The 71,074-nt window shown below is 46.9% G+C and overlaps 4 protein-coding genes and 1 long non-coding RNA gene across 5 annotated transcripts; all 5 read right to left on the bottom strand.

The window, feature by feature from the left end:
• Positions 1-10,787: 10,787 nt before the first annotated feature.
• LOC132252464 (protocadherin beta-15-like) lies at positions 10,788-13,674 on the bottom strand. Its single transcript, XM_059733373.1, has one exon. The coding sequence runs from the start codon at positions 13,458-13,460 to the stop codon at positions 10,803-10,805; it is 2,658 nt and encodes an 885-aa protein (XP_059589356.1). The 5' UTR covers positions 13,461-13,674; the 3' UTR covers positions 10,788-10,802.
• An 8,383-nt stretch (positions 13,675-22,057) lies between these two features.
• LOC106739681 (protocadherin beta-3) lies at positions 22,058-24,768 on the bottom strand. The gene has a single exon (XM_019487160.2). The coding sequence runs from the start codon at positions 24,563-24,565 to the stop codon at positions 22,073-22,075; it is 2,493 nt and encodes an 830-aa protein (XP_019342705.2). The 5' UTR covers positions 24,566-24,768; the 3' UTR covers positions 22,058-22,072.
• Positions 24,769-28,902: 4,134 nt separating this feature from the next.
• On the bottom strand, positions 28,903-37,059 carry LOC132252465 (uncharacterized). Its single transcript, XR_009464379.1, has 2 exons — positions 30,673-37,059; positions 28,903-30,581 (listed from the first exon to the last, which is right to left on the bottom strand). It is a non-coding gene; the product is annotated as an uncharacterized LOC132252465 (long non-coding RNA).
• Positions 37,060-39,092: 2,033 nt separating this feature from the next.
• On the bottom strand, positions 39,093-42,830 carry LOC132252466 (protocadherin beta-16-like). Its single transcript, XM_059733374.1, has one exon. It carries the CDS (start codon positions 42,282-42,284, stop codon positions 39,771-39,773), a length of 2,514 nt encoding a protein of 837 aa, XP_059589357.1. The 5' UTR covers positions 42,285-42,830; the 3' UTR covers positions 39,093-39,770.
• A 19,162-nt stretch (positions 42,831-61,992) lies between these two features.
• Positions 61,993-64,969, bottom strand: LOC132252467 (protocadherin beta-16-like). The gene has a single exon (XM_059733375.1). The coding sequence runs from the start codon at positions 64,522-64,524 to the stop codon at positions 62,008-62,010; it is 2,517 nt and encodes an 838-aa protein (XP_059589358.1). The 5' UTR covers positions 64,525-64,969; the 3' UTR covers positions 61,993-62,007.
• Positions 64,970-71,074: the final 6,105 nt, after the last annotated feature.

The raw sequence follows: 71,074 nt of genomic DNA on the forward strand, positions 1-71,074 counted from the left end.
AACTGCACCTTAAGCTGCAGACAAGCAAAACTCATGACATGGGTGACACTGTGTGTGTTAAGGCACAGCAGGGTGAAAACTGCAGGGATGGTAGCCCCTGCTGTGGCCATGAAGCCTGCCAGCTGACAAGGAGATAGGTGCAGGGGTTCTGGCTTCTGGGGCCCTGCACCTCTGGCTGCTGACAGATTGTCCCGGAGAAGAATGGGGAAAAGTACCCCAAACGGTAAGTAGAGAACCCCCAGGTTGGGGAGAACAGAGTAGAAAGAGAAAAGATATAAAAGTAATGCAAAGAAATGACTTACTGGCAGCAACAGACCTCCCACGCAGCTGGAGGGAGAAAGGAAATCTGTGCAGGTCATAAGCCGCACCTTTATCCAGATGAAACCAGCTGGTGATGTCATTGGTAATCAACGGCTGGCAGGAATAAAGTAAACTGCCGGGGAAGCCAGTGGGAGGAGCAGAACAGAGACTGGGAGGTCTCTGATGCCAGGCGCTGCCCGGAATACACAGAAGCGAGAAGGAGCATCGGAGAAGATGCTCAAGGAAGATGCTGTGAGAGGGACTCCAGGGGAGAGAGAGCTGGCAGGGGCTCTTTGTGCCAGTGGAGATCAGTGGGGTGAAGAGGCAGAGGAGCCAGAGGAGGCTCCCTTCACTGGCAAAGGCGGGAGCATCGGAGGAACGGAAGAGCCAGGTGGGGAGGCTCTCTACATCAGTAAAGGTGGGAGTGTCAGGGGGACAAGGGAGCCAGAGGAGACTCTCCCTCCTGGCAGAAACGGCCATGGCCAGCAAGAGAGGCTGCGGAGAAAGGATGGCAGGAGGCTGGGTATCGGCACACTGTGTGGGAGGTGGCCAGCCACTTGAGAAGGTACCGCAGGTTGTCAGAAGCAGAACGCCCCTGACGGTATCTGAGGAGAGTGACACCCACACCGCGCTCGGCAGGGTGAGGGGAGAAACGACCTGGGGCGAGGGGATGTGGCCAACCCTGGCCAGATGATGGGTCAGCCCCAGTGGGATCCTAGGGGTGGAAAGACGCCCTGTTATCCTAGCAGTAGGGCTGGGAAGGAAACCAGGAAGGTCCTTCCCAAGGTATAGTTTGTTTTGGTTCCTTTTCATTTCTCCCTTTTGGAGGGGTTGAGAGGTAGGGCATGACAATGCAGGCAAGACAATGCTGCACCATCTATCTTTTTCTTTGTTTGACTGTTGGTTAAAATTAGAGTCCTGGGTCTGGGACTGCTTTAGGGCAGGTGGAGGCCCTTCAGAAGTCAGATGGCTAAGTGATTGAGTTATCTCAGGAGGAAGCGTTAAGGGCATAACACAGCGACAGAGATTGTCAAGCTCAAGAGACACCACATCATCGGGGGTATGGCCCAGAAGATCTGACAACCTTCCGGAGGTTGGCATAAGGTGGGGTGTAGGGGAGGTGGAGCCCCAATGACTACTGCCAGGTGGTCTTCCTGCTGCAACTGAGCCCTGAGTGGCTGGTCCCCCACTGGTATAACATTCAAAGTCGTGGCAGGAGAGATTGGGAGAAGCCACTCAGGGGATAGATGGCATCCCACGGGCCTACAGGAGATTGTAGGATGCCCTCTACCGGCCGCCCAGACCAAGGCCACATGAGACCGGATGTTTGAAGCCTGGCAGGTACACAGACAAAAGGCATGACATGGGTGCTTGTGCAACTGTGTCTGTCTTGGGTGGGGGTGGAGGGGGGATGGGGACTACTGCAGGCCTGGCTGCTAAGTTACTGTGTTACCAGTTACCAGTCAATCATGATTCACTCAGGGACGAGCTCAATACACAGTTGCTAGCTAATATAGCCAGTTAATTAGCATCAATTAAGACCTACAAAACCAGAGACTAAGGAGAGGACGGAATAAATACAGACAATCAGCTGCTCCAAGACAGAGACAGTCAGTTGCACAAGCACCCATGTCTTGAGGTTTGCCTGTCAGCAGCTAGGGGTGCAGGGCCCCAGAAGCTATCTCCTCGACAGCTGGCAGGCTTTGTGGCTGCAGCAGGGGCTACCATCCCTGCAGCTTTCACCCTGCTGTGCCATAACACACACAGTATCACTCAGGTCACAAATTTTGCTTGTCCGCAGGTTGAGGTGCAGTCCCCCACAAAGCCCTGCACTTATATCCTTGAAACTTAGCAGGCTTTGTGACCTGAGCAGAGGCCACCATCCCTGAAGTTTTCACCCCACTGTGTTGTAATACATAGATGTGACATGAGTTTTGCTTTCAAGAATTTGGGGTGCAATTTCCCCCAAACCCCTGCACTGATCTTTTTGAAACTTGGTAGCCTTCATGCTCTCAGTGGTGGCTACCACCCTGCAAGCTTCATGCAAATCAGACAGAAACCCCCAAAGTTATAGATATTTAATTGATTCCCCATTATACCCTAAGACCAGATCTCCAAGGCGGCTACAAAGCTTTGGTGCCGAAACCCGGTCCGGAGCTCCGGATCGAATCCCTGGCATCTGAAGGGCCAGATCCAAAGCGGAATAGAATAGCTGCCTACTTGCACAGGCCTTCTGACTCAGCTTCTTGTAAGACCTGCCTCTGTCTGGTGAGACACTATGTATTATGGTATACCTGCTTGACAGGTTAATGTTTATTGTAATGTTAACTGGTATGTTGAATATATAAGTAAAACCTTTAGAGTCCGGTTCAGATATTACACTTTTACCTGTACCAAAGAAGCTACCATAAGCATGCAGGTCACAGTTCATGCCTAGGTGCTACTGACAGCATGAGGCCTGTTACTTTAAGTAACGTTAAATTAGGCCTTGTGCCAGGTGTTAATTCTAAGACTATGACACAGTTACTCCTTAACTAATGACAAGCCAGTCAAGCCTTTAGCAGTTACAGTTCTATTATTGTGGTTCATCAAGAGCAATACAACATGCTCACCACCCCAAAGCGCAATGAATTTGATGACATGGGGTGATTAGTCCGTGAAGTCTGCAACAGGAACTCCTGGCTCCTAAGTGTGGAGTCTGTGTGGGGAACAATTTTCTTGGATCACTGTCAGGTTCTCTTCGGGAGGGGCTCCAAAGTGCCAGCTTGTGTTGTACTTATATACCGCATTTGTTCTCATATAATGAACTTAAGCCTGTCCCTACAATACGTATTAATGAACCTATTTCAGTATACCATATCTAATAAACCTTAACTAAATTTCCCAATTTTAGATACTTATTACATTCTTAGTTGGGGGTCACTTTGCTGTCAATTGTTCCTCTTTTCTAGAGCCTAATGTGCGCATATTAGTTGGTCCGCTTCTTGTTTTGATTTTGGTCATCCAGACAAGATATCTCCAGACTTCTTTTTCTTTGCCAAGAATGAATCATGGTCAAAGTGAACCTCACATCATCCCTTGTAGCTGAGTTGCAGCTTTGCAGCTTGTTTGAAACCAGGGTTAAATTTCCCAGCTCAAAGACTCATGCTATGAAAAGTTAGGAAAAGGAAAACCCAGGCCCACAGCCTCTGGGTCCCAACAAGGGAGAGTAATTACTACTAGTGACTTCGGGCATAATTTGAGGAGACTTCCAAAAGGTTCCTTATATTATAATGCAGGATAGGTAGTTGCAGATACTTCTGGAGACATTACAATTTTCACACTAGTATTAAAATGCAGGACGAAGTTATTATGCTAACTAAACCTACAACTGCATTGATATCCTGAAATCACTTCTAAGAGAAAATTTGGTTGACTTTTCTAGAAGCAGTCTTTGATCCACTGAAGTCCCCAGTATCTTTTCTACATTATTTTTTAAATTAAAACTTCTTTAAAACAAGGAATACTATGGGCTATAATCATGGAGTGATAGTAGCCATTAAACACTTAACAAAAAGGGAACTCCCTTTCAGAAACTTTGCTTTAAGCATCTTCAGTTCTTGACTTTCCCTCATAGCAGCCAGTCTTATCTAAATTTCTGTTGCCCGTGTGGCCTTGCCGTAGATCTTTTTTCAAGGAAGCTTGGTAAGAAGCAGAAAAAATGTTTTGAAATATAAGACACGTCACATTTTGAGAAGTTACTAAATATTTCCAGAAAATCATTGTTAAAAATATATATTTTTGTAGTTTCCCAGTACCAGATATATTTCCTTTTTATCTGTATTACCTAGAACAGGTGTGTTCTAACACACTTGTTTCAGGTTACCCTGTATGTTCCCAGCACGAGGTACTCAAAAGTAATTTTTTTACCTTCTGTCTATTTTGCCCAAATTGTTGAACTTGTTGCTCTCACTCATGCCTGTAACCTTGCTAAAGGTAAAACTGTTAATGTATATACAGATTCGCGTTATGCCTTTGGTGTTGTCCATGATTATGGGCAATTATGGAAACAACCTGTGTTTCTTACCTCAAATGGCACACCCATTCGTAACGGTTCTTATGTAACCACCTTATTAGATGCCTTTCAATTACCTGTTGCTGTTGCTATTATTAAATGTGCTGCTCATCAATTTTCCCCGGTTGACGTTATGCATGGAAATACTCTGGCTGACTCTGCAGCCAGAGCTGCAGCCCTTTCACCCCCTCAGGATGAGCAATTGTTCTTTCCCCATACCTATGAGCAGTTTCCTATTGCAACTCTTCATGATGTTGCACTTCTCCAAAATCAGGCCGCAGATTCTGAGAAAGACACCTGGAGACTGCATGGGTGCATATTACACCCTGACCACCTTTGGCACTCTCCGGATGGCCACCTGGCTGCGCCCAAGGTCTTACTTCCCTATCTTGCTCGCGTGTACCACAGAGTGGCTCATGTGAGCAAAGGGGGGATGATCGCAGCTATTCAATCTGATTGATATGCTCCAAATTTTCCTTCCACCGCTCAGCACTACTGCCAGGCTTGTCCTGTGTGTCAAGCCCATAATGTAGGCAAACCTGTTAAAACTAAGAAAGCCACACATCCCCACCTTGAGGACCATTTGTAAATATTCAGATTGACTTTATACGAATGCTGAAATGTTGTAAATATCAAATATGTTGTAAATATGTACTTGTTAGAGTTTGTATGTTTTCAAGTTGGATTGAAGCCTAGCCCATGGCAAGGGCCGATACTAAAGCTGTCACTAAAATCCTTTTAAAGGACCTTATCCTGCTAGTTGGAATCCCACTTACCATTAATAGTGACAGGGGATCTCACTTTACTGAGCAAATTATGCAAGAAGTATGCAAAGCATTACAGATTTGACAGAACTTTCACTGTCCTTATCACCCACATTCAGCAGGTGACATAGAGAGACGAAACAGAATACTGAAAATTAAACTAGCAAAAATCTGTGCTGAAACTGGTTTAAAATGGCCAGATACTCTACCATTAGCATTAATGAGCATGAGATCCACCCCTAATCAGAAGGCTGGACTCAGCCCTCATGAAGTCCTGATGGGAAGACCTATGTGACTTCCATCCTCCCCACTCTTACCATCTTCTCAGATTGGTATCCACTTAGCTGATGATCTTGTATTACAATATTGTCAAGCATTAATTAAATGTGTTAAGGCCTTTTGTTCATTGGTCCAAGAAGCTTTACCCAGAGAGCCTGAAGAAGTCTGCCATTCCTTGCAGCCAGGAAATTGGGTTCATGTAAAAATCCACCAAAGGAAATCAGCTTTAGGACCTCACTGGAAAGGTTCGTTCCAAGTTCTTCTCACCACTAGCACTGCAGTAAAGTGTCAAGGAATATCTATTTGGATACACGCATTGTACTGCAAAAAGACTGTTCCTTCTGATGAAACCAAGGATTAAAGATTAAGACTCCAGGAAAAGAGTCCATTAATAACCAAACATGGAGTCCCTCCTATTGACTATTTGTATTGGACTTCTAAACCTGACTTATGGAAAGGTGTTTTTGTCTTTAGTTAACCAAATTAGGATAGACTTCAATGTCTCTAGTTCTTGGATATATAGTCGTGTCCCTATTCATTCTGCTTGAGGGATACCCATGATACCAGTACCTTTAAATGCAGCCCAAATGTTAGCCCCTTATTATTCAGATTTTCATGGGAATGAAACTTGGCAAGATATAAATTACAACTGGTCTGACTATGTACGACTAGCGTATGCCACCCCTGGAAAGTTTTGTTGGACCTGTAATGGATCTCGTGTTGCACTAGGAGTCAGTAAGTATGAAGTAGAATTTAAGGTAAATGGTGCTTGGCTCTCTAATGGTTCCTGGATATCCAATTATTCTCCCAGATGTAAATTTTCAGGTTATTATTCACAATGGATGATGACCCCATGCTGTAATACAGGTGCGTTTACTGCAGTATTTTGTATGTGGAAAAAAGGCTTATAAAAATCTTCCTTCCGGTTGGAAGGGAACATGCTATCTATGTCTCTGCAGCATATCCTGCCTTTACTATTAGATCTCACTTACCTAAAGGAAGAATTCGCAATGTTCATGAAATCACAGAAAATCAAAGGTTTTGGGGTATAATGTTCCCTAACTATGGTGCATGCTTAGCTATGTCCGAAATAAAGAAAGTTGCAGCATCCCTAGAGAAAATAGCTAATGCTACTGCCATTGGTTTCTGTGAAATAAGTAAAGAAATGAAAGAAATGAGACAAATGACTCTACAAAACAGACTCACCTTAGGTTATATATTACCTAGCAAAGGAGGTGTGTGTGCTTTGATAAAATCAGAATGCTGCGTTTATATACCAGATGCTTCTAGTGCTATTGAGAACCAGGCCGAAATTATTGAGGAAGAAGCTGCTGAACTACACCAAACTGATCAATGGAGTCTTTAGGACTGGTTTGGTGGTTTTGGGACCAAACTATTTTATATTGCAATTATGGTCTTCCGGTTTTATTCTCTTTCTACAAGTACTCCTTTTGTTGCTACGCAATTGTAACCTTAGTGCATCCCGCAAAAGACGCAACAGATATGTCTAACGTGATGCTGGGTCAATTGAGATTAGTCTCACCATTGTTCCGAAGGGAGCATTGGAAGATACTCTACCTAAGAACAAGTCTCACTGTGCCTCGAAGGATGCTTAAGTCAGATTGTTCTCCTGTGGGCTCACTTTCAGTCTGTTGCCCAACACACGGTTACAAAATTTAATTGGTTGTACTGTATGTACAAAAAGGGGGAATGTGGAAGAAGAAAACCCCAGGTCTTAATTTCTGTTTAAGAAGTGCATTGTGGAATTTTCCATAATGCTGAGGAGGCCTATGAGGTCAATAGGTCAAAACACAGTTTTCCCTGCCTTTGCACTTTCCTGCCCTTGCAGCTTTCTGGTTCAAACTAGTTCTCTGTTTGACTTGTTATATCTTGCCTCATGTGACCTGAATTGAAACATACAAAAACCTTGCTTTAACTGACTGTCAGTGTCCCCGCCACAGCTGCTTGTATAATAGTCTCTCACAATGTCAAAACCAAACAATAAAGTGATGCTTGTTTCTTCCACACCTTGCAGTATATCTTTTTTTCAAGGAAGCTTGGTAAGAATCAGAAAAAAATGTTTTGAAATATAAGACAGGTCACATTTTGGGAAGTCACTAAATATTTCCAGAAAATCATTGTTAAAAAAATATATTTTTGTAGTTTCCCAGTGCCAGATATATTTCCTTTTATCTGTATTACCTAGAACAGGTGTGTTCTAACATACATTTGTTGGAAAGTACAGTGCCCTAATGGACTGCTTTCCTATTTTCAGAACAATTTAAGCATATTGCTTTTATAACAATTTCTAAACTGAAAGTATTAAAGAAAAAGGAGCGTTCTTTTAATAGCAAGTTTCGTTGGAACTGCTGCGGGGTTTAAAGGCATAGTTAGTTGGTCTGGCCAACAGAATCGGAATGAGCACGTAGGGCATATAGAAATGCAGAGTGAAGCAGTAGGTGAGAAGAATATAGCCTTGCATGGAGTGATGAGATATCACCCCAGAAACATGGGTATGCTCGGGATGGATGGAAATATGGAAGTGAGCCATGAGAAAGAGGGCCACAGGGAAAGACTGGGCAAGGCAGTGTCTTCTCCATGCTGAAAACTGTAAACAAAAAGGATTACCCAGTAATATCTATGTTAGCTGCTTAAGGTTTCCGTTTGAAAAAAAATATGTCCATTATTATTCCTTATCTCCTACCCGTCCACGGCTTTGGGGGTAAATAACTCTTGATTATACCTGGAACATCCCGTATTAATATTATGTTAATCTTACACACTAGTAATCAGGCCAGAAATAAAACGAGAAACCTTGGCTTGACCCCTACCCTGGAAGAAAGACACTAATAGAAGGCGTGGATGTACTGCCAAAACCGCCCGCTAATGACTTCCTCCTAACCTGGCTACACCGGGCGCCATGAGTATCAGAACATTTAACATTGTTTAACTTAGCGATAAATACTCTCAGGTACATACCACATTACTTCAATGAAGCTATTAAAATTAATCTAAAGTGAAACATCGTTTCATTTGCAAAAATCTCTAGCTATGTCAACTTTAAAGGCAGTAAAGAGGATTTGGAATAGCGATAAAATAATTATTTCGATTTTTAAACACTTTTTTGCCTAATTCAAATGATGAGTACAGATAGAGAGTGAACGGTGGAAGAGCCCATTCTACCATTACCTGATCGGAAGAATGGAATGAGTCTCAGATGTATCTGACAACACAATACGCCTTTGCTTCATCCTGTCCTGATTTGTTATTGGCCTTGTGATCCTGTCTTAGCCTGGCTGGAGCCTTATGGTGAAGAGACCTGGGACTGTGGCCTTGAGCAGCTGGTAGGACAGTTAGACATTCTCCCCTCATGCACCACTACAACCATGGGCATGAGGTAGCTGGGTTTGGCCGGGCAGGGCAATGATTAGCCGAAGGCTAACATGCTGTTCTGCAGAGGGTGCGACACAAACGGCACATTACCATTTTTGTCTATTACCCCAGCGGGCTTGCCTGCCCGCAAGCGAAGTGCAGGAACCCACCCTCTGCTGCTCTAGAAGCACTGTCAACTGTCAGTAAATTTACTGAACTTCAATAGAAAGCAAGCTAAAACGGCTATTAGTAAGATTTATAAAAGAATCTTTAGCATCAGTAAAAATGTTAAGCAGCTGCCACTGGGACAGGAAGAGAAAAGCAACACATCCTGATGTACCAGTGGGTGTGAAGCACCCTGAAGGGAGTGTTCTCAGCCACCAGCTGTGCTTCTGCATCCCAGGTTGCCTGCAATACTGCTGGGTCTCAGGTAGACTTCTTGGGAGTGGGGATCAAAGCTGTCAGGGGTAAAAATGGGAGAGGGCAGGGTGAGCAGCTTGGCACCGGGTGCAGTTGGGGGCAACAATGCATGGGGTGCATAGGGGGCAGCACAGTGCAAAACAATCACTGCAGTCAACACCCCCAAAATACTTTTCTCTGTCAGCTTTTAGTAACAAAAATCTTTTAGTGCCTTCTACCCGGGTCCCAGCAGGAGAGCATGACTTTAAGTTTCTAAGTCTAGCGTATGTAAAACCTATCCGTAACAATAAGTGCCAGTAAAAAAAAATGGTCTTGGTAAAAAGATTGAGATTGTGATAAAAACAATTCTCGGGTTGGCAACCGTGCTGCACTCATTTACTCCTAGTCCAAGGGATTGCAACACATACATCCTACTCAGCATGAGGTCAGCGGCTACTATGACTTTGACAATTTGGCACTGTGCTTTAACATTAACATGGTGGCCCTTTCTCCCATTGCCCCCGGAACCAAGGACTCTGACAACGAACATGGACATCTCACTGAGTTCTGCGAGGCAGCTTCGCGGATTCGTGAGGAATATGTACTCTTACTTCAGAGATGTGGTGGTCCGCTTTCACTACTTCCATATTTCCATCCTGCAGGTGATCCTATAGATCACCGCATATTAAAAACTTCAATCATGTTAGTCTACCATACTTACCCGGAAAGTTGTATTATTTGGATCTTGTGGACATATCAACATATCACACCCCTTCCCTCTAACAGATTCACTGAACTGTGTGGGGGAACTTTGTTGGTAAGGATGGCTTTATATTCCTAGCTGATCTACTATGCAATCCAAGTCTCCAACATAGAAACCATCTTTCAAGGAGAATATAGATAACTCCGGACCTAAATTTTCACAGCACTCTTCTGATGGGATCTCTCCATCGCTGTACTGCTGTCCTCTCGGCTTTCCTTTAATTAATCGCTGCGAGTTCAACTGCATTCCCTGGCTAGCAAAAGCTAACAGAAGTATAGAGAATCAAAGTAGAGGTATCTTTCCAGGAAAGAGGAGTTCATAAAAAAAATATCAAGGCGGGGATCAAAGGGACGCTACAGGCTTCGATTCCCCTCTCCTGACGTCTGATGAAATGATAGTACTGTCTCGTCACAGCAGGGAGATGAAAAGAGGAAGAGGACGCTCAGTCTGATAGGATCTGATGGCGAAGTACGAGACCCAGGCAACAGACTTGGAATGAGCGCACAGAGCATAAGGAATGCAGAATAATGGCCTTGGAAAGACACTGGAGGAAGTGGTGAGGAATCCCCCTGGAACATAGTTATGAACCCGGGGGATGCAAAAATAGCAGTGAGCCAAGAGAAAGAGAAAGGCAGAGGGAAAAGCAGAATCTTCCCCATGCTAAGAACTGTGAACAAACGGGATTTACTAGTAAAAAACATATTAGGTACTTCAAATATCCCCTGGGAAAAAAATCTCCTCTATTATTATACCCTCCTCCTAAAGCACACATTTTCAATGGACTGCTATTTTGAAGGAATTCTACAATTTATTAAGTAAGAACTGACTCCGGATATTGCTCCTATCATCCCTCGCTTGTTTAAATGAGAAATTAACGCTCTATGTTAGGTATCTCATCTGTTGATTGAACATGGTTAATGTAATCGATATAGTCCCGTTTGCAAGAATCAGTAACTACTGCACCATAAACGAAACGAAAGAAGACTTGGAAAAACGATAACACACGAAGATTCGCCAGTCCAAAAAAGATGAGGACCTCTTCATAGAGAATGAACGGCGGAGGAGCCCACTCAACCCTTACCTGATCGGCGCCTTCCAAGTCGGCGGGCGCATGAGAGTCGGTGAGAAGATCCCGCTCCTTCCCGGAGCCCGTCACGACGCAGCCCCCCTGCTGCGGAGGGCAGGGCACGAGGGGCCTCAGAAACCGAAAGTCGCTGCTCCCCGACCCCGTGCTCAAGCACACTTCGTACCGGTAACTCCTGGACAGGGTGCCGGTCCCCGACACATCCACCCAGTCTCTCGGCAAGTTGCCGTCGCCATACAACGTGCCGGGAGCACTGGTGTACTGCTCCCCGCCCCCTCTCCTCCGGCACACCTTGACCAGGACAAATGTCACGACGGAGAGCAGGAAGAGGAAGGACACGAGGCACAGGGAGACGGTTAGGTACATGGTTAAAGCGCCTGTGTCGGCCCCTTCGGCGGCGGCGGCGGCGGCATCAGCGGACTGCAGGTAGGCGTCGGAAAAGCCGTCCACGAGCAGGATGTTGAGGGTGGCGGAGGAGGACAGGGGCGACTCCCCGCTGTCCCTGACGAGCACAATGAGCCTGTGCTTCACCGTGTCGCGCTCCGTCAGCGGCCGGCTCGTCCTGACTTCGCCGCTGTGCAGCGCCACGGCGAAGAGCCCCGGCTCCGTGGCGCGGAGCAGCTGGTAGGACAGCCAGGCGTTCTGCCCCGCGTCCGCGTCCACCGCCACCACCTTGGTCACCAGGTAGCCCGGCTCGGCCGAGCGCGGCACCAGCTCGCTCCACGCCGCCGTGCTGTTCTGCAGCGGGTGCAGCACGAAGGGCGCGTTGTCGTTCTCGTCCAGCACCACGACGCGCACCACGGCCTCGGAGCTGAGCGCCGGGGACCCGGCGTCCGTCGCTCTCACGCCCACCTCCAGCTGCCTCGTCTGCTCGTAGTCCAGGGAGCGCAGCGCGTACACGCTGCCGTCGGCCGAGTTCACCGCCACGTAGGCGAGCACGGGCAGGGCCCCGGCGCCGGCGCCGGCGGGCACGAGCGAGTAGGTCACTCGGGCGTTGTGCTCCGCGTCCGCGTCGGCGGCGCGCACTGTGCCGATGGCCGTGCCGGGCGCCGTGTTCTCCCGCACGTGCATGGTGTAGGCCGCCTGGCTGAACACGGGCGCGTTGTCGTTGATGTCGGACACTCTCACCCTGATCCTCTGCTCGGCGGACAGGCTGGGGGCGCCCTGGTCCCGCGCCACGATCGTGATGTTGTACTCCGACACGCTCTCGCGGTCCAGCGCCCGCTCCGTGACCAGCGCGTACGAGTCCCGGAACGTCGCCTTCAGGGAGAAGGGCAGCGCGTCCTCTATGGAGCAGGCTGCCCTCCCGTTGTCCCCGGAGTCGCGGTCCCTGACGCTGAGCAGGGCCACCACCGTCTCGGGGGGCGCGTCCTCGGGGATGGGGCTGATGAGGGATGTCAGGGTCACCTCTGGCGCGTTGTCGTTCACATCCACCACCTCCACCAGGACTTTGCAGTGCGCCGACAGCCCCCCGCCGTCCGTGGCCTGGATGTACAGCTCGTAGGTCTCCCTCGTTTCGAAATCCAGTTCTTCCAGAAGCCGAATTTCCCCCGAAACTGCGTTGATATTGAACATTTTACTGCTGTCAACTGTTTGCTGGCTGAAGGAGTAGGAGATTTCCCCGTTACTTCCCTCGTCCAGGTCATTGGCAGAAACAGCAACAACCAGGTAATTTCTGGGGCTGTTTTCCGGAACCTGGGCTTTGTAAGTGGCCCGGGAGAAAACGGGCAGGTTGTCGTTGGCATCGAGGACAATTACGCGGATTTGAGCAGTGCCGGACCTCGGCGGGGAGCCGCCGTCCAGGGCAGTGAGTAGCAAACTAAGCTCTGGCTGTTGCTCTCGGTCCAGGGCTTGGTCCAGCATTAGCTCCGCATGCCTAGTGCCGTCGCTCTGTTCCTCCATATGTACATGGAAATGCCCATTGGAGGTAAGGCTGTAGCTTTGAAGGCTGTTGTTTCCCACATCCAAATCTTGAGCCCTCTCCAGGGGAAATAGTGACCCAGCAGGGGTCGTTTCGGGAATTTTGAAGACGAGTTCTGGTCGCGAAAAGACCGGAAAATGATCGTTTATGTCAGTGACCCGCACCTCGGCCCGGTACGACTGCAAGGGATTCTCCAGCACTAGCTCAAAGCGAACAAGGCAGGGCTCCGTCTGCCCGCACAGTTCCTCTCGGTCCAGTTTCTCTTTGATAAGCAAGTCCCCAGTCTTGCCATTCAGCTGGAAATGCCGGCTCGCGGCGTCCGACACCAGGCGGGCCCTGCGAGCAGACAGGCTCCTGGGCTCCAGCCCCACATCCTTTGCCACATTAGCCACGAAGGACCCGCTCTCCATTTCCTCCGGCACCGAGTACCGCACCGTCTCCGAGCCGATCGCCCCCACGCACAGGAGCAGAAGGAGAGACGCGGCTTGCCTGCTCTGCTTTGTTCTGCTCCCGGTGTCCGCCATTGTGTCTGCAGGAGTCGGCACGGGTCGATCCTGAAGAAATATCGCTAGTCCCGATTCATCCCACCAGCCCGATCTGCTAAGGGTTCGCTTGAGCTGCCTGAGGGTGAGTTGTGCCGATGTCTCCTGTGATATTCTCAAAGGCAAGAGACGAGACAGCCGCTCTCCTGCTCCCGGTTCCTAGAGACAGTGATTTCCTGCCGGAGAGCCGGGCCTTCAGCTGCTGCAGGTCACGCTTTCCTCGTATTAGTCAACAGCGCCACCAAGCGACAGAACTTTATTCTCATCGCTGTTCCGTTTTATCCCAAACAAAACTATGCATGTTTGAACCTACTTTGTTATATTTGGCATTATAATAAGTAGATGCAAACGACAGGGTTATTACTATTTCCCTGTTATATCATGAATAAGTGAAGTCGAATGTGAGCTGTGAGTGAGAAAACTGGAAGAGTTAAACTGAGGCTATAATTTTAATGCATTTTAGAAGTAACTTTAAATTTAACAGTCCCATTACTATTACAGAAGCTTCCCGTAAAAACAGCTTCTTATGCCGGGAGATATAAAAAATTGGATTCTTAAGATAGACTTTGGATAAGAAAGTTCTCTTTAAGAAAGCTTTAGCTGACTGTTCCTCCTGTGCACCTATGTTAGAGCTTATAACAAGTATAGAAAGCTTATAGCCATTTGTTTTGTCTACCTTTCCTCATTTTGTTTTCTGCTATTATTGGAGAAGAGGTGTTTTCAGAATGAAACCTTTCAACATTTAATACATAAATTATAGTTAATAGACTGGAGACAATTATTTCGAAAAAGTGGCTCCTTTTATGCTCTTTGATATCCCTGACCGTACCATGCCATTTTGGAGGAGAAACAGAATATCCGGTCTTTTTGTTGTTGTTGGTTGATTCATATACTGGTGTAAATTCAGTTACAAGCAAACAGGGGGTATAGCAGACGACCATTTCCTGCAGTCATTTTCCTCTTTTTCCCCTGAGGTCACGATTACCCTACTTTATCTTCTTGTTTAAAAGTAGTTTTTGTATATTATATATCACTCTCCATACATTTGAGATGCATCTTCTTTTATTGTGTTACCCATTACTCCACACTTGGGGAAACTAATTATTTAACCAAGATCCAAATACTTGTTTTACATCATCCGGCCTGATTTTAGATATCGGCTAAAATGACAGCTTAATCCTTACTACACCAAGAGGGACGCCTTCGCAAAGGTTACAGTTTCCCGAGGAGTTTCAAAGCCTGCATTCATTGTCTTCTTAAATCTCTAAGTAGAGCACGCAAATTCATCCCAACACATCAGTAAAAGGTGATATTAAGGCTCCAGAATCTACTCCATCTCTCTTGAAACTCAACCTTGGCATGTTTCATTTGTTTACAAGCTTTCAGGAGTAAAGGGCAGGGCTACACAGAGAAATTAGTGTTCCGATAGGAGAGGAGGAGAAACTCCGACACAGTAAACTGCTCTGTCCCCGCTGCCTCTCAAACTGGTAGAAGTGGAGGAGCATGGGCCGGAGCACGCGGGAGAGCCGAAAGCATTGCTGAGAAACAGGGCCAATTAAGGACGGCTACATTAATTCCAGTTGAGGAGGAAGACCCCACAGTTCACGGTGCGTTTGAATCTCGCAGGATAAGGGGTAGACCGCTAACTTTCAGGAACGCTGCTTGAAATGTTAGGCTCCCGCCTTCAGCTCTGCTCGTCAAGATTCATGGGATTCTTTCATTCTTGGACCAAGCCTGTGGGGCAGAACTGTGCCCAAGCAACCAGGTCGCTGGGTATGGTACCTGCGATCTTCCCTTTTTGTCTATGACCCGCGGTGAATTAGTGATTTTCTGAAACCACAGTGCTGTTTCATTTCCATAGGAGGAACAAAAGCGTTTAATGCACACTTCACCCCCCGCGAAAGCCCTCTTTATTCTACGTCAGACGCATGTTTCAGTCGGTTTCCTCAATATGGATCCCGAACCTCTACTGCCTTATGGAAAACAATTCTTCTTTTCTCGATGTCATTCCTTTCTTGTCTTTTCATATTATTTTCTTTACTGTTTTTATACTTCCTGCACTTGTGACATAGTTTTTGAAAAGAGAAGTAGTTTATCAAAGTCTCCAGCAGTGTAGCCAGATTCCTTAATGAGCTTCTCCACTATTGCACCTTACAAGCTCTCACGTGTTTGCTGGGAAATAACTTCTGAATCTATATTCGTTCTCCTCTCTTGTTTTTTCTCCTTCCATTAAAGACACATGAATACAGAAAACATTCCACTGATCAGGTCCAAATCCAGTGTACCTCGCTTAGAAATAAGAGGAAAACAGTGATTCCCAACCTTTTTCCTGCCGGGACCGATTTGCAAAAAATCCATGGCCTGTCCCGACCCGCACCCACTTGGCCCTGCTAGTGTCCCTCGCTCCTGACCTGCAACCCCCTGCTCCCCGCCCTTCGCCCCCCGCCTTGCTGGAGACGCCCCCAGCTGCCCCCGTCCCACTTGGGCCAGAGTGCAGTGGCTGCAGCAGCCATGGCTCAGTTCAGACCTGGCACCGGCTGGATAGAGGAGGAGGAGAGAGGTCTGTGCCCTGCCCTTTTCCCTGTGCTGGGGTTGCTGCGTCAGACAGCCTGGTCATGGCCCCTTCTGCCTCACAAAGCAACGTCTTCTGGCCATCCCACCCCTGCGAGCACGGGCACCTGCGCTGGTGCTGCCAGCCCGGCCATGCAGCTCTTCCCCAGCCCCTTCCCCCCGGAAGGGACAGGTACCTTCCTGCCGCCCCTCTGCCCTGCCTCAGCTCACAACCCTTCGAAATAATTTTGCAACTCACTTTTAGGTCGAGACCCATGGGTTGAGAAACACAGACCTAATCTAACCACCTCCCTGAGGAAGGATCATCCCGTTCCAAACCATCCTACAAATTTCCATTTTCTATCTTCCTTGCAAAACTACCACAAAGCTTGACACAACACAAGACAGAGCACCCTCACTTGCCACACAGAAAGCAAGGTGACCGCAGCAGCCAATGTCCTGCTTCTTTGAAATGTTATGGATACAGGCTCAAGAGATCCCAAGTACATGGCCATGCCTCAGATTACAGAGGAAGGCACCCACCGGGCCAGTCCACACGGTTAATACCAAACTGACCATGTGGTAAAATTCCCTCCTGACCTCCAGTTTGGAAATTGGTCTGACACTGAGTGGAAAGGCAAGGTCCTCTATGCAGCAATCTCCCGCATTATGTCTCTTTAGGAGCAGTGGCACTCCCCTGTAAAAATCCCCAGCCTTGGCGGAAGTAAACGTCCAGTGCTTCTGAGGAAGTCTTAAAAGCCCTGATACGTGCAGACAAGTGGAGGCTCTGTCTATATGTGGCAGACGTTCGATTCCCTCCAAGCCCCATGCAGGTATCAGCAGAGCCCAGAACCATAGGAAATACCCGTAGTAGGGCATCCGCAGGACTACACCTAGACCATCCCCAAGCAGTAGCTGTCCAGCCTCTTCTTGAACACACCAGTAATGGAGACTACACAACTTCCCTAGGCAGTCTATTTCACCGCCTCATTGTTCTAACAGAGAAGAAGTTTTTTTGTGATATCCATCCTATATCTATTTTGTTGCAACTTTAAGCTGTTGGATAGTATCCCAGCCTCTGCAACAAAAGAGGAAAAGGTTTTCTCCCTCTTTTATGGTAGTGAGAGCCACCCAGGTAGTACAACCCTTGAGGGACATTGCTTGGCTTGTTGAATCAGCGGTACCACTTCTCCTGGTACTCCAACTGTGGAGGGTTGAGGAAGGATCCACAGTCAGGACCCTGGGCTCCCAGGGTAGCTAGCTTGAGACTTGCTCCAGGATTACAAGGTTTTCCATAAGAGTCCGTAACTGACTGTTAACACAAATCAATAGTAATAATAAATGAAAAAGGTTGCACTTGTCATTTGTGGTCTCTGCCATCCACTTCTGTATTGTGGTTCTGGAAGGCCACTAGCCCGGGTCTGGGTGTGGGCTGGGCAACAGGGCTTTGGCCGGGCGAGGGAAAGCCTGTCCAGGGATCACACAATCCACATGTCTCTAGCAGTGGACGCATGCTCCTTACATAGAAGGCTCCACTTGCCTCAGGCATCCTGCCTGCCTTGAACTCCCCGCTTCTGTGGGGTGGCCCCTTCCATGTTGCCCGGGCGGCCAGGTTTCCAGCTGCCGGCAGCTGGGGGCACTACCCCAGTTTGGGCTGCTTGTTATGGCTGCGCCTACTGTGCAGGCTTCCAGATGGTCCATGTGGCCCAAGCACAGCAGCATCTGCCTTGACTGGGTGGGGATGTAGTCTCCGGCTGCAGGCGGCTCAGACACGTTCCCTCTTGTAGTACTGAGGCCCAGCTCCTTTACATGCCACCTTTCAAGTACTTGAAGACAGCTGTCATGTCCCTTCTAAAATGACCTTTCCACAAACTGAACATGCCTAGGTCCTTAAACCGCTTTTCGTATGACTTGTTTTCAAAGTCTTTTGTCATCTTTGTTGCCTGCTTCTGGACCCTCTCTAGCTTCTCCACATTCTTTTTGAAACATGCAGCCCAAAACTACACACAATACTTCAGATGACATCTCACCTGGGCTGAGTACAGAGGCACTAACTTTTGCCGTGTGTTGCACCTAATCCTTCTATTGATGCATCCCAAAACTATATTTGTGTTTTGTGCAGTTGCAGCACACTGAAGATCCACATTGAGAATGTGACCTACCAGCATTCCCAGATCCGTTTCTATTGTGCTGCCATCCAGCCAAGTCTCACCTATTTTTCATTTGTATTTTTTATTATACTTCTCGAAGTGCAGCACCTTGAGTGTCTCAGCATTCAACTTTATCCTGTTGGATTCTGCTCAGCTTTCCAGTCTGTTGTGATCCTTCTGTTACTAACTAGGAAGTTCAATTCCCTTTAGTCCTTACAACCAATGATTGAAATCAGTTAATAAAAACAATTGTTAGAGATACGAATACATCTACTGACACAGTTCATGTACTATCCTATTCTTCCTTTGCTTCCTGAAATAAAGAAACTGAACATTAACAAACCAACACCCGGTGCACTGGAAGTATATTGAAAAGTTGAGGAAGAATATGGTTAGTCTCCGATGTTTCTAAGAAGCACAAAAAGGCTTTTCTTTATTCTTCCTGAATTCTTATTGGCCTTGTGATCCTGACTTAGCTTGTCTGGAGTCTCATGATGAAGAGACCTGGGTCTGTGGCCTTGAGCAGCTGGTAGGACAGCCAGGCATTCTGCCCCATGTCCTGATCCACCCACCACTACGACCTTGGACATCCAGTAGCTTGGTTGGGCCAAGCAGGGCATTGGGTGGCTGAAGGCTGATATGCTGTTCTGCAGAGATGTAATGCAAATGGCATATTATCATTTTTTGGGTATAACAGTAATGGGCATGGCTGCTGGGAAGCAGAGTGTGGGGACTCATGCACTGCTGCTATAGGAAGACCTGGAACACCCTCTTCAAGATTACCAACTGTCAGTAAATTTACTAACTTCCAGTAAATATATCAGGCTAAAAATGGCTATCGGTAAACAGCTAAGCAGCTGCAGCTGGGATAGACAGAGAAAAGCAGGGTGTCCTCGTGTACCAGTGGGGGTGCAGCAGGGACAACGAATATGACCATCACCGAGTTCTCTGAGGAAGCCTCATGGACTGGTGAGGAATATGTACTCTGACTTCAGGGATCTGGTGGTCCACATCCACTACTTCTGTATTATTTGAATGTTGTAGAAAAAGCAACAATAAGAACTCTCCTATTTCATATAAGTTCAAGTTCCCTTCCTTCCACAGTAAACGATAAATCTAACACATTCACTGCACTATGTAAGAGGCTTTTGTAGCTAAAGAGACGGTTGTATACAGAGCTGATCAACAGTGCAATACAAGTCTCCAACATGTAGAAACGAAATTACAAAGAGTATATTGCAAATTCTGGACGAAGTTCTGAGAGCTATCCTGTGACGGAATCTTCCCTTCGTTGTACCTCTGTCCTCTCCGCGTTCATGTTATAAATCATTTCGAGTGGAATGGCATAAACTCAATAGCCACAGCTACTGAGAAGTACAGAGAACAAGAGCGGATGTTTCTTTCCAAAAGACAGTACTTAATTTAGAAGCAAACAAACCATAAACAGAGGTATCAAACTGAATACATGTTTGGAATTTCCTCTCTTGATTTCCTCTCTTGGTGTCTATTGAAATCACGCTGCTCTATGATCACAACAAGGTTCTGCTTTTTACCCCCGAGGGTAAAAGTCCTCGGACTGATAGAGCATTCCCTTGAGAAAAACTGGAGAGTTCCCATGTCTTTCTGGTTCAGCTCCATACATTTAGAAGAAGTTAATGCTTTCAAATCTTGGAAGGCACCTTTTTGGCCTCTCGGGTAAAGCTATTGCCAATAGCTATTGCCAATTCGGAGCTAGCTGTCAGTATCGGCGGCGGGAATATGGATAGCACAGTATGGGAAGCCATCGCTGAAAGAGATGCCATATCCTATCGGCTCATGGAAGGACTCAGAACAGTAAATCCACGCAGAGATGTCCCTAGAAGCGATGTTCCCTAGCGGGCGGGAAGCAGCGCTATAGCCTAAATGCTGGAATTGCTTTATGTTAATACCCAGCGTTTTGCGTAATGGATATTTAGACCAGGGTAATGACCAGAGACCAAGCTACCAATAAGGTGTGAATCTAAGACGAAAATTAACTGCGATGCACAGAGCGAGAAAGCGAAAGCATTTCCGAGTCCAAGTGCAAGGGAGCTGGACACAAGATCTGTAAGGTCCCTTCCAGCCCATATCAACTATTAAACTGCGAACAAGCTGTTACAGCTCCAGGCAGCGGAAGCCACGGTAAACCTTAGTGGTCACAGTTCATGCAGAGGCGCTGCTGCCGGCATGGGGGCGAGCGTAGATACTACTGTTATTAGTGACTTGGGGAACAGTATGAAAAGACTTCCAATTGGTTGCTTATGTTACACTAGAGATTGGTGGTTGCAGACGCCACTGGAACCGTTAGATTTTCCGCACTAGTATTAACAATCCGGAAAAAGTTATTATGCTAACTAAACCTACAACAGCATCGACATCCTGAAATTATTGGTAAGAGAACATTTGTTTCACTTTTCTAGAAGCATTCTTTGGTCCATTGAAATCCCCAATATCATTTTTACTTTAGTTATTTTTTAAAATAGGTATTCAATGCATTCTGCTCCTCTTTTCCCTTTTAAAACTTCTTTTAAACAAGGAATAGTATGGGATACACCCATAGAGTATAGAGTATGACCGCAGCCATTAAACACTTAACACTAAGGAAAACTTCCTTTCAGAAGAATATGGCCTTGAGCTATCACCCCACAAACATGGCTATGGACCTTAAAGCTGCACCACTTCCGATTCTCCTTCCCGCACCGCACCGGGAAGCCCCAGCCCCGGAGCTTGCCTGTGCTGCACCATTCTCTCCTCTGCCGCCCCGGTCTTCTAACACAGATGCAAGAATCTCCCTGCAGGTGAGGTTGTTCTTCTCGCCACCAGGCTTATGCCTCCATCTTGGAGGCCTGGCACCGGGAATACTTTCCTCTGCCAAAAAGCCGCGGGTCTAAAACATTCTGAAAAACAGGGCTCACCATTTATTCCTACAGATTCCCCTTTCCTTCGAAAGCACACGTACGAGTGGAATGCTGTTTGACAGGCTTTGGTTTTAGACAGAGGCTCTACAGTGTCTGCAAAATGTTATAGGTGAAAATCACCAACCTCAACCCCACTCTTGTCTCCTGTTCAATGTTAAACTGGACTCCCTAATTCAATTCACCCTTTTCTTGCAGTAAAATTGCACCTTGCAGCTCACCATCTTTAATTATGTTAGTGTACGATTCTATCCAGAGATCAGTGTTATTTGGATGTAAAAAATCATCATCATCATCTTATGAGCAACAGAAACAACAACCCGGTTTTATAGAACTTATAGTTCTCTTCCCTCTGCAGTGCATTTAGTACGTGCCTGCGCTACAGGGGAAACTGTTTTGTAGGTAAAGAGCAGTTTGTATTCCGAGTCGATCAATTATGCAATCCAAGTATTCAACGTGTAAGTGAGAGCATAGAAATAATCTTTCAAGGAGGATACTGAAAACTCCAGACCTTAATTCTGACACTAATATCCTGATGGGATTTCGCTTCCCTTTAATAAATCGCTGCGACTGGAACGGCATAAACTGGTTAGTGATAACTACCAGAAATATAGAGAACCAAAGTAGTTGTCTTTCCAGGCTTTCAGGGTTGTAATCACGCCGGAAACCTGACTTTTCCAGTCGTCTATAAGAAACAGACCCTATTAGAAGGTCCCCAATAATTACTAGCAAAGCAGGCCAATAATTCCCCTCAAATACACCAGTACGCTAAAAAATAACGCTGCTTAAATGAGAAATCAATGCCATTAGGTAAATATCACATCTGTCGATTGCAGATGTTCAATGTAATCGAAACATAGTCCCTTGTGTACCAATCGGTTTTAGGTTCCCTACAAAGGAAAGTAGATTTTGAAAACGAATAACACATGAACAACATTCGCCAGTCCAAAAAGATGAGGACCTATACATAGAGAATGAACGGCGGAGGAGCCCACTCAGCCCTTACCTGATCGGCGCCTTCCAAGTCGGCGGGCGCATGAGAGTCGGTGAGAAGATCCCGCTCCTTCCCGGAGCCCGTCACGACGCAGCCCCCCTGCTGCGGAGGGCAGGGCACGAGGGGCCTCAGAAACCGGAAGTCGCTGCTCCCCGACCCCGTGCTCAAGCACACTTCGTACCGGTAACTCCTGGACAGGGTGCCGGTCCCCGACACATCCACCCAGTCTCTCGGCAAGTTGCCGTCGCCATACAACGTGCCGGGAGCACTGGTGTACTGCTCCCCGCCCCCTCTCCTCCGGCACACCTTGACCAGGACAAATGTCACGACGGAGAGCAGGAAGAGGAAGGACACGAGGCACAGGGAGACGGTTAGGTACATGGTTAAAGCGCCTGTGTCGGCCCCTTCGGCGGCGGCGGCGGCGGCATCAGCGGACTGCAGGTAGGCGTCGGAAAAGCCGTCCACGAGCAGGATGTTGAGGGTGGCGGAGGAGGACAGGGGCGACTCCCCGCTGTCCCTGACGAGCACAATGAGCCTGTGCTTCACCGTGTCGCGCTCCGTCAGCGGCCGGCTCGTCCTGACTTCGCCGCTGTGCAGCGCCACGGCGAAGAGCCCCGGCTCCGTGGCGCGGAGCAGCTGGTAGGACAGCCAGGCGTTCTGCCCCGCGTCCGCGTCCACCGCCACCACCTTGGTCACCAGGTAGCCCGGCTCGGCCGAGCGCGGCACCAGCTCGCTCCACGCCGCCGTGCTGTTCTGCAGCGGGTGCAGCACGAAGGGCGCGTTGTCGTTCTCGTCCAGCACCACGACGCGCACCACGGCCTCGGAGCTGAGCGCCGGGGACCCGGCGTCCGTCGCTCTCACGCCCACCTCCAGCTGCCTCGTCTGCTCGTAGTCCAGGGAGCGCAGCGCGTACACGCTGCCGTCGGCCGAGTTCACCGCCACGTAGGCGAGCACGGGCAGGGCCCCGGCGCCGGCGCCGGCGGGCACGAGCGAGTAGGTCACTCGGGCGTTGTGCTCCGCGTCCGCGTCGGCGGCGCGCACTGTGCCGATGGCCGTGCCGGGCGCCGTGTTCTCCCGCACGTGCATGGTGTAGGCCGCCTGGCTGAACACGGGCGCGTTGTCGTTGATGTCGGACACTCTCACCCTGATCCTCTGCTCGGCGGACAGGCTGGGGGCGCCCTGGTCCCGCGCCACGATCGTGATGTTGTACTCCGACACGCTCTCGCGGTCCAGCGCCCGCTCCGTGACCAGCGCGTACGAGTCCCGGAACGTCGCCTTCAGGGAGAAGGGCAGCGCGTCCTCTATGGAGCAGGCTGCCCTCCCGTTGTCCCCGGAGTCGCGGTCCCTGACGCTGAGCAGGGCCACCACCGTCTCGGGGGGCGCGTCCTCGGGGATGGGGCTGATGAGGGATGTCAGGGTCACCTCTGGCGCGTTGTCGTTCACATCCACCACCTCCACCAGGACTTTAGTGTGTGAAAACAGCCCCCCGCCGTCTGTGGCTCGAACATCCAGGTCGTAAGTGTTCATAGCTTCGAAATCTAGTTCCTCAGTCAATCGAATGTCCCCTGACCCGGCGTTGATACGAAACACGTTGATATTTTCGATCGATTTCTCTCTGAAGGAGTAAGAGATTTCCCCGTTGGTTCCCTCGTCTAAGTCAGTGGCAGAAACAGCAACAACTAGGTACCCTTTGGGGCTGTTTTCTAGAACCTGGGCTTTGTAATTTGCCCGGGAGAAAACGGGAGGGTTGTCGTTGATATCGAGGACGATGACTCGGATTTGCGCAGTGCCGGACTTCGGCGGGGAGCCGCCGTCCACAGCTGTGAGTAAAAGAATCATTTCTGGCTCCTCTTCCCTGTCTAAAGCTTTACCCAGAATCAGTTCTGCGTACTTAACTCCGTTACTCCGATCACCAGTGTAGACAGAGAAATAACGATTAGTATTAAGGCTGTAGTTCTGGAGGCTATTGTTACCCACATCGAAATCCTGGGCGTTTTCCAAGGGAAACCGCGCCCCCGGGGCCGTTGTTTCCAGGATTTTTAAGGTAAATTCGTATTCTAAAAACAGTGGGGAATGATCGTTTATGTCAGTAACGCGCACCTCGGCCCGGTATGATTGCAAGGGATTCTCCAGGACTAGCTCAAAGCGAACAAGACAGGGCTCCGTTTGCCCGCACAGTTCCTCTCGGTCCAGTTTCTCTTTGATAAGCAAGTCCCCAGTCTTACCATTCAGCTGGAAATGCCGGCTCGCGGCGTCCGACACCAGGCGGGCCCTGCGAGCAGACAGGCTCCTGGGCTCCAGCCCCACATCCTTTGCCACATTAGCCACGAAGGACCCGCTCTCCATTTCCTCCGGCACCGAGTACCGCACCGTCTCCGAGCCAATAGCCCCCACGCACAGGAGCAGAAGGAGAGACGCGGCTTGCCTGCTCCGCTTTGTTCTGCTCTCGGTGTCCGCCATCGTCTCTGCAGGAGGCGTCACGGGTGGATCCGGAAGAAATATCGCTAGTCCCCATTCATCCCACCAGCCCGATCTGCTAAGGGTTCGCTTTACATGCCACTGGTTGTGCAGACATCTTCTGTGATATTCTCAAAATCTAGAGACAAGATTGCTGCTTCTTGCGTCCTGGAAATAAGTGGTTTTGTACCGGAGAGCCGAGTTGTCAGCTATTGCTGGTCACGCTCTCCTTGTATTAGTGAACAGCGCCACCAAGCGACAGGACGTTATGCTCCTTACTGTTCTATTCTTAAAAGTGCGTAGACCAGTATGTTGGAAAGCGTCCTAGTCACAGAGTAGCTACCTAAGCAATATTTCATTTGTTTTAATCTATTTCTATACTTACATGTATAAAAAAGAAAACCAAAAGGCGGGTTTATTGATATTTCAATTTTACATCATTATTATATCGTGTGAAATGTAGGAAGAGTGAATGAAAGAAAATAGAAGAGAGAAACGGATTCGATTTAAAAAAAAAGATTTTACAAATTATTTTTATTCTTATAGTTACTAACACCTTTCTTGGAGATGCTTATGAAATAAACCTGGTATGTCTCGAGATATAAGAGACTGAGTTCTTAAAATACACTTTGGATCATAAACTTCCTGAAAAAAGTATTCATTGAAAATATTTATCCAATGGTTTCTCCAGTTTCACCGATTTGAGGACTTACAATGGGCACAAAAAACATTTCTGTTTGTTTAGATTTCTTTAAGTTGGTTTTTGTTACTTTTCCTGCCTAGGTGTTTGGGAGTTTGATCATTTAAATGTATTCTCCATAAATGGTTAATTATTAATACTGACTAGAGCCCTCTAGTTAGAAAATATGGCTACTTTTTTCTCTTTGACATACCTGCCAGAACCGTGGCAGTTTTGGAGGAGGCACAGATTATCCAACCTATGTTATTACTTGCTGGTATATTTCCATACAAAAGAGAACGTATGTCATGTGAGTTTCAAGAAAAAATGCACATAGTAGAAGACTATTTTCTGGGGTAAATTTTCGACTACTTTTACTCAGGCCAGGGTTACCCCCTTCTGCCTCCCGGTTAAAAGTGTTACGTTTATGTAATACTCCATTTTCCCTACATGTGAGTGTTGGACGTGATCCGTAGCATGAGATCCCTCCTGAGCATGTGCGCACTGATTAGAGGTGGGAAGGTTCTAGAATTGCTGAACTGTCCACCTTGACGACGTCAGTGACCCACTTACACCTGTGGAGCATGTGCAGTAGCTTGTGTGGTCCGCTAGAGTGCAGTGTGCTACATCTGAGTGCTGAGAGCACCATAATAGGGTGTGCTGTGCACATGAGTACATTTGGTGAGAAGAATAACTGACATATGGTGTGATTTTGGTGAGTATTTAATGAATCCTGAGGCGTGATTTGGGGGGCGAATGGAATATGGATGCTTGAGAGTACTTGAGGTTTGACCGGTGTGAGTTTACTCGGTTGGTGATCATACCTGTGTGTCTGAGGCATATGAGCAGTGAACGTAGCAGTGAGAGGGGTGACCTATTGGATTGGATTATAATTGGATACTTACCTGTAAAAGCGTTATTGGACCGGGACCTCGATCATCCATTGGATTGGTAGTTATCACGCTTCCCTCACTCCCGGTCTGAGACCCTCAGAGGGAAAAGACTGAGGGCCTGACTGTTACTCCTGCCCGAGAGCCCGGACGTCAGACACTGCTGCTTTCCTCGTATTAGTCAACAGCGCCACCAAGCGCCAGGACGTTATGTTCCCTGGTGTTTTGTTTTTTTTAAGCGTTTTAAAGAGTCTGTTTCAAAGCGTCATGGTCACAAGACAGCAACATAAACCAAATTATGCGTTTGTCTCTACCTTGTTATACATGCCTGAATAAGAAATAGATGGAAGCTACAGGATTAATTTATTTCACCGTTATGTCATGAATATGTGGGGTATATTATGAAGTGTTAATGAGAAAATTGGAAGAATTAACTCAAAATTAAATTCCGTAATATGTTTTAATCTTCAATTTTAGGAATTATTTTAAACCTAGTGGTCTTCATTTCCTGTGCAGAAGCTTCCTAGAAAAGCAGCTTCTGATGGAAAATGTTTATCCAGTGGACCTTCTCTCTGCATCGATGTGAAAGTTTATAACAGACAGCATAATCATATTTTGATTCGATTTCCTTATTTTCGTTGTTGTTATGATTAAACATGTTTTAGAAATGAAAAGTTTCAAAATTTTATCCATAAATGATATTTAATACTGATTAGAATCCTTTATTTTGAAAATCTGGCTACTTTTTTCTTGTTGACATCCCTGTCAGAACCATACCTTTTTGGAAGAAGCACAGAATATGCAACTTATGTTCTTAGTTGTTGGTATATTTCTATACCACAGAGGACGTATGTAATGTATGTAATGTGAGTTTCAAGAAAAAAGGTGCATATAGTAGAAGACTATTTTCTGGAGTAAAATTTCGACTTGTTTTCCTCAGGTCAGGTCTGCCCCCATTTAACCTTCCATTTAAAAGTGTTGCCTGTATGTAGGGCTCTACGTTCCATATGTTTGAGCTCTCTCTCCTCCCTGTGTGTGATATCCATTATCACACACCAGGAGAAACTCATTCTTTAACCAAGATCCAAATACTTGTACTACATTATTGGGTCTGATTTTGAGTTTCAGCTAAAATGGTAACTTAAGCCTGACTACATAAAAAGGGATGCTTCCGCAAAGGCTAGTTTCCTGAGAAGTCTCGAGCCTGCATCCAATACCTGCTTAGATCTCCAAAATGGAGCTCCAAAATCCATCCCAACACAATACTGGACTGTCATGGGACGGGTTCCTAAAGACAGCCGTGTTATCCCTAAGGCCCCTTGACTGTGCCAGTTTGGCCCGATGTACACCCACTATTCTTGCCCACCACATCTTGATGGATTTATGATATAGGGAGACTGCATTCATGTTCCATTGGACATGGTCCTGATGGATTTCCTTAAACCCCGTGGGTTCCCAGACCCCTTGTGGGTCCCATTCCAAAATAGATGTCACAGGACACCCCAGCCTTATGAGCTATTTGCATGGCTCCAACTGCCCCTTTACCACACCCCAAGCCTCACAGATGGCACCAATGTTGTCCTGTCTAGGCCTTGCTGTAATTGGCCCCCTTGTCCTCTCTCTGGGGTCTCTGCAGCCCTGCCGCTGTGCCCCACTGGTACCAGGGTCTGTGCACCTCAAACGCTGAGCCCTTTCTGGCTCCGGGGTCTGTGCACCCCAAACACCATGCCTTCTCTGGCACCAGGGTCCCCACACTGCAGTGGGCCCCAAAGAGGCCTCCTCCTTCTCCAAATAGCATCACCTAAACCACTGGTAGTATACAAAAGCAAACAAAACATAAGCCCCTGGGCTATAACATAATACAAAAGATCAGGGTATGCACTCTGACCCTTTAAGAGAATCAGATTTCATCCCTGGCACTAAGTGTCTAGCAGGCAAGGGTACCTGTGGAGCTCCTGGAGCCCCCTTAGCCCTAGGTGCAGCATACCAGGCAGTTGCAGCATCACTGGGCACTTCCTCCCTGGAGGCTACTTCCCCTCTGGCTGCTAGGGGAGAACTGCCTTCCTGGCCTCAGCACCGGGGTTCATATATGAGCCAGGCCCTGCCCCTTCTGGTCAGCTGACCGCTGGCAGGTGCAGGCCAACTAACTCATTCTGGCTGACCTGATAACCAGCAGCTGGGGCTCCCAACTGACTGCTAGGGCTCTCACCCTAGCAGTTCCAGCCCTTAAAAGGAGCAGGACACTCTAGTGCCCTGCGACATAGATGGTGATATTAAAGCTACAAACTCCATCTCCCTTGACACTCAGCTTTCTTATGTTTAAATGGATTACATGTTTTCTGAAATAAAGGGCAAAATACACGGAGAAGTCACTGTTTCGGAAGAACAGGAGGAGAAACCCCGACAGAGTAAGCTGCTCTGTCGCCACTGCCTCCCTAACTGGTAGAAATGGAGCAGGATTGGCCGGAGCCTCTGGGTGAGCCGAAAGCATTGTTGAGAGACACGGCTAATTAAGGGTTGTTATATTAATATATTTTGAACTGGGGAGGAAGAACCCACAGTAGCAGGTGCATTTGAGCATCATAGGATGAGGTGTAGATACATTAACTGCCAAGAACACGGTTTGAAATATCAGGTTTCTGCCTTCAGCTCTGCTGGTCAAGAATCATGGGATTCTCCCAATCCTGGACCAAGCCAGTTTGTTGAGCATGGTACCTGCTGTTCTTTCTTTTGTATCTGTGACCAGTGATAAAACTAGTGACCACCAAACAGTCTCCTGAAACCGATCTGCTGTTTTATTTCTACAATACCAACAAAAACATTTAATGTACATCTTATCCCAAGCAGCCCTCTTCATTTTCAGTCAAGTGTAGATTTCAATCAGTTTCCCCAGAATGGATCCCAAACCACTACCGTCTTGTGGAAAACAATTGTTTTTTTCTAGCTGACATTCCTGGGTTTTTTTTCTTTTCTTTTTTCTTGTTTTCTCTTGTCCTATCTTGTTTTTTCTACTTGCTGCACTTTTGACATTGTTTCCCACAAATAGTTTATCAAGGTCCAAAGGAAGTTTAGCCATATTCCTCAGTGAGATACTCTTCTATTGGTCTTTATGAACTGTCCTATGTCTGCTGGGAAGTAGCTCCTCAACATGTATTCATTCTTTCCACTTGGTTTTTCTCCTTTACAGAAAGCATCCTATTGATCAGGTCAAAATCCAATCTACCTCAGTTAGAAACCAAAGGAAAATAGGGTTGGAATGCCCCTCCAGAGGTCATGTCATCTAACCAGCATTCCTTGTCAAATCTTATAAACATCCTTCTTTTTACCTTCTAGTAAAACTACTGTCAAACTTGATGCAATAAATGACAAAACACCCTATCTAGCCACATGTAAAGCAGGGAAGTCATGTCAGTCTACATCCGAATTTTGTAAAAGATTGTGAATAGACAATCATGATACCCCAGGTAAATCGCCACGCCTTGGGTACAGAAGAAGGCAATGCTAAGTCCACACTCCCTCCCCTGCCCCCCTGGCCAATATGACCATGGGGTAACACCACTCCCCTCTTCAATTTGGGAATTTCTCTGACTCCAAAGGAAAGGGCAAGGAAGCTCCTACATTATGTCCCAGCAGGAGCAGTGAAACCCTCCCTGTAAAAATTCTCACCCTTGGGGAGGCACCCAGTGTTTCTGAAGATGTCCTAAAGACACTGATACATGTTGCAGAAAAGTAAGGGCTATATGTGGTTGTGGTAGGGGTAGAATTCCATCCCAAACCCATGCAGCAATAAGCAGAACCCAGAAGCATAGGAAATATCCATAGTGAGGCATCTGCATGGCTATGCTTAAATCATCCCCAACCAGTAGCTATCCAACCTCTTCCTGAACACCCCAGTGATGGAAACTCTAAAAATTCCCTAGGCAATCTATTCCACTGTGTCACTGTACTAGCACTGAAGTTTTTCCTGATATCCAATCTAAATCTACTTTGCTGCAACTTCAAGCCATGGGATTGTGTCCCAGGCTCTGCAGCAAAAGAGATCTTCAAGAACTTAGAGACTGTTATCATGTCCCCGCTAAAATGCCCTTTCCACACACTGAATGTGCTTTGCTCTTTCAGCTTCTCCTTGTATGCCTTGCTTTAAAAGTCCTTTATCATCTTTGGTGCTGACCTTTGGCCCCTATCTAACTGCTCCACATCCTTTTTGAAATTTTCAGCCCAAAACTATACACAGTACTTTAGATGACACCTAACCAGGGCTGAGAGGAGAGGCACTAACGTGTTCCATGTTTTGCACCTAATACTTCTATTGATGAATCCAAGTCAGGTGTCGCCAATTCTGTAGTTGTATTTTTGAGTATTCTTCCCATGGTTAAAGTGCTTTGAATTTCTTGGCATTCAGCTTTTTCCTGTTGACTCCCTCCCAGCATTCCAATTTGTTGAGATCGTTCTGTTATTAAAACAGGAAATTCAGGATTTCTTCAGTCCTTACAACCAAGCAATGTCATAAAAAATGATTGAATTAGAGAGAAAATACTTACATGGGCACAGTTTATGTAGTATTCTATTCTTCCTTGTGTTCCTTAAATGAAGAAACAAATTGCACTTCGACATATGAAATCCATTTTGTAACTAGGTTAGGGCTCCGAGGGTGACGGTGATGACCCTTGGTGGTCACACAACCCTTACCTGACTCTAGCTCTAGAGTGCCCTCCACTTCTTATTCACCTGCTACACCTTGATATAACTGTTTGAATGGAAGGGAAGCTGCCTAATGGGTCCCAGAGTGAAACCCAGTACCTCTAGATGCCAGCTAGCTCTTCCAAACTTCGTCTGTTCTACACCTTGTCCTCACTAGATGGACCCTAGTGGCCCACCATTGCTCTTCCCCAGGGCACCAGCTAGCCTTACGGGCTAATCATGGCCTCCAACCTCCCCTACACTCGTGCCCATGCCTTGCAGGCGCTATCACTTCAGAATCTGGGTCGGCACTTAGCTCCAATCTGATATCAGGCCACCTCAGACTTTCACCCTTGTTAGGGTCTTGGTCTTCTCAACCTCCAACCTTCTGGCTGCAACACCAACTAAATCCCCATTTTGCCTGAACATAAACAATGACTACCTTCCTGCACAACCAGGGTTCCTTTTACCTCAGACCATATTCCTCTGCAAGGAAGCAGTCTGTTTGCCTTTCTCCGGACAGGTGCCAGCTAGGAGCTCTCCAGCATCTCCCTGATTTGGTGCTCAATGCTTCTGCAGCCTCCAGGGCCATACTGCCCCTCCTGTAACAGGGCCTGTGTTTATATACTTCCATGACCCTAGCCCAGTATGCTACTGGAGCGCAGCTTCCTCAGCAGTAAGCATTTGTAGCAGGTACCTATTCCCTGGCGGCTCATAATGGGAAGCTTTCTTTGCCTGAGGCTCTCCCTGCTGTTCCTTCACCCTTAAAGTAAGAGCAGCCTTTGGCTCTCCATTATACCCATCCACTGGAAGCATATTGAATAGTTGAGGAGGAAGAATGGTGTTCCTCTCCTATCTCTGTAATAATCACAACAAGCCACTGCTTCATCTATTCCTCATCTGTTATTGGCCTTTGGATCCTAACTTAGCCTGTCTGGAGCCTCATGGTGAGAGACCTGTGTCTGTGGTCTTGAGTAGCTGGTAGGAGAGCCAGGCATTCTGCTCCATGTCTGCATCTATCATTACTTCCTTGGATATCAAGTCACCTGGTTTGGCCAGGCAGGATACTTGGTGGCTGAAGGCTGATGTGCTGTTCTGCAGGTCTAATGGTATAAGTGGAGCAGGATTGGCCATAGCCCGTGGAGGAGCCAAAAGTATGACTGTGGGGGAACCTGTAAGGGAGCCGAAAGCAATTGCGTTACACCCTCCAGGTGTAACACAATTGGTACATTATCATTTTTGTGTATTACACTAGCAGGCATGACTGCCTCAAACCAGAGTGCAGGGACCTATGCTATGGTGCTCTAGGAAGACCTGGAACACCCCCTCCAGGACTGCCAAATGTCAGTTAATTTACTAACTTTCAGTAAGCAATCAGGCTAAAAATGGCTTTCAGTAAGGTCCATAAAAATTCTTTAGTAACAATAAAAATACTAAGAAGCTGCAGCTGGGGCAAACAGAGAAAAGCAGCATGTTGCAATGTACCAGTGGCGGTGCTGCAGCACCCTGCAGGGAGTGGTTTCAGCCATGAACTGTTGCTTTTGCATCCCGGCTGCCAGTAGTAGTAATGGGTCTCACACAGGTTTCTTTCGGGGGTATATGCTGTATTAGAAGGGAGCAAAAGAAGCAGAGGTAAGAATGGGAGACTGCTGCGGAGCAGCAGGGTGCAGTTTGGGGCATCAAGGCATGGGGTGTGAGTGGGAAGCACAGTGTAAAATGATCACTGCAGTCAAGCTGGGCTGCCAACCCAAAAAATTAATTTTTACTGTCAGCTTTTTACCGACAAACACTGTTTTTTCCTTTTCTTTACTATGGTTGATGTTGAATGCCTGAATCTGAATGCAGCCCTTCTACTGAGTCCTAGCAGGAGAGCAGGGCTTGGTAGAAGAGGTACATTTACATTGTGTAAAACATAGAATTAAGAATAAGTGTCAGTAAAAAAATGCTCTTGGTTAAAAGCTTAAAGACTGTCATTAAGATGTCTTGGGTTGGCAACCATGCTTCCCTCATCTACCCCAAGACCAAGGGACTGCAGTGTATATACATCCTAGTCAGTATGAGCTTAATGGATACTATGAGTATGGCAGTGTGGCATTGTGCTCTGATGCTAAACTGGTGGCCTTGTGTTTCATTACAGCCAGGTTATCATTTCCTTGGAGATAAATGTAGGATATTTCAGTAAATTGAAGGAGGTGGAGAAAAATCATTAATACCTGGCCCTTCCAAGATTATTGTCTCTGGTGAAATGGTGGGAGAATTGAACTCTGTTGCATCAGGTGACAAATTACGAGATGATATTTCTCTGTGCGTGCAATGGACCCCAGATAATTAAGACATGTTAATTCCAAAGATTGATTTTAAGGCAAAAGGAAGATGTCCTGAAAGGTAGAAACCCTTTCTCCCTTGGCCCCCAGAATCATGGCTTCTGACAATCAATATAGCCATCACTTAGTTCTCTGAGGCATCCTTGCAGCTTGCTGAAGGATCTGTCCCTTCAGGGATGTGATAGTCCACATCCACTACTTCCACATTTGCATCCTGCAGGTCACCCTGTAGATGACTGCATATTAAAATCTGTAATTATGTTTGTCTATGATTCTTACGTGGGATGTTGTATTGTATGGATGTATTAGAAAAATTATCAATAAGAACTATCCTATTTCATAGAAATTAAAATTCCCTTCCCTCTGCAGTGAATATAATACCTTCACTTTACCATGTGGGAGAATTTTGTAGGTAAGGAAACCTTTATGATGCAATTCAAGTGCTCACAAGGTAGAAATGGAATTAAAAAGTATATATTGCAAATTCCAGATCCAATCCTTACACGTATCTTCTGACTGAGTCTTTCCTTGTTTTTTTCCACTGTCCTCACTGCTTCCAGTTAATAAAGAATTTTGAATGGTTTGGCATAAACTGGATATCCATGGATACCAGAAGTATGGAGAACAAGAGTGGTTGTTTCTTTCCCAAAGACAATAGTTCATAAAAATCATAAAGGGAGGTATCAACTAGAATACTCAAATTTGAAATTTCCTCTCTTGGTATCTACCGAAACTCCACTATTATCTGATCACAACAAGGTCCTGATAGTAAAAATCTTCAATCTGATAGTATCCCTGCCAAATAGTAGAAAATTCCTATGTCTTTCTCATTTAAATCCATAAAATTAGAAGAAGGTAAGGCTCTTACTGTTGATCAAGGCAGTTCTTGTAGCTGAGTTTGGAACAGGCAACCTTCCTACTGTCTTTTTCAAATTCACTGTACAGAACTTTCTTAGGCAGTCGATTGTTGCCCATATGTGTGACATGACCACCCAGGTCATTTGCCTCTATACTAGCATGGCTTCCACACTTGGCAGAGCTGCCAGTCATAGTACTCTGTTGTTGGTCATTTTGTCAGACCATTTAATACCCATTATACTGTATATGTGGCACTGTTGCAAGCAGTTAAGTTTTTTGATATGGCGATGATAAAGGGACCAGGTCTCTAATGAGTATAGAAGACAAGGAAGCAAAATAGCTCTGTAAATCTGGCATTTTGTAGACACTTTGCCCCCTTCACCCCACCATCTTGTCCATAGTCTTTGCTGTAGGTGACCAAAAGCTGAGGCAGCTGACTCTAAACATGCTGAAAGTTCATTGTCAATGCTGGTGTCATCGGCAATTCTGATACTTAGGTAGAAAAAGGACTTGACCTTGTTTAATTGGCTGCCATTTACTTTTATTTCTGTTGGTGATGGAGGTGATAGGTTTCTGCCACGAGGTGGCTGGTATAGAACTTTGGTTTTCTTATTACAGAAGCCAAAAACTGATGTAGCATGGGCAAAGGCATTCAGAAAATGTTGCAGGACTTTCTCAGAAAGGGTAAGAAATGCCGAGTCATTGGCATACATTGGATCCTTTACTTCACTTTGTTGGGATTTGCTTTTTTGCCTTGAATTGGAAGAGGTTTAGAATTCTGTGATTAAATTGTGTTGTTAAGGTGACATGAGTAGTGGTAGTATTTGTGGTGATTCCTAGCACTCCAGCAAAGAACAGAGTAAATAATATAGAGGCCAAGCATGCAGCCCTGTTTAGCCCCATGAACTACAGGAAAGGGATCATACGAGTTGGCATCCACTGATACATGGGCCTGCATGTTGTCATGGAAGCAGTGTATGAGGTTAATTAGTTGGCCTGGGCAGCTGAAATTTTCAAGAAGGCACCAGGGAGCAGAGTGTCCAACAGAATTGAACATCTTACTGAAGTTGACAAATGCAAGATACAGGGACATTTGGTTTTTGGCAGCTTTCTGCTGTAATTGGCATAGGGTAAATATCATGCCAGCAGTGTTGTGTGATGAACAGAAACTGCATTGGAATTCAGGGAATACATCATTTTCAAAAACCTGGAGCCTTCTTAGCAACAGCGTACCAAGGGTCTTACCAGCAATGGAAAGGAGCAAAATGCCACGATGGTTGCTGCAGTCACGTCTGTCTCCTTTGCACTTGTAGATAGTTACACTTTTGGAATCTTTAAAATCCTGGAGTAAAGTCTTATTTTCCTAGAAGAAAGTAAATAGGTCTAGCAAAGCTTTGTGAAGTGTAGGGCCACCATATTTAAGAACTTCAGTTAAGATTTCCTTAGCTCCAGCTGCTTTTCTGTCATTTCCATAAGCATGTTCTTAGTCTTCTTCAGAGCTGGGGGATCTTTGAGTTCATATCGAACTGATCTTTGCTCAGTTGAATCTACTATTTGATCATTTGTGCTGGACTCACGATCGATGAGGGTTGCAACATGTTCTTTCCATCTTTCTAATATCATACTGTGCTCAGTCAGGAGGGTGGTGCTGTCAGAAACTTTTTCTGTGCTTCAGGTTTTGATTTCTTGAAGTCTTCTGCAGCCCAAAGAGAGGGAAGTTTGCTCAATTTAACTTGGTGCATAGCTAGATGGGCCACAAGGAGGGCTTGAATATTGTTGTCATTTGCATAGAACAAGTCCACATTTCATTGAGTTAGGACATCAAGGACTTCTTTAGGAGCTGATTTCGCTGCAGTTTGAAAGGCACCCACCTTAACTGAGAGTTCCACTTACTCTTCAAATGCCACAGTTTAATATTTCAGTATGATGAAAAGTTGATAACTGCGTTCTCCTCTCTTTCATGCAAAATTTTGAAACATTGACACATTGGTTCGGTTTTGGAGCAACCTTTGGTTTTGGAGTGTGTATCCTGATGTCCAATTTAATATGGATAAACTGGTGATCCATTAGGGTATTCTGTGCCTCACATAGCCCTGGTAATGTAAGCAGCCTTCAGGTCACTGCAATGAGTGATGATGATGTAGTTTAAAAGGTGCCATCATTTTGACCGAGGATGCTGCCAAGAGTAGAACCACTTTTCTGGTATGTTGAAAAGGGTGTTCATTATAGCAAAGTCAAAGCTATGCAGAGTTCCAGGAGTAATTCTCCATTTGTGTTTAGAGACTCATGTCTGAATTTCCTCACAACTCTTGTTCCAAGTGGTGTAGTCATCTCCAATGCATGCACTGACATCACCCAGTAGTAGAATTTTAGCTGTTCCCCCCAATGCATACTAATAAGCCTACCCTTACCATATATGATTAATCTTAACTAAATTTCCCAATTTTAGATACTTATTTCACTCTTAGGTGGAGGTCAGTGTTGCTGTCGATTGTCCCAATTTTCACAAGACAAATTTCGCTTTTTTGGTTGGTTCACTTCTTTTGACATTGGTCATCCAGAAAAGATATTTCAAGACTTCTTTTCTTTGTCAAGAAGGGATCATGGTCAAAGTAACTCTCCTGTCATATTTTGTTGCTGAGTGGAAGCTTTGCAGATCAGTTGAAACCAGAGTTAAATTTCCCAGCTCAAGACTCAGGGTAAGCAAAGTTAAGAGAAGGAAAACCCAGGCCCACAGACCTCTGGGTCCCAACAAGTGGGAGTAGTTACTACAGTGATTAGTGACTTCAGGCATAGTATGAGGAGATTTCCAATTGGTTGCTTATGTTATAATGCAGAATAGGTGGTTGCAGATGCTTCTGGAAATTTTAAATTATCCACACTAGTGTTAAAATTTAGGACAAATTATTATGCTGACTAAACCTACAACTGCATCAATATCCTAAAATTACTTGTAAGAAAATTTTGTTCACTTTTCTACAGGTATTCCTTGGTCCATTGAAGTCCAGAATATCATTTTTACTTTGTTTTTTGAACTAAAACTTCTTTTAAACAAGGAATATTATGAGTTAAAACCATAGAACGACAGCAGCCATTAAACACTTAACACAAAAGGGAACTTCCTTGCAGAGACTCTTTTAAGCATCTTCAGTTCTTGCCTTTCCCACAAAGCAGCCAATGTTCTCTAAAGTTCTCCTGCCCTGTCATCTTGCAGTAGATCGTTTTTTCAAGAAAGCTTGGTAGGAATCAGAAAAAATGCTTTGAAATGTAAGACGGCTTATGTTTTGGGCAATCACTAAATATTTCTAGAAAATCATTGTTAAAAGTATCCAGACTCCTAGTAGAGATGATATCTTTTTATTAGACCAACAAGATTTTTGCAAAAAAAGTCTTTAATTGCAAGCTTTCAGGCACAAACACCTGTCATCAGGCGTTGGAGTAAAAATTGTAAAAGTTCTCCTGGGTAGAAATGGAAGTTCATATTTCATAGGATTTCACAGGGGAGTCAATAGATGGAAAACTCCTCTGGGAAGTCAGTTCATAGCTGGTATGAAGCTTCTCACCTCTGTGAGGACCTGTGATGATGGAAATTACCTTGAAACAAAGGAAGGAGCAGGATCTCAGGTATTAGGTGGTCACAGTTGCTTCCTGCTTGGGAAAATATGAAGACTTCATTTTTAAAAATCGGCTAAAATTTGATATAATCTGTGTGTCAGGTGTCCAGGTTGTAACTGTATTGGTCTAGAGGAAAAGGCAATCAGGACTCGTAGTAGAGATTATATATTTTATTAGACCAACAAGATTTTTAGAAAAAAAAAATTATTTATTTGCAAGCTTTCGGGAACAAATACCGGAACATATTTTTTAACATATTTTGTTTCGTGTAGCTTAGTAATGCTAGATATATTTTGTTTTATCCATCCTAAGGAGAAAAGGTGTGTTCTAATATCCATTTGTAGCTAAGTGCAATCTCCTAACGGGTTACTTAACTATTTTCAGAACATTTTAAGCATATTGCATTTATAACTATTTGTAAACCCAGAGTTTTAAACATTAATGAAAAGCTATTTTAATAGCAAGTTTCGCTGGAACTGGTGCGGGGTTTAAAGCCATAGTTGGTTTGGCCAAAAGCCTTGGAATGAGCATGTAGGACAGGGGCAAGCAACATTTTTTGGCCGGAGTGCCGAAAAAACCCACAATGCCTACCTTGGAAGGTGCCGGAGTGCTGGCATGCCAGAAAAACAAAATGAGGTCGGGGGGGTACATGGCAAGATGCCCTGCTTGTGCCCCTTGCCCGCAGCCAAACCCCTGCACCTCAGCCCTGCGGCCTCTTGCCCCCGCCCAAAGCCCCTGTCCCCCAGCCCAGGCTCCGTGGCTATCAGCAGCTACCCAGAACCTGGGCCAGCTGCAGCCTCCCTGCCAGAGCCCCAGCTGCCTCCCAGCCCCAGACCTGGCCCTGGGCTCCAGGAAGGCAGCAGATACCCGCGATGCTCCCCGCTGTGCTGCCCTAGCAGCGTGTGGGACCCGACTCTGCAGAGCACAGCGCGGGGCACAGAAAGCTGCTTGCAGCTCCGAGCTCCCCACTGCTCTGACCACACTTCCCCTGCAGGCGGGATCAGCAACGAGGGGCACAACCTTGCCTGCTGCCCACGCTGCTCCCATGCACACAGGGGAAGTGTGCTCCGGGCAGCACAGAGCTTGCAGCAGCAGGCAGCTTCCCTGTGTGGCCCCTCTGTGAGCTGCCGCTCTGGGTCGCACATGCTGTGCTCCTGACCCTGCTGCCCTCCCTTGGCCCCTCCGGACTGGAGCGCAGCATGTGTGACCTGGAGCGGCAGCACGCAGAGGGGCCGCACACGGAAGCTGCCTGCTGCTGCAAGCTCCGTGCTGCCCGGGTCACACATCCCCTGTGTACATGGGAACAGCGTGGGCAGCACACACGGTTGTGCCCGTCACTGCTGCTCCTGCCTGCAGGGGAAGTGTGGCCAGGGCAGCAGGGGTCTCCCAGTGGCGTGCAACTTTCTGTGCCCTCCACTGTGCCCTGCCCCGCGGGGTCCCACACTCTGCTTTGCAGAAGCCAGGAGGGCAGCACAGCTGGGAGCATCGCCCTTATTTTGTGCCTCCCTGGAGCCTAGGGCCGGGAGCCAACTGGGGCCTGCCGGGGGCGGGGAGGCAGCAGCTGTTTGCAGCTTCCGGGCTGCAGCCCGCCCAGGTTGACGCAAACATGGGACTGAGCCATGAGAAAGAGAAAGTCACAAGGAAGGAATGGGAAAGGCAGTGTGTTCTCCATGCTGAAAACTGTAAACAAACAGGATATCCAAATAATATATGCCTTAACTGCTTAAAGTTCCCCCTTGGGAAAAATATTCCAATGAAAGATGTCTACAACTTTTTAACTCTGGAATCTGCCTGTATTATCTCGTATTAATATTATGTTTAGCTTTCACGCTACAAATAAGGTCAGGAATAGAAAGCTTGGCTTGACTTCTTCCAGGAAACAAAAAAACCCACTAATACAAGGCATTAATGTATTCCTATAAAAACCCGCTAGCTATTTCCTGATAACGTACATACACAACGCACCATAAGAAACAGCAACATTGTTTAATTTAGCGATTAATGCTCTGGGGTACACATTACCTAGATCAGTGAAAATATTGAAAATAATCTAAAGGAAAACATCGTTTTATCTGCAAGAATCACTAAATTCTATGTCCATGTTAAAGGACAGACAGAGGATTTTGAATAGTGATAATTTTTTTTTTTTGATATTTTACACTCTAAATTGAAAAGATGAGGACGTACAGATAGAGATTGGCGGGAGGAACAGCCCGCTCTACCCTTACCTGATCGGCGCCTTCCAAGTCGGCGGGCGCATGAGAGTCGGTGAGAAGATCCCGCTCCTTCCCGGAGCCCGTCACGACGCAGCCCCCCTGCTGCGGAGGGCAGGGCACGAGGGGCCTCAGAAACCGGAAGTCGCTGCTCCCCGACCCCGTGCTCAAGCACACTTCGTACCGGTAACTCCTGGACAGGGTGCCGGTCCCCGACACATCCACCCAGTCTCTCGGCAAGTTGCCGTCGCCATACAACGTGCCGGGAGCACTGGTGTACTGCTCCCCGCCCCCTCTCCTCCGGCACACCTTGACCAGGACAAATGTCACGACGGAGAGCAGGAAGAGGAAGGACACGAGGCACAGGGAGACGGTTAGGTACATGGTTAAAGCGCCTGTGTCGGCCCCTTCGGCGGCGGCGGCGGCGGCATCAGCGGACTGCAGGTAGGCGTCGGAAAAGCCGTCCACGAGCAGGATGTTGAGGGTGGCGGAGGAGGACAGGGGCGACTCCCCGCTGTCCCTGACGAGCACAATGAGCCTGTGCTTCACCGTGTCGCGCTCCGTCAGCGGCCGGCTCGTCCTGACTTCGCCGCTGTGCAGCGCCACGGCGAAGAGCCCCGGCTCCGTGGCGCGGAGCAGCTGGTAGGACAGCCAGGCGTTCTGCCCCGCGTCCGCGTCCACCGCCACCACCTTGGTCACCAGGTAGCCCGGCTCGGCCGAGCGCGGCACCAGCTCGCTCCACGCCGCCGTGCTGTTCTGCAGCGGGTGCAGCACGAAGGGCGCGTTGTCGTTCTCGTCCAGCACCACGACGCGCACCACGGCCTCGGAGCTGAGCGCCGGGGACCCGGCGTCCGTCGCTCTCACGCCCACCTCCAGCTGCCTCGTCTGCTCGTAGTCCAGGGAGCGCAGCGCGTACACGCTGCCGTCGGCCGAGTTCACCGCCACGTAGGCGAGCACGGGCAGGGCCCCGGCGCCGGCGCCGGCGGGCACGAGCGAGTAGGTCACTCGGGCGTTGTGCTCCGCGTCCGCGTCGGCGGCGCGCACTGTGCCGATGGCCGTGCCGGGCGCCGTGTTCTCCCGCACGTGCATGGTGTAGGCCGCCTGGCTGAACACGGGCGCGTTGTCGTTGATGTCGGACACTCTCACCCTGATCCTCTGCTCGGCGGACAGGCTGGGGGCGCCCTGGTCCCGCGCCACGATCGTGATGTTGTACTCCGACACGCTCTCGCGGTCCAGCGCCCGCTCCGTGACCAGCGCGTACGAGTCCCGGAACGTCGCCTTCAGGGAGAAGGGCAGCGCGTCCTCTATGGAGCAGGCTGCCCTCCCGTTGTCCCCGGAGTCGCGGTCCCTGACGCTGAGCAGGGCCACCACCGTCTCGGGGGGCGCGTCCTCGGGGATGGGGCTGATGAGGGATGTCAGGGTCACCTCTGGCGCGTTGTCGTTCACATCCACCACCTCCACCAGGACTTTGCAGTGCGCCGACAGCCCCCCGCCGTCCGTGGCCTGGATGTACAGCTCGTAGGTCTCCCTCGTTTCGAAATCCAGTTCTTCCAGAAGCCGAATTTCCCCCGAGACTGCGTCGATCTGGAACGCCTTGCTACTTCCCTTGTATTTCTGGCTGAAGGAGTAGGAGATCTCCCCGTTACTTCCCTCGTCCAGGTCATTGGCAGAAACAGCAACAACCAGGTAATTTCTGGGGCTGTTTTCCGGGACCTGGGCTTTGTAAGTGGCCCGGGAGAAAACGGGAGGGTTGTCGTTGATATCGAGGACGATGATGCGGATTTGCGCAGTGCCGGACCTCGGCGGGGAGCCGCCGTCCAGGGCAGTGAGTAGCAAACTCAGCTCTGGCTGTTGCTCTCGGTCCAGGGCTTGGTCCAGCACTAGCTCCGCATGTCTCGTGCCGTCGCTCTGTTCCTCCATATGTACATGGAAATGCCCATTGGAGCTAAGGCTGTAGCTTTGAAGGCTGTTGTTTCCCACATCCAAATCCCAGGCGCTCTCCAGAGGAAACCGAGACCCAGAAGAGGTCGTTTCGGGAATTGTGAGGACTTGTTCTTCTTCCGAGAAAACTGGGGAATGATCGTTTATGTCAGTAACGCGCACCTCGGCCCGGTATGATTGCAAGGGATTCTCCAGGACTAGCTCAAAGAGAACAAGACAGGGCTCCGTCTGCCCGCACAGTTCCTCTCGGTCCAGTTTCTCTTTGATAAGCAAGTCCCCAGTCTTGCCATTCAGCTGGAAATGCCGGCTCGCGGCGTCCGACACCAGGCGGGCCCTGCGAGCAGACAGGCTCCTGGGCTCCAGCCCCACATCCTTTGCCACATTAGCCACGAAGGACCCGCTCTCCATTTCCTCCGGCACCGAGTACCGCACCGTCTCCGAGCCGATCGCCCCCACGCACAGGAGCAGAAGGAGAGACGCGGCTTGCCTGCTCCGCTTTGTTCTGCTCCCGGTGTCCGCCATTGTGTCTGCAGGAGGCGGCGCGGGTCGATCCGGAAGAAATATCGCTAGTCCCGATTCATCCCACCAGCCCGATCTGCTAAGGGTTCGCTTGAGCTGCCAGAGGGTGAGTTGTGCCGATGTCTCCTGTGATATTCTCAAAGGCAAGAGACGAGACAGCCGCTCTGCTTCTCCCGGTTCCTAGAGACAGTGATTTCCTGCCGGAGAGCCGGGCCTTCAGCAGCTGCAAGTCACGCTTTCCTCGTATTAGTCAACAGCGCCACCAAGCGACAGGACGTTATGCTCGTTGCTCTTTGATTTTTAAAAAGTGTGTAAAAGAATCTATTTTAAAGCATAATGGTCACGGGACAGCTACCTAAACCAAACTATGCGTGTTTGTACCCTACATTGTGTCTGAATAAGAAATAGATTGAAGCGACAGGGTTAATTTATTTAGCCGTTACGTCATGAATATTTGGGGTCTATTATGACGTGTTAATGAGAACATAGGAAGAAATAACGCAAAATTGAACTGCGATATATCTTTTAGATTTCGATTTTAGGAATTATTTTGAATCCAATCGACTCCATTACCTTTTCAGAGGTTTCCCAGCAAAGGAACTCCTGACGGAAAATGTTTATCTAGTGGATCCTCTCTCTGTATCGATGTGAAAGTTTACAACAGGCAGTATAATCATATTTTGACTCGATTTCCTTATTTTCGTTGTTGTTATGATTAAACATGTTTTAGAATTGAAAAGTTTCAAAATTTTATCCATAAATGATATTTAATACCTTCTTTCGAAAATCTGGCTAGTTTTTTTCTCTTTGACATCCCTGTCAGAACCATACCTTTTTTGGAAGAAGCATAGAACATGCAACCTAGGTTCTTATTTGTTTGTATATTTCTATACCACAGAGGATGTATGTAATGTATGTAATGTGAGTTTCAAGAAAAAAGTGCATATAGTAGAAGACTATTTACTGGAGTAAATTTTCGACTTGTTTTCCTCAGGCCAGGTCTGCCCCTGTTTATCTTCCATATAAAAGTGTTGCCTGTATTTGGGGCTCCACTTTCCATACGTCTGAGCTCTCTCTCCTGCCTGTGTGTGATATCCATTATCGCACAGTCATTCTTTAACCAAGATCCAAATACTTGTACTACATCATTGGGTCTGATTTTGGGTTTCGGCTGAAATGTCAACTTAAGTCTGACTACATAAAGAGGGATGCTTCCGCCAAAGTCAGTTTGCTGAGGAGTCTCAGAGCCTGCATCCAATACCCGCTTAGATCTCCAAAATCCATCCCAACACAATAGGAGATGGTGATGTTAAAGCTACAACGTCTACTCCATCTCATCGTTCTGACACTGAGCTTTCTGATGTTTAATTTGATTAATAGTTTTCCGAAATAAAGGGCAGAATACACGGAGAAGTCACTGTTTCAGAAGAAGAGGAGGAGAAACCCCGACACAGTAAGCTGCTCTGTCGCCTCTACCTCCCTAACTGGTAGAAGTGGAGCAGGATTCGCCGGAGCCTGTCGGAGAGCCGAAAGCTTTGCTGAGAGACAGGGCTAATTAAGGGCGGGTATAATAATTTAGCATGGGGGAGGAAGAACCCACAGTAGCAGGTGCCTTTGAGCATCATAGGATGAGGTGTAGATACATGAACTGCCCAAAACATTGCTTGAAATATCAGGTTTCTGCCTTCAGCTCTGCTGTCAGGAATCATGGGATTCTCCCATTCTTGGACCAAGCCTCCTGGACAGTACTCTGCCCAAATCACTAGTTTTCTGCCCATGCTATCTGCTGTTCTTCCTTTTGTATATGTGACCAGCGATAAATCTAGTGGCCACCAGACTGCCTTCTGAAACGGAAATGCAGTTTTATTTCTACAGTAGGAAGAAAAACACTTAATGTACACCTTATCCCAAACAGCCCTCTTCATTCTAAGTCAGGTGTAGGTTTCTATCGGTTTTCCCAGCATGGATCCCAAACCACTAGTGTCTTGTGGGAAACAATTGTTCTTTTCTTCCTGAATTCCGGTTTTTGTTTTTTCTTTTTTCTTTTTCCTAATTTGTCTTTTCTTGTCGTATCTTGTCTTTTCTACTTCCTGCACTTTTGACATCGTTTCCCTCAATAGTTTATCAAGGTCCAAAGGAAGTTCAGCCATGTTCCTCAGTGAGCTACTCTTCCATTGCTCTTTACGAGCTCTCCTATATCTGCTGGAAGTAGCTCCTCAATATGTAGTCATTCTTTCCACTTGCCTTTTCTCCATTCACTAAGTGAAATTATGAATACCGAAAGCATCCTGTAGGTAATGTAGTTTAACCGACTTTCCTAGTCAAATCTTATAAATATCCGTTTACTAACAAATCTAACCTTCTAGTAAAACTACTGTCAAACTTGATGCAACAAATGACAAAAACCAGTATCTGGCCACATAAAAAGCAGGGAGGTCATGGCAGTCCATGTCCTAATTTGGAAAAGTTTGTGACTAAGCAATCAAGATATCCCAGGTAAATGGCCACTCCCTGGGAACAGAGAAAGGCAATCCACAATCGAACTCCACCCTCTGCCCCCCCCCCTTCCCGCAGGGCCAATATGATCATGGGGTAACCCGCCCTTCAGTTTGGGGATTGGTTTTACACCGAGTGGAAGGGCAAGGAACCTCCTACATTATTTCCCAGCAGGAGCAGTGGCACACCCCTGTAAAAATCCCCAGCCTTGGGGAGACACCCAGTATCTCTGAGAAAGTCCTAAAGACACTTAGACATGTTGAAGAAAAGTGGGGGTTATATGCGTTTGTGGTAGGGGTGGAATTCCCTCCCAACCCCATGCAGCAATAAACAGAACCCAGAAGCAAAGGTAATATCCCTAGTGAGACAAGGTTCCTTGGGTGAATTTGATATCTTTTGTTGGTCTAATAAAAGATATCAAATTCACCCAAGGAACCTTGTCTGCCTATGTCCTTAGACCAACACGGCTAAAACCTACACCCCTGCATATCCCTAGTGAGGCATCTGCATGGCTACGCTTAAACCATCGCCAACCAGTAGCTATCCACCCTCTTCCTGAACACCCCAGGGATGGACACTGCACAACTTCCCTAGGAAATCTCTTTCACAATCTCACTGTTCTAGCACTGGCGTTTTTCCTGATATCCAATCTAAACTGACTTTGCTGCAACTTCAGGTCATTGGATCATGTCCCCTTCTCTGCAGCAATACAGGAAAGGTTTTCTTCCTTTTCTTTATGGCAGCTCTTCAAATACTTGAAGCCTGTTATCATGTCCCGGTTAAAATGCCCTTTCCACACGCTGAACGTGCCTCGCTCTTTCAGCCTCTCTTCATATGACTAGATTTAAAAGTCTTATCTCATCTTTGTGCCCACCTCTGCTCTACCAGGCGTTCTCATGCCGCCTTAGCCCAGACTATCAATCTTGCCTGTCCCGGGCTTGCGAGTGGACCCCAAAGGTTATCCCGGCTGACGTCCAGGGGTCCCCTTAACTCGCCTGCCACGACTTCGAATAGAACCTCAGTGAAGGGGTTCCCCTTCGAGGCAGACTTCAGGGTCATCAGGCCTCTTGGCGGGCACTCACAGGGCTCCAAGCTCCCCTACACTCCGGCCACTCGCTACCTTGGGTCGCACGTCTTCTGGCACTTTGGCGTCCCTGGTTCCACTCGGCTTCTTCCCCAGCCTCCCGTGGCCCTCCAGCCATGAGTCCCAGTGTCCCCAGGTCACGGCTCGAGCATGAAGGCTTCGAGACCCTTGGACCTAGATCCGACTAACCCGTATCCCTAGTGCCCTATTCCAACCACCCTATGACCTAGTGTGCGATCCTCACCACCGTGACTGCCGAAGCGATGCGACCAGTGGACCTGGAGGTCACAAGGGAATAGAGAGTGCCCTTAACCTATGGACCCCGTCTTTTCCCTGTGCCTAGGTGCCCCAGCCCCAGTTGCTTGCCCCACTCGGGTATGGCGTCCCGGCTGATTCTTCTTGGGGTGTTGTGGGCCCGGCCCGTCCGCCGCTTAACTGTCCCTGCTTGGGGTCTTCTTCCACACCCTGCAGCTATCCCCGTTGGGGTCCCCATCGGCCCCGCCCTTGTTACCTCCTCTCCAGGGCTTCCCCGCCAGCTTTCCAGCCGGTGTCTCCGCTGGTTCTGCAACCTGCTTTACTGCCTCTGCCTCCGTGGGTCTCGCTGCCGGTGCTGCTGCCGGCGCCTCCGCCGGCTCCTCTGCTGGTGCTGGTGCTGCTGCCGGCTCTGCTGCCGATGCCCCTGCTGGCTTTGCTGCTGGTGCCTCCGCCGGCTCCACCCCTGCCGTCCCGGGCTGCTTGAGGAAGCGGCTGAGCCCCGCAGGGTGTGGGCTTCCCCGTCGAGCCTCCGCTCACCAACCGCCTTCCTGTGCCTCGGGGGCCGCCTTTTGTTTCTGCCGGGTGGTGTCTCCAGCCGACGTCACCCGGCCCCAGCTGAATACGAACGCGGCTGACGCCCCGCGTGGGCGGTTTCTCACTCCTTTCGGCCCTTGCAGATGGTAAGTTGGGGCTGCCTTCTATTTTGTGTTGGGGTTCTCCTGCAACCCTGGCACCCCTGGGACACTCACCTTTGGACCCTATCTAAATTCTCCACATCCTTTTTAAAATCTGCAGTCCAAAACTCCACACAGTACTTTAGATGACACCTAACCAGAGCCGAGAGGAGAGGCACTAACATGTCCCATGTTTTCCACCTAATGCTTCTATTGTTGCCTCCAACCTTCCCTACACTCATGCCCATGCCTTGCAGGTGTCATCCCTTAAAAATGTGGGTGGGCACTTAGCTTCAATCTAATATCAGGCCACCTCAAGTTTGTATTTGTATTTTTTATAAATTGTCCCAAATGCACTTTGCATTTTTTGGTATTGACCTTTCCTGTTGACTCTCTCCCACCATTTCAACCTGTTGAGATTTTTCTGTTATTAAAACAGGAAATGCAGGACTACTTCAGCCCTTACAACTAATAATTAAAAGCAGAAAGTCATACAAAGTGATTCAATTAGAGACAAAGACACTTCTATAGCTATATTTGATGTATTATGCTATTCTTCCTCCTGTCCCTTCAGTGAAGAAACAAACTGCACATTGACATATGAAAACCCAGTTGTCACCAGATTGGGGCTCTGGGAGTGACTATGATGCCCCCTGGAGCTCAACCCTTGTCCTGCTCCAGCTCTAGAGTGCCCTCCACTTCTTACTCAGCTGCCGCACTTTGATGTAATTGTTTGATTGGAAGGGAGGTTCCCTGATGGGTCCTAGAGTGAACCCCAGTACCTCTAGATGCCAGCTAGCTCTTCCAAGCCTCTGCTGTTCTCCATCTTGCCATCACTATACGGGCCCTGGTGGCACACCATTGCTCTTCTCCAGGGCACAAGCTAACCTTAAGGGCTAATCATGACCTCCAACCTCCCCTACACTCATTCCCATGCCTTGCAGGTGTTATCACTTAAGAATCTGGGTGGGCACTTAGCTCCAATCTGATATCAGGCCACCTCAGGCTTTCACCCTTGTTAGAGTCTTGGTTTTCTCAACCTCCAACCTTCTGGCTGAAACACAAACTAAATCCCCTCTTTGCCTGAACATAAACAATGACTACCTTCCTGCACAACCAGGGTTCCCTTTACCCCAGTCTATTCCTTTGCAAATGTCACAACCCAGTTAATCAGTGCCCCTGCCACTAGCAAGAGATACCATTCAAATAGTCAACTAAGGATTAAAAAAAATCCTTGCCAGAAACTCCTAAAACAAAATCCTGGTGGAGAGCTGTATATAATTTATGCCCACGTCACAAACAAGAAACGAAACTTAAGACTGGTCAGGGCGAAAGGGGACAGCCCTGCCATAAATCCCTGCAATTAGTCAAGAAATAAGCATAAGCCCCTCATCATAACCTCACACGTAACAGGCAGAAAACCTAACCCACTACCTTGTAACCTGAGAGCAACCTGAGAGCACAAAGAACTGCTGCTTGCCAGAAAATTAGAGATTCCACATAACTGTTCATCATTGGATATCTCCATCAGACACCTCTGTCTATAAATAGTTTAGCAGTTTCCGCCCAAGGCGGAGAACCCTGGAAAAATCTCTGAGGAGAAACCTGAGCTCATCACCAGAGTAACTTGGCAGACTGATCAGCTGTCAATGACTCCCCATCATCGTAAATCTTGATGTATCAAAGCCCTGCAGGCACGATAGCACGTTTTTGGCACCACGTCCATCATTGCTTGGCAGTAACCCGTACGTTTGACTATAATTGATGCAACTGTAATGGAACAAAGGCTCAGCCTGCGTGGCACGTCACTATCTGGGCGACGTAAGTAAACAATCTCCTGTAACCAACACGCGTCTGTGCCTGGTTAATTTCACCCCATCCATTAATTACCTGCCTGTCAAGGTGAAAGTTTTACTGCTCCAGTTGGGGGGGGGGGGGGTCAGAAAGCATCTGCCAGCACTGCTCTGATTCCCGACAGCAAGGAAGCAGTCTGTTTGCCTTTCTACAGACAGGTGCCACCTAGGAGCTCTCCGTCATCTTCCTGATTTGGTGCTCAATGCTTCTGCAGCCTCCAGGGCCAGACTGCCCCTCCTGTATCACAGCCTGTGTTTATATACTTCCATGACCCTAGCCCAGTGTACTACAGGAGTGCAGCTTCTTCAGTAGTAAGTATTTGTAGAAGGTACCTATTCCCTGGCAGCTCATAATGGGCAGCTTTCCTTGCCTGAGAATCTTCCTGCTGCTCCTTCACCTTTAAAGTAAGAGTAGCCTTTGGCTCTCCATTATACCCATTCACTGGAAGCATATTGCAAAGTTGAGGTAGAAGAATGGTGTTACTCTCCTATCTCTCTAATAAGCACAACAAGCCATGCTTCACCTATTCCTCATCTGATTTTGGCCTTTGGATCCTAACTTAGCCTGTCTGGAGCCTCATGGCGAGAGACCTGTGTCTGTGGTCTTGAGTAGCTGGTAGGAGAGCCAGGCATTCTGCTCCATGTCTGCATCTATCATTACTACCTTGGACATCAAGTCACTTGGCTTGGCCAGGCAGGACACTTGGTGGCTGAAGGCTGATGTACTGTTCCGCAGAGGGTGTAACACAATTGGTACATTATCTTTTTTGTGTATTACACTAGCAGGAATGACTGCCTCAAACAGAGTGCTGGGACCCATGCAGGACTATGAAGGAGTCTTGTACATAAGGAAGCCATTGTATTCTTAGTTGACCTAGTATGCAATGCACAGGCCACAATGTAGAAAAGAAATTACAAAGAGCATATTGTAAATTCCGGACCCAGTTCTTACAGGTATTTTCTGATGGGAGCTTTCCTTTGTTGTACTGCTGTTCTCTCAGCTTCCAGTGTATAATTCATTTCACGTGGTTTGACATAAACTGGATAGCCACAGATACCAGAAATAAGAAGAAAAAAGAGTGGATCTTTGTTTCCAAAAGACAATAGTTCATAAAAATCATAAAGAGAAGTAATAAGTGGAACAGTCAAGTTTGAAATTTCCTCTTCAGGTGTCTACTGCAACCCCACTACTTACTCTCTGATGACAACAGGGCCCTGAGAGTAAAAATCCCCAGTCTGATATTTACCCTGCCAATTAATTTCCATTTCTTGCTCTTTCAGCTCTGTAAAATTAGGAGAAGGTAATGCTCTCAAATCTTGGAAGGCAAATCTTGACCTGTCAGGTAAAATTGTTGACAGCTAGACCCGAATTATCTGTGGGCAGGCTTGCTGGCAGGTATATGGAGGGCACAGAATGAGAATCCATCATTGAAAGAGATGCCATTTCCTATCAGCTTATGGAAGGACTCTAAAGAAGACACCCACACAGAGATGCTACTTGCAATGTTACTCATGGGCAGGAAGCAGTTCACTCACTATACAATATGCACAAAATGCTGAAATTGCTTAATGCCAGTTCCCTGTGTTTTGTGGAGAAGACACCTAGAGCAGGGTAAATGATCAAAGACCAGGCTCCCAATCAAGTGTGAATCTAGGATGAAAATAAACTGAAAATAACTAAAGACATTCTCACAGGGTGAGAAATTGAAAGCATTTCTGAACTACCTGTCATAGTTCTACCCAATGGAAGCTGCATGACTGTCACTTGTTTTTGAGTATGAGCACTACTGATACTGGACATCAGTTTCTGCATGTGGGGTTCAGAAGACATTCCAGGGCAAGTTGGTGTCTACATTCCCTCCTACTGTTGGCCAAGGTGACACAATGATGTTCTGATGCTCTTTGTGCTTCATTCATAGCCAAGTGCCAAGCTCACCTGTCATGGGCTATATCCTGCCAGGCCGTTAAGTCCAGCCCGGTAGAAGGTATGTGCTGCTAAATGCAGTCCCTGTAGTTGAGTCAAGGATGTGTATTTCTCCTTGATGCCATGGCAGGGGGTTGGACTTGATGATCTGCTCAGGTCCCTTCCAACCCTGCCAACTATGAAACTAAGGTTGGGACAGCCAGCCTTCCCACTGCCTTTTTCAAATTCACTGAACAAAACTCTCTTAGGCAGTCAATTGTTGTCAATGTGACCAGGTCATTTGCCTCTATGGCTTCCATGCTTGGTGTAGCTGCTAGTCGTAGGACTTCATTGTTGTTGGTTTTGTCAGACCATTTAATACCCATTATATTGCATAGGTGGCATAGTTGCAAGCAGTTAAGTTTTAGGATATGGCAACAATAAAGAGACCAGGTCTCTAATGTGTATAGAAGACAAGGAAGCAAAACAGCTCTGTAAACTTGGCATTTTGTAGACACTTTAACCTCTCCATCTTGTCCTAGTCTTTTTTGTAGGTGTCTGAAAGCTGAGGCAGCTGACTGTAAAAATTTTGAAAGTTCTTTGTCAATGCTGGTGTCATCAGTAGTTGTGCTACCTATGACATTGTTTAATTGGCTGTCACTCAATTTTATTTCTGGTGGTGATGGAGGTAATAGGTTTCTGCCATAAGATGGCTAGTACACGACTTTGGTTTTCTTTCCATTAATACAGAGGCCCATAAGGGTTGCAGCATAAGCAAAGGAATTCAGTGAATGTTGCAGATCATTCTCAGAAAGGTCATTGGTATACAGTCATTCCTTTCATTCACTTGGTTGGGATTTGCTGTTTGCCTTGAATCGGAAGAGGTTTAGAACTCTGCAATTAAATCATGGTGTTAGGGTGACACCAGTAGTAGTAGTACATGCAGTGAGTTCTAGTACTCCATCCAAGAACAAAGTAAATAATGTAGGGGCAAGCAGACAGCCATGTTTAAGCCCATTGGTTACAGGAAAGGCATCAGATGAGTTGGCACGCACTGATACATGGGCCTGTATGTTGTCATGGAAGCAGTGTATGAGGCTAATTAATTTGTCTGGGCACCTGAACTTTACAAGAAGGCATCAGAGAGCACAGCAGCCAACAGAGCTGAACACCTTACCAAAGTCAACAAATACAATGTTCGGGGGCATTTGTTGTTCGCCAGCTTTTCCCTCTAACTGGCGTAGGGTAAATATCATGTCAGCAGTGCTGCACGATGACTGAAAACTGCACTGGGATTCAGGGAATATATCCTGAAGCCTTCTCAGCAACAGCTTACCAAGGGGTTACCAGCGATGAAAAGGAGTAAAGTGCATTATAGTTGCCGCCGTCATGTTTCGTTTGCACTTCTAGATAGTTACAGTTTTGGTATCTTCAAAATCCTCGGGTAAAGACTGGCATTCCCAGCAGCAAGTAAATAGGTCTAGCAAAGCTTTGTGAAGTTTAGGACCACCATATGTAAGAACTTCAGTTAGAATTTCATAAGCTCCAGCTGCCTTTCCATTTATCATTTCCAAAAGCACGTTCTTAATCTCCTCCAGAGTTGCAGGACCTTTGAGTTCATATTGAACTGGTCTTTGCTTGATTCAGTCTACTATTTGACCATTTGTGTTTGACTCATGATTGAGGATGGTGGCAAAATGTTCTTCCTAGCTTTCTGATATCATACTGTGCTCAGTCAAGAGGGTGGTGCTGTCAGGAGACAGGATTGGACAGGTACTGGCTCTTTGTGGTCCATAAATGGGTTTTAACTCCTGAAAAAAAAAACTTGGAATTTATTTTTATAAGCAACAGCTTGTAGTTCTCTTGTTTTGTTTCTCTACCAAGTGTCCTCCACAGCTTTTTCTGCACTTCAAATTTTGATTTCTTGGAGGCTTCTCCAGCCCCGAGAAGAGAGGTTGTTCATTTTAAGTTGGTGCATGGCTGGATGGGTCACATGGAGTGTTTGACTATTGTTGTAATTTGCATCAAACCTGTCCACATCCATTGTTTTGGGACAACCAAGACTTCGTTAGGTGTTGATTGCAGTGAAGTTTGAAAGGCATGCCACCTTTCATCGACAGTTCAGCTTGCTCTTCCATTAACTCAGTTTGATAGTTCAGCATGAATGCAAGTTGCTGAGTTCTCCTCTCTTCTGTGCAATGTCTCAACAAATTGACATGTCAGTTAAGTTTTCGAGCAACCTTGGGTCTAGTAGTGTGACTCTTGATGTTCAATTAAGTATGGATAAGCTGGTGATCCACAGAGTATTCTGTGCGTCACATAGCCCTGGAAATATAAATATCCCTCAGGTAATTGTGACGAGTGATGACATAGTTTTAAAGGTGCCATTGTTTGAGAAAAGGTGCTGCCAAGAATAGAACCACTTTTCTGGCATGTTGAAGAAGCTGTTCCTAACAGCAAGGTCAAACTCTGTGTAGAGTGTTAGGAGTAATTCTCCGTTTGTGTTTAGACACCCATGACCAAATTTCTACATGGCTGTTCCAAGTGGTGTAGTCCCCTCCAAACCATGCATTGAAGTCACCCAGTAGAAGAATTTTATCATTGTTAGGTATGTTTCTTAGGGTGTCACTCAGCTGGCTGTAGAATGGTGTCTTTGTTTTTTCCAGTAGTGCTGGGGCAGGGGCACTTCGTATTGCCAGAAAGTTGTTGTGTTATTGTGATTTCTACCCTGCATAGGCTGGCATTCTGGTCTGCCTTATAACCTAACTAGTAGAAAGTGTATTCTTGTTCTCTAAGCACACTGCCATTGTGTAGTCTAGCCTTGGATAAGGCAGCGATATTTAGTTGATAGCTGTGTAGCTGTTTCACAACTAATGCCATTCTTCTGCAATCTTGATTTAACTTTGAGTCAAGTAATGTATGGACATTCCAGCATCCGATTATCAATTTCTGTCCATCTTTGTGATTGTTTCTCCCTTTAAAAGGGAAATTCTGCTGATTGTGGGAAACCAACGAGGAGTCAGTGAGAAGCGAGCCTGATTTTTGTCTGATTTGGATGAAATTTGCTGAACTTGTAGGCTCTGCTTTGAGCATGAAGCCTGCCAAGTTTCAAGAAGATCGGTGCAGGGGTTCAGGGGGAATTCTAAACCAAATTCTTGAAAGCAAAACTCATGTCACGTCTATGTGTTACAACACGGGGGGGGGGGGTGAAAACTGCACAGGTGGTGGCCACAATGCATGCCACATTTCAAGAAGATGAGGCCTGATGAGGCTACAATGCATGCCACATTTCAAGAAGATCGGTGCAGGAGTTTGGGGGAAACTGCAACTCCAGCTGCTGACAGGCAAAACTCGTGACATAGATGACCCTGTGTGTGTTAAGATGCAGTGGGCTGAAAATTGCAGGAGTAGTGGCCCCTGCTCAGGTCACAAAGCCTGCCAAGTTTCAAGGAGATAAGTGCAGGGGTTTTGGGGGGAACTGCACCTCATGCTGTGGACAAGCAAAATTCATGACCTGGGTGACACTGTGCGTGTTAAGGCACCCATGTCACGAGTTTTGCCTGTCAGCAGCTAGGGCTGTGGGGCCCCAGAACCCCTGCACCTATCTCCTCAACAGCTGGCAGGCTTCGTGGCTGCAGCAGGGGCTACCATCCCTGTAGCTTTCACCCTGCTGTGCCTTGACACACACAGTGTCACCCATGTCACGAATTTTGCTTGTCCGCAGCTTGAGGTGCAGTTCCCCACAAAGCCCTGCACTTATCTCCTTGAAATCTGGCAGGCTTTGTGGCCTAAGCAGGGGCCACCATCCCTGCAGTTTTCACCCCACTGTGTTGTAACACATAGACGTGACGTGAGTTTTGCTTTCAAGAATTTGGGGTGCAGTTTCCCCCAAGCCCCTGCACCGATCTTCTTGAAGCTTGGTAGCCTTCATGCTCTCAGCAGCATCTACCATCCCTGCATGATTCATGCAAATCAGACAAAAAAACCAAAAGTTATAGATATTTCATTGATTCCCCATTATACCCTATGACCGGATCTCCGAGGCGGCTCCAAAGCTTTGGTGCCGAAACCCAGTCTGGAGCTCCGGATCGTATCCCTGGCATCTGAAGGGGCCAGATCCGAAGCCAGATAGAATAGCTGCCTACTTGCACAGGCCTTCCGACTCAGCTCCTTGTAAGACCTGCCTGTCTGGTGAGACACTATGTATTATGGTATACCTGCTTGACAGGTTAATGTTTATTGTAATGTTAACTGGTATGTTGAAAATATAAGTAAAACCTTTAGAGTCAGGTTCAGATATTACACTCTTACCTGTACCAAGGAAGCTACCATAAGCATGCAGGTCAAAGTTCATGCCTAGGTGCTACTGACAGCATGAGGCCTGTTACTTTAAGTAACGTTAAATTAGGCCTTGTGCCAGGTGTTAATTCTAAGACTATGACACAGTTACTCCTTAACTAATGACAAATCAGTCAAGCCTTTAGCAGTTACAATTGTATTATTGTGGTTCGTCAAAATAATACAACATGCTCACCACCCCAAAGCGCAATGAATTTGATGACACAGGATGATTAGTCCGTGAAGTCTGCAACAGGAACTCCTGGCTCCTAAGTCTGGAGTCTGTGTGGGGAACAATTTTCTTGGATCACTGTCAGAATCTCTGCGGGAGGAGTTCCAAAGTGCAAGCTTGTGTTGTACTTACATATCGCATTTGTGCTCATTTAATGAACTTAAGCCAGTGTTACGTCTCAGCTGTGTGTTTTTGGGCAACCCTGGCACAGGATGCAGTCTGTCTGACTCACCCCCCGTCCCTCCCCTCCTCTACATAAATGAGACTGATTAAGATGCAGTGAGAGACACACCTAAGACCCTCCAGATAAGGGTGACAAGAGTGAAACAACTGCCCTAGGTCTCATTTGCATCCAAGATGGAACCAGATGACCATTCATTTACATGAGAGATGGAGAACAGAAAGCCTGAAGCAGAGACTGCAGTGAATTCTGGGACCAGAGAAGCAGGGGAGTACTGCATGATGGGGAATCTGTGCTCCAAATGTTAATCAACCCATGTTCACACACACCCAGCTCAGCATTTATCAGACCAGTTCTAATCTGGATTTAGTAAGGACTTTTCCCTGCCCCAGACACACACACACCTCTAAGTTTAATAGGCATCTCGGGCCGTACATTCCCCAGTCCCACTATGGGAGGCCTATTTAAACTTGATTGACTAAAACTCTGTTGCCGGGTTAGGGAATGCTGAGGCAAGAGACCGAGTCAGAGGGGGTATGGGCAACATTTGAACAATGGATAAGGGTTCATCACAACGTCCAGCCCGTTGGAGCCCTAATCACAGGTGTTGTCATACTTTTCCCGAGACGACTGGTGGGAGTCCTCTCCACAATAGGTTATGAGCACCCTAATAATTGTTTTAAGTCTGTTAAAAGACTATAGTAAAATCTGGAAAAGTCATGCTAAGCTGAGGCTTGCTCACAACAAGTAAAAATCCAAAATCCTGATGCTGCAAGCTAGCTATTGTTTCTGAAGAAACCATGAGATATCCCATCCATAGGAATCTCAAGCTGGCTCCCAAGTACTTGGTTACTCCCTAATCTTAAGTGTTTCCTGATTATCAATCAGTTTCTTGAGATGTTCCAAACCAGATAACCCCTTGTCAATAGAAAAGACAATGATTTACACAGTTAAGGATGCTTCAAAGCAGCTGAACTGAGGGTATAAAAGTCTGTAAAAAGTGTGTGTGCTTCAAGAGAAGAAGAAGAAAGGAAGGAAAGAAGAAGAAAACTCCTGTGCTGACACCGTGCCCTGTTGTTCTTGGGACTCTGGAAGAAAAGATTATCTCCCTTCAAGGACTGTGCCTGTCAGCTCTGCAGCCTGAGTACCTTGGACTAATGAGATCCCAGCACTCACTCTCTCTTTTCTCTCTAGGCATAAACTTCTGAACCTGAACTGTATCAGTTAAGCTTGAGCTAAGTTTCCCCAAATACTTAGTGAAACCAGGGTAGTACTGTAATTGTTTGTGTTTGTTTTTCTTTTGCATATCTATTTAGCAATAAATAACTTTTATAGTCAAACTGGTAGTAATTGGGTATATTTTTCCTTCTCTGCTTCTCTTTCCTCCCGTGCTCTGCAGCAATGCTTCTTTTACCTAAGCTAAAGATCCCTGTGAAGCCCAAAAATATTGTGGGGTCTGCTCATCAAGAGGCCAAAGATTGGGACGTGCTGAGTTTGAAACACATAAGGCGATCAGCTTGTACAGGCTGATTGACCCAGTTTGACTCAGACGTGCCCTTATGAACTGAATGCTGGTCCATGAGGGTGTCAGCTGGACACCGAGCTGGATTCAGAGGGATTCTGTTCACCTGTGTGCTTGTGTCTGACTGCAGTTTATTGTTGCTCTGATTAACTGATTCTTGGCATATGAGGGTGCCAGCCTGTCCATGCTGATCAGCCCGGCCAGGTCAGGCGTGTCACGTTAATTTCTGTGTGTTTGTGTGTATGACTGATTTGGTGACTGGAGGAACCCAGTCCCATTGAGATTGAGTCCTGCAAGATAGCTCCATTGGGGATGAGGGCTTGCAGAAGGGAGAGATACAGCTCCGTATAGTAACGCAAGCAGCATATTGACAGAATTACCAAGACCCTAGAAACTATCCCTAATAAATGAGCACACCCCAAAGTAATGGGCAAATCTGGTAACACCAGTCCCTGCAATACATATTAATGAGCCTATTTCAGTATACCATATCTAATAAACCTTAACTAAATTTCCCAATTTTAGATACTTATTACATTCTTAGTTGGGGGTCACTTTGCTGTCAATTGTTCCTCTTTTCTAGAGCCTAATGTGAGCATTTTGGTTGGTCTGCTTCTTGTTTTGATTTTGGTCATCCAGACAAGATATCTCCAGACTTCTTTTTCTTTGCCAAGAATGAATCATGGTCAAAGTGAACCTCACATCATCCCTTGTAGCTGAGTTACAGCTTTGCAGCTTGGTTGAAACCAGGGTTAAATTTCCCAGCTCAAAGACTCATGCTATGAAAAGTTAGGAAAAGGAAAACCCAGGCCCACAGCCTCTGGGTCCCAACAAGGGAGAGTTATTACTACTAGGGACTTCAGGCATAATCTGAGGAGACTTCCAATTGGTTGCTGATATTATAATACAGGATAGGTAGTTGCAGATACTTCTGGAGACATTACAACTAGTATTAAAACGCAGAACAAAGTTATTATGCTGACTAAACCTACAACTGCATTGATATCCTGAAATCACTTCTAAGAGAAAATTTGGTTGACTTTTCTAGAAGCAGTCTTTGACCCATTGAAGTCCCCAGTATAATTTCTACATTATTTTTTAAATTAAAACTTCTTTAAAACAAGGAATACTATGGGCTATAATCATGGAGTGATAGTAGCCATTAAACACTTAACAAAAAGGGAACTCCCTTTCAGAAACTTTGCTTTAAGCATCTTCAGTTCTTGCTTTTCCTTCAAAGCAGCCAGTCTTTTCTAAATTTCTGTTGCCGGTGCGGCCAATGTGGAAGAAGAAACCCCCAGGTCTTAATTTCTGTTTAAGAAGCACATTGTGGCATTTTCCATAACGCTGAGCAGGCCTATGAGGTCAATAGGTCAAACAACAGTTTTTCCCACCTTTGCAGTTTCCCACCCTTGCAGCTTTCTGGTTCAAACTAGTTTTCTGTTTGACTTGTTATAGCTTGCATTAAGTGACCTGAATTGAAACATATAAAAAGGTTGCTTTAACTGTTGGGGGGTGGGGGAGGGGGGCGGGCGGGGCTCACTGTCTCCCCCCTGCAGCTGCTTGTATAATAAAGAGTCTGTGACAACTTCAAAACCAACCAATAAAGTGAAGCTTGTTTCTTCCACAATTCTTGGTGCCGTGACTCGGATGGCAACGCCCGGCTGAGAGTACCAACGGGCTTGCGGATCATTCCCCTCCAAAACCCCAGGTGCCAGATCAAGGTAAGAGACCTTTTGAAATCTCTAAAGGGGTTATTGGTAGAGTACTGCCCGTGTGGGTCGGGAAACCAGTTCGAGCTTATGACATCTGAACTTCTGATATATGAACTTGTCAGACACTCTAAAGGGTTTGTATGAAACCAGTTTACAATTAAAAGAGTTAAAAGGAAATTAAAATTAAAAATTTTATTACAATTAAAAGGAAAAGTCTAAGACTAAGGAATATAGAAACCTGGGGAATAGTGTGAGTGTTTTCCACGGTATCGCTGACGAAGGCTGGGACTAAAGAAATATTCCTGAACCCCGTGCCTCAGCGCAGAAGTTCCCTTGTGTGAAACAATATAAGCCGCTGACCAGGTCTGAGTCTAAGGTTGGGTCTAGCTTCCCCAAGGCTGTCTAGAAAGGCAGACTTGAAAGCAAGGGGGACCAACTGGAACCTTGTGACCCAGCAGACAGGTTTATCCTTTCCCCATCCATGGAAACTGTCTGGGTAACCAGCAGTTGATGTGCAAAATTAGCACATCAAGTCCCTTACCCTTCTCCTTGTGTGAGTGCCCTGTGTGAATTGAGGAATGGGGGGGTTCTGGGTCAAAGGATGTCCCAACCCCACCAAAAGGAATCCCAGCAGGTTATTCGTATGCGCATTATGGTAAAAAATCGTTTTTTTGATAAATGGAATTGATATACCAGGGATAACCCTCCAAAACAATTTCCTTCAGAAAGAACTTTTGATCTTGATAAACTGATCCACCTCTTTCCGATGCTGTTGTTAATGCTGTCGGCATTTCTAACCAAGTAATTTCTCATCCTGTAACTCAAGCTTTGTCCATTACTCTTAGTCCTATCTCTGACCACCATGCCTTCCTTTTAAGCCCTTTTACCCCATTAATTTTTTAGATCACGACCTACTTTGTAAACCCAGTTGTGCTGTTTATTGTACAGTGGATAGAGTTTTCCTTGAAATACTAGCAGAAAATGAATGCGTAGTTCTTGCTGCTATGATTGAATCAGCAATCCCACCTATTTCTACAACAAACCCTGATTTCAAAGAAGAAATCCTTAAACAGGTCACCCTGCCCTATGGTCATAGCATGCTAATGAAGTAGGGCAGATACACAATGCTGAACCTGTTAAAATTTGTCTTGATCTGCGAAAGCAGCTCCAGTGCATTACCAGTATCCTCACAGCAAGAAGGCTGAGCAAGGAATCGCTCCAGTCATTTCTTCCATCCTACAACAAGGTATCTTGGTCCCCACTTCTAGTCCTTGTAATATTCCAATTCTTCCAGTTAAGAAACCAGGCAAAACTACCTATTGCTTTGTGCAAGACCTGCAAACCATTAGTGCTGTTGTATTACCTATTTTTTCTGTAGTACCTAACCCAGCTATCATTTTTTCTTTCATTCCACTGAAAGCTTGTTTCTTTACTATTGTAGACTTGTGCTGGTTTTTTTTTTTTTAATTCCTATTCATCCAGATAGTCAGTTTTTGTTTGCATTTACTTATAAAGGTTTACAATATACTTGGATTGACTCCCACAAGGGTATACAGAGTCCCCTTCTATCTTTTCACAAATTTTGAAGAAAGATTTAGATGACATTCAGTTAAAAAACAAAACAAATGTTCTGTCCTTATCCAGTATGTCGATGATCTTTTGCTTGCCTCACCTTCCCTTGAAGCCTGTAAAATCGATTCTCTGCACCTTTTGACCTGTCTTGCTCTAAAGGCTCTCTTGTTGCAGGTTACCCTGTATGTTCTCAGCACGAGGTACTCGAAAGTAATTTTTTTACCTTCTGTCTATTTTGCCCAAATTGCTGAACTTGTTGCCCTCACTCATGCTGTAACCTTGCTAAAGGTAAAACTCTTAATATATATACAGATTCGCATTATGCCTTTGGTGTTGTCCATGATTATGGGCAATTATGGAAACAACGTGTGTTTCTTACCTCAAATGGCACACCCGTTCCTAATGGTTCTTATGTAACCACCTTATTAGATGCCCTTCAATTACCTGTTGCTGTTGCTATTATTAAATGTGCTGCTCACCAATCTTTCCAGGATGAAGTTATGCGTGGAAATACTCTGACTGATTCTGCAGCCAGAGCTGCAGCCCTTTCACCCCCTCAGGATGAGCAATTGTTCTTTTCCCATACCTACGAGCAGTCTCCTATTGCAACTCTTCATGATGTTGCACTTCTCCAAAATCAGGCCGCAGATTCTGAAAAAGACACCTGGAGACTGCATGGGTGCATATTACACCCTGACCACCTTTGGCACTCCCCGGACGGCCACCTGGCTGCGCCCAAGGTCGTACTTCCCTACCTTGCTCATGTGTACCAGGGAGTGGCCCAATGTGAGCAAAGGGGGGATGATCGCAGCTATTCAATCTGATTGATATGCTCCAAATTTTCCTTCCATCGTTCAGCACTACTGCCAGGCTTGTCCTGTGTGTCAAGCCCATAATGTAGGCAAACCTGTTAAAACTAAGAAAGCCACACATCCCCACCTTGAGGACCATTTGTAAATATTCAGATTGACTTTATACGAATGCTGAAATGTTGTAAATATCAAATATGTTGTAAATATGTACTTGTTAGAGTTTGTATGTTTTCAAGTTGGATTGAAGCCTATCCCATGGCAAGGGCCGATACTAAAGCTATCACTAAAATCCTTTTAAAGGACCTTATCCTGCTATTTGGAATCCCACTTACCATTAATAGTGACAGGGGATCTCACTTTACTGAGCAAATTATGCAAGAAATATGCAAAGCCTTGCAGATTCGGCAGAACTTTCACTGTCCTTATCATCCACAGTCAGCAGGTGCCGTAGAGAGACGAAACGGGATACTGAAAATTAAATTAGTCTCGTCACAGCAGGGAGATGAAAAGAGAAACAGGATGTGCAGTCTGACAGGATCTGATGGCGAAGTACGAGACCCAGGCAACAGACTTGGAATGAGCGCACAGAGCATAAGGAATGCAGAATAATGGCCTTGGAAGGACACTGGAGGAAGTGGTGAGGAATCCCCCTGGAAACAAAGTTATGAACCCGGGGGATGCAAAAATAGCAGTGAGCCAAGAGAAAGAGAAAGACACAGGGAAAGCAGAATCTTCCCCATGCTGAGAACTGTGAACAAACGGGATTTACTAATAAAAAATATATTATGTGCTTCAAATATCCCCTGGAAAAAAAAATCTCTATTATTATACCCTCCTCCTAAAGCACACATTTTCAATGGACTGCTATTTTGAAGGAATTCTACAATTTATTAAGTAAGAACTGACTCCCGATATTGCTCCTATTATCCCTCGTTTGTTTAAATGAGAAATTAACGCTCTCCCTTACCTATCTCCTCTGTTGATGGAACATGGTTAATGTAATCGATATAGTCCTGTTTGCAAAAATCAGTACCTCCTGCACCATAAACGAAACGGAAGAAGACTTGGAAAAACTATAACACATGAAGATTAGCCAGTCGGAACAGATGAGGACCTATTCCTAGAGAACAAAGGGGGAAGAGCCCACTCAACCCTTACCTGATCGGCGCCTTCCAAGTCGGCGGGCGCATGAGAGTCGGTGAGAAGATCCCGCTCCTTCCCGGAGCCCGTCACGACGCAGCCCCCCTGCTGCGGAGGGCAGGGCACGAGGGGCCTCAGAAACCGGAAGTCGCTGCTCCCCGACCCCGTGCTCAAGCACACTTCGTACCGGTAACTCCTGGACAGGGTGCCGGTCCCCGACACATCCACCCAGTCTCTCGGCAAGTTGCCGTCGCCATACAACGTGCCGGGAGCACTGGTGTACTGCTCCCCGCCCCCTCTCCTCCGGCACACCTTGACCAGGACAAATGTCACGACGGAGAGCAGGAAGAGGAAGGACACGAGGCACAGGGAGACGGTTAGGTACATGGTTAAAGCGCCTGTGTCGGCCCCTTCGGCGGCGGCGGCGGCGGCATCAGCGGACTGCAGGTAGGCGTCGGAAAAGCCGTCCACGAGCAGGATGTTGAGGGTGGCGGAGGAGGACAGGGGCGACTCCCCGCTGTCCCTGACGAGCACAATGAGCCTGTGCTTCACCGTGTCGCGCTCCGTCAGCGGCCGGCTCGTCCTGACTTCGCCGCTGTGCAGCGCCACGGCGAAGAGCCCCGGCTCCGTGGCGCGGAGCAGCTGGTAGGACAGCCAGGCGTTCTGCCCCGCGTCCGCGTCCACCGCCACCACCTTGGTCACCAGGTAGCCCGGCTCGGCCGAGCGCGGCACCAGCTCGCTCCACGCCGCCGTGCTGTTCTGCAGCGGGTGCAGCACGAAGGGCGCGTTGTCGTTCTCGTCCAGCACCACGACGCGCACCACGGCCTCGGAGCTGAGCGCCGGGGACCCGGCGTCCGTCGCTCTCACGCCCACCTCCAGCTGCCTCGTCTGCTCGTAGTCCAGGGAGCGCAGCGCGTACACGCTGCCGTCGGCCGAGTTCACCGCCACGTAGGCGAGCACGGGCAGGGCCCCGGCGCCGGCGCCGGCGGGCACGAGCGAGTAGGTCACTCGGGCGTTGTGCTCCGCGTCCGCGTCGGCGGCGCGCACTGTGCCGATGGCCGTGCCGGGCGCCGTGTTCTCCCGCACGTGCATGGTGTAGGCCGCCTGGCTGAACACGGGCGCGTTGTCGTTGATGTCGGACACTCTCACCCTGATCCTCTGCTCGGCGGACAGGCTGGGGGCGCCCTGGTCCCGCGCCACGATCGTGATGTTGTACTCCGACACGCTCTCGCGGTCCAGCGCCCGCTCCGTGACCAGCGCGTACGAGTCCCGGAACGTCGCCTTCAGGGAGAAGGGCAGCGCGTCCTCTATGGAGCAGGCTGCCCTCCCGTTGTCCCCGGAGTCGCGGTCCCTGACGCTGAGCAGGGCCACCACCGTCTCGGGGGGCGCGTCCTCGGGGATGGGGCTGATGAGGGATGTCAGGGTCACCTCTGGCGCGTTGTCGTTCACATCCACCACCTCCACCAGGACTTTGCAGTGCGCCGACAGCCCCCCGCCGTCTGCTGCCTCTATGTAGAGCTCATAGGTCTCCCTCATTTCGAAATCCAGTTCCCCTGACAGCCGAATTTCCCCTGAGACTGCGGTCACACGGAATTGTTTGCTACTTTCCCTGGATTTCTGGCTGAAGGAGTAGGAGATCTCCCCGTTCATTCCCTCGTCCAAGTCGGTGGCAGAAACAGTGACAACAAGGTAATTTCTGGGGCTGTTTTCCAGAACCTGCGCTTTATAACTTGCCCGGGAGAAAACGGGCAGGTTGTCGTTGGCATCGAGGACGAGGACGCGGATTTGCGCAGTGCCGGACCTCGGTGGGGAGCCGCCGTCCAGGGCAGTGAGTAACAAACTAAGCTCTGGCTGTTGCTCTCGGTCCAGGGCTTGGTCCAGCACTAGCTCCGCATGCCTCGTGCCGTCGCTCTGTTCCTCCATATGTATATGGAAATGCCCATTGGAGCTAAGGCTGTAGCTTTGGAGGCTGTTGTTTCCCACATCCAAATCCCAAGCGCTCTCTAGTGGAAACCGTGACCCAGGAGGGGTCGTTTCGAGAATTTTAAAGACGAATTCTGCTCTGGAAAAAAACGGAAAATGATCGTTTATGTCAGTAACGCGCACCTCGGCCCGGTATGATTGCAAGGGATTCTCCAGGACTAGCTCAAAGGGAACAAGACAGGGCTCCGTCTGCCCGCACAGTTCCTCTCGGTCCAGTTTCTCTTTGATAAGCAAGTCCCCAGTCTTGCCATTCAGCTGGAAATGCCGGCTCGCGGCGTCCGACACCAGGCGGGCCCTGCGAGCAGACAGGCTCCTGGGCTCCAGCCCCACATCCTTTGCCACATTAGCCACGAAGGACCCGCTCTCCATTTCCTCCGGCACCGAGTACCGCACCGTCTCCGAGCCGATCGCCCCCACGCACAGGAGCAGAAGGAGAGACGCGGCTTGCCTGCTCCGCTTTGTTCTGCTCCCGGTGTCAGCCATCGTCTCTGCAGGAGTCGGCACGGGTCGATCTGGAAGAAATATCGCTAGTCCCGATTCATCCCACCAGCCCGATCTGCTAAGGGTTCGCTTGAGCTGCCAGAGGGTGAGTTGTGCCGATGTCTCCTGTGATATTCTCAAAGGCAAGAGGCAAGACAGCCGCTCTTCTGCTCCCGGTTCCTAGAGACATTGTTTGCTGCCGGAGAGCCGGGACTTCAGCTAGTGCAGGTCATGCTTTCTTCGTATTAGTCAACAGCGCCACCAAGCGACAGGACGTTATGCTCGTTGCTGTTCGATTTTTAAAAAGTGTGTTAAATAATCTTTTTTAAAGCATAATGGTCACGGGACAGCTTCCTAAACCAAAGTATGCGTGTTTGTACCTACGTTGTTATAGATACTTGAATAAGAAATAGATGCAAGCGACAGGATACATTTATTTCAGTTTTATCATTTTATGTCTCGAAAACGTGGGGTCTAATATGAAATGATAAGGAGAAAATTGGAAGAATTAACTCAAAATTTAGCTCCAAAATATGGTTTAAATTTCATTTTTAGAAATTATTTAAAATCCAATGGTGCCCATTACCTTTATAGAAGCTTCCCAGAAAAGCAACTGTTAATGCCGGAGATAGAAAGGTTGGATACTTAAAACAGACTCTGGATTATAAATTTCCCTAACATAGCACGTGTAGAAAATCTTTATATGACTGTTAGTCCAGGTGTATCTATGTGAAAATGTATAACAGGCAGTATAACCTTTTTAGTTCTAAATTCCTTATATTGGTTTCTCCTATCATTGGAGAATAGGTGTTTTCAAGATGAAAACTTTTCAGCAATCAATGCATCAATTATTGTTAATAGGCTGCAGATAATTATTTCGAAAAGGTTGCTGCTTTTATTCTCTTTGATATCCCCGATGGTATCATGCCATTTTGTGGTGAGGCACAGCATATCCATCGTCTCTTGTTTCTTGTTTTATTCACATACTCGAGAGAGTACATGTAACGTGAGTGACAAGCAAATGGGGGATATTTTACAAGACTATTTCATGCAGTAATTTTCCGGCCTTTCTCATTGAGGTCACGATTGACCTACTTTATATTCTGGTTTAGAAGTCTTTCCCGTATATTAAATACCAATCTCCAGACATTTGAGGTGCATCCTCTTTGTGCTACCCATTACTCCACATTTGGAGAAACTGATTCTTTAACCAAGATCCCACTACTTGTATTACAGCACCGGGTCAGTTTTTAGATATCGGTTAAAATGACGGCTTAATCCACACTACACGAAGAGGGACACGTCAGCGAAGGTTACAGTTTCCTAAGGAGTTTCACAATCTGCATCCAATGCCCTCTTAGATATCCAAGTGGAGTTCCAAAATCTATCCGATCACATGGTGGTGTGATATTAAAGCTATAGGATCTACTCCATCTCACTTGAAACTCAGCCCTGGCATGGTCCATTTCCTTACAAGCTTTCAGAAGTAAAGGGCAGGGCTGCACAGAGAAACAAGTTTCCGATAGGAGAGGAGGAGAAACTCAGACACAGTAAACTGCTCTGTCCCCGCTGCCTCAAACTGGTAGCATGGAGGAGCATGGGCCGGAGCCTGCGGGAGAGCCGAAAGCATTGCTGAGAAACAGGGCTGATTAAGGACGGCTACATTAATTCCAGTCGAGGAGGAAGACCCCACAGTTCACGGTGCGTTTGAATCTCGCAGGATAAGGTGTAGACCGCTAACTTTCAGGAACGCTGCTTGAAATGTCAGGCTCCCGCCTTCAGCTCTGCTCGTCAAGATTCATGGGATTCTCTCATTCTTGGACCAAGCCTGTGGGGCAGAACTGTGCCCAAGCAACCAGGTCGCTGGGTATGGTACCTGCGATCTTCCCTTTTTGTCTGTGACCCGCGGTGAATTAGTGATTTTCTGAAGCCAAAATGCTGTTTCATTTCCACAGGAGGAACAAAAACATGTAATGTACACAAGGCTTATCCCGAACAGCCCTCTTCATTCTAAGTCAGGCCCATGTTTCAGTCGGTTTCCCCAGAATGGATCCCGAACCTCTATTGCCTTATGGAAAACAATTCTTCTCATTTAGGTACCATTCCTTTTTTCTTTTCATATTATTTTCTTTACTTTTTAAAATACGGCCTGCACTTTTTAACATCGTTTTTGAAAAGAATAATAGTTCATCAGTCACCAGGCAGTTCAGCCATATTCCTCAGTGAGCTTCTCACTATTGTTCCTCATCTAGCTCTCAAGTGTTTGCGGGGAAATAACTTCTCAATCTATAGTAATTCTTCCCTCTTTTTGTTCTCCTCCCACTAAATGAACACATGCATACACGCAACATCCCAATGATTACCTCAAAATCCAGTCTCCCTCACTTAGAAATCAGAGGAAAGTGGAGCTGAAAAGGACCTTCAGAGATCGTTTTGTCCATCCAATTGACGGAGGCAGGAACATCCCTATCCAGACCATCCTATAAATATCCATTTTCTAATTTTCTCACAAAACTACTATTAAAGCTGTCAGGACAAAAGGCAAACCCCTTTAACCTGCCACATGTAAAACAGAGAGACCACTGCAGCAAATAAGCTGCTTCTTTAAAATGTTACGAAAACACACTCAAGAAATACCAGGTAGACGGTCACACCCGGGCTCCAAAGGAAGGCACCCACCCTCCACTCAGTCAATATTTAACTGACCATAAGGTAAAATTCCTCCCTGGTTTCCAGTTTGAAAATTGATCTCTCACTCAGCGGGAAGGCAAAGCCCTTTCGCAGCAGCCTCCTACATTACGTCCCAGCAGGAGCAGTGGCATACCCCGGTAAAAATCGCCCGCCTTGGTGGAAGTAAACACCCAATGCCTCTGAGAAAGTCTTAAAGATTCTGCGTGTTTGTGGCAGAGGTGATATTCCGCCGCAGCCGCATGCATCAGTCAGCAGAGCCTAGAAGCATGGGAAATGCCCATAAAAGGGCATCCGGCATGGCCTTGCTCAGATCATACCCAATTAGTGGCTGTCCAACCTCTTCTTGAACACCCCTAGTGATGGAAACTCCGCAATTTGCTTAGGCAACCTATTCCATTGTTCTAACTGTGGAGAATGTTTTCTTGATAGCCAGTCTGGACGTACTTTGCTGAAACTTTAAGCCATGGGATCATGTCCCAGTCTCAGAAGCAAAATAGAAAGGGTTTCTTCCACTCCTTTGTGCCAGCTCTTCAAATACTTGAAGATTGCTACCGTGTCCCTTCTGAAGTGCATTTCCCACAACCTGAACATGTTACCTCTTTCAGCTTCTCCTCATATGACCTGCTTTCCAAGTCCTTTATCATCTCTGGGCCCTCTCTTAACTTCCCCACGTCCTTTTTTCAAATGTTGAGTCCAAAATTACATACAGTACTCTAGATGACACCTAACCAGGGCCGAGTAGAGAGGCAATAACATTTCCTGTTTCTTCCACCTAATGCTTCTATTGATGCATCCCAAAATTGCGTTTGCTTTTTGTGCAGCTGCATCACACTTCAGACCCATATTGAAAACATGTTTTACCCAGATTCCCAGGTCCTTTTCCATTGTACTGCCATCAAGCCAGATCTTACTCATTTTGTATTTACATTTTTTTATTAGTCTCCCCAGGGAGAAGCACCTTGAATTTCTCAGCATTCAACTTCATCCTCTCGGATGTGGTCCAGTTTCCAATCTGTTGTGATCCTTCTGTTTTTAACACAGGAGGTTCAGGCCCTTTCAGTCTTTACAACCAATAATTAAAATCAGTAAGTCAGAAAAAAAATAAATTAGAGACAAAGATACCGATGGGGCACAGTTTGTGAACTATCCTATTCTTTCTCTCCTTCCTTAATTGAAGAAACAAGGTGCACACTAAAGTATGAAAACCCCACCCACTGGAAGTATATTGGAAAGTTGAGGGGGAAGACTTGGGTTAGCCTCCCATGTATCAAACAAGCACAATTAACCTTTGCTTCATTGTGTCCTGATCTGTATTGGCCATGTGATTCTGACGGCCTTTCTGAAGCCTCATGGTGAGAGATCTGGGTCTGTGGCCTTGAGCAGCTTTTTGGAAAGCACGGCATGGGCATCAAGTAGCATGGTTTGGCAGTGTGGGGCACTGGGTGGCTTAAGATGGATGTGTTGTTCTGCAGAGGGTGTAACAAAATAGCACATTATTATTTTTGTCTATTACCTTAACAGGCATGACTGCCCTCAAGCAGAGTGCAGGGACCCATTCTCTGCTGCTCAAAGAGGACCTGGAAAATCCCCTCCAGAATTGCCAACCATAAATAAATCTGGCAAAACATGGCTCCAGGCAAATCATTAAAACAATCACGATGAAAAAGACAGTAAAGAAACTTTAGCATCAATAAAAATATTAAGCAGCTACAGCTGGGAGAGACAGAGAAAAGGAGCATCACCTGGTGTCTGCGTGGGAGCAGAGCACCCTGTAGGGAGTGTTTTCAGCCATGAGCTGTTGCTTTTGCATCCGTTTGCTTTTAATAGTGCTGGGCCTCAGGTAGGGTTCCCTTGGGGTGTATGCTGTGATAAGGGTGGGTAAGCCTCAACGAGATAAGAACGAGTGAGGGCTGGGGTGCAGCAGGACGTAGGGTGCAGTTGTGGCCATCAAGGTATGGAGCGTGTAGGTGGGCAGCACAGTGTAAAACTATCTCTACACTCAATCTAGGTTTCCAACCCCCCCAAAATTACTTTTCACTGTCAATTTTACTGAAAAACTACTTTTATTTTATTGTATGTATTTTGTTTACTAGTCTTACTATGGCAGATGTTTAATACCTACATCTGAATGCAGCCCTTGAACCTGGGTCCCAGCAGGAGAGCAGGGCTTGGCAGAAGAGTTACATTTACATTATGGAAAACCTAGAAGAAAAAGTGTCTTAAAAATTTACTCTTGGTTAAAAGCTTGCAGATTGTCATTAAAAACAATTGGGCTGGCAACCATGCCCTGCTCATTTACCCTACTCCAAGGGATTGCAGCCAATACATCCGACCCACTATGAGCTCAGAGGTACTATGAATATGGCAGTCTGGCATAGTGCTCTGACGCGAAACCGGTGGTTTGTGTTTCATTACAACCAGGTTATCATTTCTCTGGAGATAAATAAATATATGCTTTGTTAGTAAATTGAAGGAGGGACAGGAGGATCATTAATATCTGGCCCTTCCAACGTTATTGTCTCCCGTGTAATGGTGGGAAAACCGAAATCTACTGCATTAGGATAAATCATGGGATGTTGTTTTCCGTGTGTTCAATGGATCCCCGGTCACAAAGGAATGCTAATTCCAAAGTTTGGTTCTAGGGAAAAAGGAAGATAGCCTGGAGGGTAGAAACCCTCTCTTCAGTTGCCCCCGGAATCATGCCCTCTGACAACGAATATGGTCATCACCGAGTTCTGCGAGGAAGTTTAAGAGAACATCTCCAAGGATGTGGTGGCCTACATCCACTACTTTCAGATTTGCATTCTGCAGCTCAGCCTGTCGATGACTTCATATTAAAATCTTTAATTACGATAGTCTAGTCGATTCTTACGCGGGAAGTTGTATTATTTGGATGTTGTGGAAAAACCAACAATAACAACAATCATTTCATAGAAATTCCAACTCCCTTCCCCTTCATTGAATCTAACAGAGTCAATGCACTATGTGGGAGATTTTTGTAGGTAAGGAAACCTTTGTATACCCAGATGATGTACTATGCGTTACAAGTTTCCAAAATGTAAGTGAGAGCCTAGAAAGGAAATTACAAAGAGTCTATTGCAAATTCCAGACCCAGTTCTGACAGCTATGTCGTGATGGAAGTCTCTCCTTTGTTGTACCGCTGTCCTTTCGACTTGCCTTTTAATAACTCATTTCGAGTGGTATGGTGTAAACTGGATAGCCACAGGCACCAGAAATTCGGAGAAAAAGAGAGGATGTTTCTTTCCAAAAGACAATAGTTCTAAAATATATATAAACAGATTAAATAAATAAGTTTGGATTCTTCTCTCCTGGTGGCTACCGAAACCACCCTACTCTCTGATCTAAACAGAGTATGGAGGGTAAAAACCCTCAGTCTGATAGGTTCTCTACCAAATAGTAAAGAATTCTCATAAAATAAGAAGTTAACGCTCTAAAATCTTGGGAGACAAATTTTGAGCCTGTCGGGTAAAGTTATTGACAGCTAGATCCGAAGTCGAGGCGACGGGAATACGGCGGGCACAGAATGGGAAGCCATCGTGGAAAGAGATGCCATTTCCTATTGGCTCATGGAAGGACTCCGAAAAGTATGTCCACGCAGAGCTGTGCTTAGCGGCGATACTCCCTAGCAGGAAACAGCGCTATGCCCTAAATGCTGGAATTGCTTTGTGCCAGTAGCCAGCGTTTTGCGGAGAAGACGTTTAGACCTGGATAAGCGACCAAGCTCCCAATCAAGTGTAAATCTAGGACGAAAATAAACTGCGATGTACAGAGCGAGAAAGCGAAAGCATTTCCGAACAACCAGCCACAGTTCCACCCAACTGAAGTCTTATAGCTCACAGTT

This window comes from Alligator mississippiensis, chromosome 9, assembly GCF_030867095.1.
Source record: "Alligator mississippiensis isolate rAllMis1 chromosome 9, rAllMis1, whole genome shotgun sequence".
In the NCBI taxonomy this organism is placed as follows: Eukaryota; Metazoa; Chordata; order Crocodylia; family Alligatoridae; genus Alligator; species Alligator mississippiensis.

Excerpts from the sequence above, each read along its gene's own strand:
- LOC132252467 (XM_059733375.1), bottom strand. The coding sequence starts at position 64,524 with ATGGCTGACACCGGGAGCAGAACAAAGCGGAGCAGGCAAGCCGCGTCT.
- LOC132252466 (XM_059733374.1), bottom strand. The coding sequence starts at position 42,284 with ATGGCGGACACCGGGAGCAGAACAAAGCGGAGCAGGCAAGCCGCGTCT.
- LOC106739681 (XM_019487160.2), bottom strand. The coding sequence starts at position 24,565 with ATGGCGGACACCGAGAGCAGAACAAAGCGGAGCAGGCAAGCCGCGTCT.
- LOC132252464 (XM_059733373.1), bottom strand. The coding sequence starts at position 13,460 with ATGGCGGACACCGGGAGCAGAACAAAGCAGAGCAGGCAAGCCGCGTCT.